This window comes from Monodelphis domestica, chromosome 5 (genome assembly GCF_027887165.1).
Source record: "Monodelphis domestica isolate mMonDom1 chromosome 5, mMonDom1.pri, whole genome shotgun sequence".
Lineage (NCBI taxonomy): Eukaryota > Metazoa > Chordata > Mammalia > Didelphimorphia > Didelphidae > Monodelphis > Monodelphis domestica.
In genome coordinates this window covers 53,653,545-53,725,633 of record NC_077231.1, presented here as the reverse complement: position 1 = coordinate 53,725,633, position 72,089 = coordinate 53,653,545, and the positions used below count along the sequence as shown (strand labels likewise).

The window sequence follows — 72,089 nt, the reverse complement described above, 5'->3', positions numbered from 1 at the left end:
CTGAGGTGACAAGAGTTTTGTCATTACCCAGGAGCGCCCTCTGGTGTTGGCTAGTATACATAAGTGCTGAGGAAAAAAGTGGGTTCACAACACTCGTTTTTTACTGTTTTGTTGTACCATTGTTTCCATCATAACCAATTTTTATGACCCCAATTGGGGTTTTCTTAGGAAATATAATAAAGTGGTTTGCCATATCCTTTTCCAGCTCATTTTACAGATGAGAAAATGGAGGTAAACAGGTTAAATGACTTACCAAGTTATCACACACAGTAATTGTCTGAGGTCAGATTTGAACTTAGGGAGATGAGTTCTCCTGACTCCAAGTCCAGTACTCTATCCACTGCACCACCTAGTTGTTTTTTTAATATTGAAAAATCAAACAACTGGTCATAATATCCCCTAGTGATCACAGATAACTAGCACACAGAAAATGGCAGAGGAAGAGAATTCTAATAATTTAGGGGATCAGAGAAGGGATTGATAGATCATCTATAATATAACCCTTCACTTTATACATAAGAAAACTTAGAGCCCCCAAAGGTAATGTAACTATCAGCACACTTAACTTATACCCCCAGTTTAGTGGCATTGAAATGAAACCATTTAAGTTCTCATAGATGGGTTTCCTTCCTCATTCTCCAACATGGCTTTTATGTTAAAGAGTTTAGTAGCTTCTTGTTCAGGCAAATTGCAGACAGATTTCATGGGGCAGTAGCACCTTGTTAATCTTGAACAAAACCAAGACTTTGAAAGGCAAAGAAGAGTAGGAAATGCAAACCACACACAGAGGACAGCTTGCATGAATGCAGGACAGCAGGATGTAAGAAGTCATGGTCTAGAGCAGCTTTGGTTGGATTCCAGTTTAGAGGGAACATAGATTTCATAGGCAGGAATAAATAAGGCTGGAAAGGCTTAGAGTCAGAATATGGAAGGTTTCATCTCTAGCCATGTAAAGTTTTTGAGGGATAGTGATGGTACGGTCAGACTCATGGATGTTCAGACTTAGGATGTCCATTTTAGAAGTTTTGTGAAGGTTGGATAAGAGAAAAGGGAGCCTGAAAGATAGTATGGTGGCTCAGATGAGAAGGGATAAGGATCTGAGAGCAGATGGTGATAGTGAAGATAAAGAAAGAGAAGGGTATAAATAAGAGGGATGTAAGGGGTAAACTGGCGAGTTTAACAACTGATTGACCATGGAAAGGGGTAAAGATGAAAGAGTCAAGAATAACTCTCAAATTATAAACCTGGATAAATGGGAAGATTTGTTTTACCCTCAAATGAAATAGGAAAATCGTGAGAACGGAAGATTGTGTGCTTTTGTAAATAATAATTTTCATTTGGGCTTTTCAGAGCATCCAGGAGGAGCTATCCAACAGGCAGTTGATTATGAATGACTAGAGTTTAAAAGAGGGATAGATTCTTTCTTTTAGGAGTCAAGGGTATGCAGATGATTCTAGAACCCAAGGGAGCAATAAGATCTCATAGAGAGATAAGAAGCAAATATTGATTTAGAGCTGGATGTGACCTTGCAGTCCAATTAGACTCCTCCTACTAATTCTACTGAGTGCCAGAGAGGTGACATGTTCAAGATTACATAGACAATCAATGGCAGATCTGGGATTTGAACACAAGTGATCCTTCTACTGCATTATAACTGTCTCACAGGGACTCTGAAAAATTGAAGATACTCCTGAAAGAATTTACAGATGTGGAAATTCCAGGAGCAATTTTTGCCCTTACATATTCTAGTGTAAATATGGGTGTAGAGGTAGTAGATAAGATACTGCTCCACCAATCAGGACCTTGGATCTCTCAAAAGGAAAAAAAAAACATCACTAATAAATAATAGAGATGGAATTTCTTGGGAAATGCCATCTCACCACAATCTTGAGAGCTCCCACATCATTGCTCCAATCTGGATTCAGATTTGGAGGTCTGGGGGTATCCTACTCCCATGTCCAGCTGGCCCATAAAGAACATCTTTTCATTATTGTCCTTGGGACAAGTAAATCTTATGTATGTGTTTCCTTTTCCTTTCCCTAATGTGGATGCTTTGGTTAGCACATAGTCCCTCATTTAGAGAGGCATTTGCTGCCAAATGATGAAACTGGAATGAGTGTAGGAAAGCAATCAAATCCTGCCCTCATTTCCAAATTCCTTTAACTCAGGGAACCCTTATTCCAATTGCTTCTGTGATTGACTCTAATTTACTATGTCATTTCCCTGCTTGAAAATCTTCTGTGAATCCCTATAGAATAAAATGTAACTTCTCTGATCTGGTATATAAGGTCCTTCATTCTCCACCATTTCATGATTCATAGCCATATAGCATCACCAGGAAAAGAGAGGTTAAAAATGTGTTTGGGGCTTAATGAAGAGTTTAGGAAAATTGATAGCATCTGTGCAAATCACCAAAGGCAATTCTCTAAACTAAAAATAAAATTTTATTGATATCTAATTTTTGCATTACAAAAATTTTCTCTAGGTTTCCTTTCTCCTCCTTGCAAAGGCTTTTTTTTTTTTAGGAAAGAAAGAGAAAAAGTTTCAAAAAATGGTACAACCAATCAATATCTCCAAAAAAATCTAAAAATACATTACATGCAGTGTTTTAAACATGTTGACCTTCCACTTCTACAAAGGAACAGGATATATATGGTTTCTCATGGTTCTTCTTTGGAGCCATACTTTTTTTTTTAGTAATTCTGTAACATTCACTCTTGATTGCTTTGTGGTGGTTTTCCTTTCTGATTACATTGTTGTAATCATTGAATATTTTGTTTTTGTGGTTCTGCAATGTTCATGTAGATCTTTCCATGCTTCTCTATGTTCCTTAGGTTCGTTATTCTTTATGTTGTTGAGTGGTTTTCAGACATGACTGACCCTTTGTGACATCTGGGGTTTTCTTGGCAAAGATACTTAAAGTAGTTTGCCATTTCCTTCTCCAGCTCAGTTTACAGGTGAAGAAACTGAGGTAAACAAGATTAAGTGACTTGCCCAGGGTCACACAGCTAGTAAATATCTGAAGCCCAATTTTAATTCAGGAAGATGAGACTTCCTGATTTCAGGTCTGGCACTCAACCATCTAGCTGTTCCCATTACAGCATTTTATCCATGTACCACAATTCATTTTTTTTTCAGTTCTTTGCTACCACAAAACATGCTACTACAGAGATTTTTGCATACATTGGCACTTTGTTCTTATCGGTGACTTCCTTGCAGTACATGCCTATTAGTGGAATCTGTAGGTCAAAGGATAGGGATGATGACTTAAAACCTTGGAGTCTAAGTGATGGATGCTTTCAATAGAGAGAGAAGATGCCAGAGCAGAGTTCAGAGGGTGTATTAGGGATGGGAAATGGACTTCTGATTTCTTTAGAGTGAATAAATTCCTTCTGCCAATGAACATCAGCATCTGTTCAACTCCTTATCATCTCAGAGTCACCTGGAGTACTTTGCCCTGCAGCACACAGCCCATACATACCAGATGTAATGCATTTTTCATAAATTAATTGTCTTAAATGGCATTGCTCCTATAAGTACTTAGAAGAACATAGAGTGGTGTTCACTAAAAGACAACTTAAAAGATCTTTTCATTCAACTGCTTTGATTTATAGGTAAGAAAACTGATGCTCAAAAAGGGGAAAAGGAAGGAAGGAAGGAAATAACCATTTATTCAGCACTTACTATGTACTAAGCCCTTTGCAAATAGTATCCCTTTTATCCACACAACAATTCTAATAAGTAGGTGATATTAGAATTCCCATTTTACATTTGAGGAACAGGAAGACGGAAGTTAAATGACTTGCAAGTATCTCAAGTCTTCCTTACTCTACTAGGTCTAGGTCTGTTTACTTTACTCCGTAGTGGTTCCTGCAGATCTTTCCATGCTTCTCTGTGTTCCTTAGGTTTATTATTTCTTTGTTGTTGTGGAGTGGTTGTCAGATATATCTGACTCTTCGTGACACCATTTGGGGTTTTCTTGGCTATACATTGAGTCTAACTAACTGTGCCTAACCCAGTGCCCAGCCTACATTAGAAGCCTAACGAGTGCTTGTGGATTAGTTGATAAAATGGCAGGCTGGTAGCAGTCCATTCAGCAGTCTTACTGTTGGGGTGGAGGGTAAAGTGGTGAGGTGTGTGGGTAGCAGTTTGCATTACAAGAAAGAGGAAATACTGCCTTCTGGGTGGGAGTGGGCACTATCCACTGAGCATCCAAGCTGCTTCTATGGATTTGCCCAATATAGTGCCACGTTAATGGAAAACTACTGACTTGAATCCGAGTCTTCTAATTCCCAATTGGTGCCTAGTTTTTCAGCCACAATTTATTGCTAATTTTTCACACTATGACTATATCTGCATTACTTTGATAACTTTGTAGTACATGCTGCATGAGAAATGTGGAGTGCTGTAATGAATTCTGAATAGAGGGAAAATATAATTCTAACAAAAACAAGATTTACCCCAAACCTTGTGTCTTGTGGTTAGCCGTAAGGGCATTAGCTACTCCCCAGATGCACCAGGAGGAAGGTATAAAGTTAAGCCAGGAAATCTGATGTCCCCAGTGTGAAAAAGAGCTAAACTAATTCCCTTTTTAATTAGAGAATTTGCAACAATGAAGTATCTAATGTCACCATATCTAATTAGCATCTCAAAATAATTTGTTGAAATATAAGCCCATTAACATGTTTGAAATATTTTCCCTGAATAATTCATTGCACTGTTATACATCTCTGTAGTCCCTAGGCATCACCAAGCTCAAGAGAAGCATATGGATTTAACAAAGGGCAGAAGATGGGCCTCTGGAAAAGTTCAAATATTCCTCTTGCGTTGCCCATATAAATAGAGGACAGTAGTTGACTTGTTCTGTTTGCATAAAATAATTCTCAGTGGCATCAGCAAATTTCACACATCACAGATCAAATCTTGAATATTCATGCATGCCTTAGTAAACCTTTCCTGTTGCTATGGTGGAACCTAACACCGTGAAATGTGTTCCATTTTTCACCTCCGGAGAAGGATGTTATGACTGAAAATTGAATCAAAGTCATTGCTTATCACCATAATGTTTAAAAGAAAAGAAAAAGAAAAATGGCCTTGTAATTACACTGGGAAATACTAGATTGATTTCTGCCCATATTGTGGGCATGGGACCTTTTAGAGTGAGCCATACACGTATGTGTGGCATGTGGGTACCAGGGTGTATAAAGCATTCCCCAGAGTCATAACTAGAGGGGCACAATAATAACTGTGCTGAACGAAGGCACATGTCCACCCAGGAGGCAGTACTTCCTCTTTCTAGTAATGCAGAGACTGCCACCCATATATCTCACCACTCTACCCTCCCTCCCCCCAATCAGTGACACTGCTGTATGGACTGCTACCAGCCTGCCATTTTGTCAACTAATCTACAAGCATTTATTAAGCTTAATGGGGTTAGGCACAAAGACAAAAATGAAATCATTCTTGCCTTCAGGGAGGCTGCAATCTATTTATACATATAACATTTATACATAACATATTTGTATAAATTCTATATAACATATTTTATATTATTTATATATATATTTATAGTGTTATATATTACATGTGTATTTTATATTATTTATATACATATTTAAGTTTTATATTATATTTTGTAGTATTATATATCATATATGTATTTTATATTATTTATATACACATTTAAGTTTTATATTATATTTTGTTTTTGTATTATTTTTGTATTTGTATTTGTATTATTTGTATTTGTTTTTGTGTATTATGTGTATTGTATTATGTGTATTTGTTTTTGTATTATTTTTATATATTATATTTATAGTATTATATATTACATATGTATTTTATATTATTTATATACATATTTAAGTTTTATATTATTTTTATATTACATTTTGTAGTATATATTACATATGTATTTTATATTATTTATATACATATTTAAGTTTTATATTATATTTTGTAGTATTATATATTACACAAGTATTTTATATTATTTATATACATATTTAAGTTTTATATTATATTTTGTAGTATTATATATCATATATGTATTTTATATTATTTATATACACATTTAAGTTTTATATTATATTTTGTAGTATTATATATTATATATGTATTTTATATTATTTATATACATATTTAAGTTTCATATTATATTTTGTAGTATTATATATGTATTTTATATTATTTATATACATATTTAAGTTTTATATTATATTTTATAGTATTATATATTACATATGTGTTTTATATTATTTATATACATATATGTTTGTGTGATAGTGCAGTCATGGGAAGGAAGGAGAAAGCACTAACAACTAGGGGAATTAGGTGCAACCTTTACTTGGAAAGAAAGAAGGTATTCTAAGAGGTGAAAGTGATAAGGGAGTATATCCCAGGCATGGACAACAGTCTGGCTAAAGGCATGGAAGCAAGAGATGGAGTGTCACCATTTTGGCTAAGCCCCAGACTAAGTAAAAATATAAAATAATATAATATAATATAACTAAGTAATAATAATATAATGGGTTGGAGCCAGGTGTAGGCGGACATTAAGGGAGAAACAGAGGGCTTGTATTTGAGCTACACTCCAAAGGGAGACACCGGAAATTATTGAGTAAAGAAGTGACAAAGTTAAACCTGTGTTTTAGGAACATCACCTTGGCAGCTATGTGGAGGAGAGATCAGAGGCAGGAGAGATTTATGGCCAAGAAACAAATCATGAGCTGGGAGCTGTCGTCCAAGTGAGCAATGATGTGGGCTCAAACTAATGTGACGGCTAGATGAGCTGAGAGACGAGGATGGATACGAGAGTTACTTTTGAGGTAAAATCGACATGATGTGACAACTGATTGAACATGTGGAGGGAAGTAGGGTAAAGAGTTGGAGATGATTCTCCAAGGTTGGGTAAATAAGATGGTGCTAGGCTTGACGGAAATAGGGAAATTTGGAAGAGTGGTGGATTTGGAAAAAAGATGATGAATTCTGTTTGGAACATATTGAGTTTGAGGTACCTAAAGGGTATCCATCCTGAACTGTCCAAAAATACAGATGGTGATGTGGGACTGGAAGCCAAGAGAGAGATTAGAGCTAGAAAAATAAATGTGGAATTATCAGCCTAGAGATCATAATTAAACCCATCAGAACTGAAGAGGTTACAAGGACAGAGTATAGAAAGAAGAGGAATAGTGCCAGGAGAGAAACAATGTCCTTTATTCTGCCATCTCTGTTACCCCAGTCCTTTCTCTAATTGTCACCTTTGTTACATTATGGCTCCCACCCCATCCAAATTAAAGTGAAAAAATTCTGTTACAATTCTAGCATTTATTATTCATGCACAGAAAGTTCCATTTCCCTTTTTAGAAAGATCTGTGAGTCAAACCACAATCCAAGAAAAAGAAGTGAAAGAAATAGCAACAAGAATGTAATATCAAGTGAGGCATCTGACTTTGGAGACCACTTCTGCTCTGGTCCTACAGAGCCAAGAAAGTTTTTGGAAAAACCATTTTCAGTCCTGCTTTAGGAATGATTATGAGTGAAGACTCCAAGAGGCAGCTCTAGATCAATATTGCTAATTTATTAGGCACCTCAGAGATAAAAACAGCCTCCTCCTCCCTGCTGGATTCCTCATTGGAATCTTTATTTACATGCTTTCATTAATCATCTTCCTTCCTCAAACTCTGATGACTATTCTTTGCTTCTCAAGATGTTCTCTGGCTAGTTCTGCAAATCAATTGTGCCAGAGATGCATATACTTTCAGACATTTATATTATGTTGAATTATTTCATACAAAGCCTTCTTTTCTAGAGCATGCTAGTTTGGAACACTAAGCATGAGAGCTTTGAAGATGAAAGGAAGAAGTGGAGGGGAGGACAGGAATATAACATACATGTATCTAAGGCAGTATTTGAACTCAGATCTTCCTGACTACAAGACTATATTACACCAATCTATCATAATAGGCTATGATGGAGGCAGCTGGAATGAAAAGTAAAAAATATATTTGAGAAAGAAAAGAACAAACCCCCATGCTTACTGACTAATCAAGGACTAGAGATGAAGGAGTGGAAAAAGGCTCATGTGACTCCAAAGTTTTGAATGTAGAAGACCAGGAAAATGATAATACTATGGGCAAGGACAGGAAAATTAGGAGGGAAAATTGTTTTTGAAGGAGGGTGATGAATTTACTTTTTTGCACATGCGGAGGTAGAAGTAACAATGGGATACCCAAGTGAAATGTCCAGTAGGTAATTGGATATCTGGAACTGAAGCTTGGTCATGAGGACAGGGTTAGAAATGGAAATTTACAGGCTAGTCACGGAGAGATAGTTGGTTAATCCTGTAAGAACCAATAAGTTCTCTAAAGATGAGAGAAAAGAAAATGGCCAAAGACAGAATCTAAGGAATGCTGGAGCACACAGAGACAAAAGTAATTGTCAGAGATATCCAAGTTCACTTCAGACAAAGGCAGCTACAAGAATTAATCCTTTCACTGTTTGCCTTAAACTCTACAAACCTCAGAACTCTTTTTAATATAACGTATAGGGCTCCAGACACGTGTATACGTACAGTATTATATTTAATATGCTGGACAATCTGAGATGTTTAGACTCCTTCTTTCCACTTCAGTTTTTCTCTGTTTTAAAGGATCTATGGTGTCATAAGTATAGGTACTCCCTTGACTGGTTCACCTTATACCTTCACCATGACTTCTTCACCTCTGTCCTCCTTGTCTACAGCCTAAATCCTACATAGCAACAGAGAATCAGAGACAAAGAAGAAAAGAAAAAGAAAAGAAAGCAAGAAGGCGAGAGGAAGGCAATTAGATAGATAGATAGATAGATAGATAGATAGATAGATCGATGGACGGATAGACAGAAGACAGACGGACAGATAGACAGACGGATGGATGGATGGATGGATGGATGGATGGATGGATGGATGGATGGATGGATGGACGGATAGATAGATAGATAGATAGATAGATAGATAGATAGATAGATAGATAGACAGATAGACAGATAGATAAATAGGAAACAGACAGACATACAGATGGATCTATAATATTGATCTATTAAGCATTTACCATGTCCCAGGTACTAAGCTAAGCCCTTGGAGCTACAAATACTAATAATATGCAAGACAGCACTTACCTTCAAGGATTTTACATTCTAACTGGAGAAAACAACATGGAAAGAACAGCTAGAAAAGGGCACGGGGAAGTAGGAGGGATACCCCTTCTGGGGCATAATGAGATGGTAGCTGGAGAGTGAGGTAGAGGTTTGAGCCCCAATAACATGGGGTGAAAGCACACCTATTAGACCCATAATCAAGAAACTTGGGGCAGAGTCTATATTTCCAGTGAACCAGAGAGGGTAGCGCAGAAGTGGTATGGATGCCTGGGTCTATACAAAGTTGGACAAAATCTCACTTATCAAAGGAGGAATTATTTTGCCTCTTCTTTGCCAGTATCTATACCTTTAACTTTTCTCTCTTGCCTTGTTCCAAAGCTAACATTAGCTATAGCTGTATTTTAGCATTTCAGACTGTGTTGGGACATTCTCTTTTTATCATACTTATCAAGTGCCACCATTTGCAATAGGAAAAATGGTGGACCTACCTCAGTCCACTAAAGTTGTTTCATTGGTCTATTCAGAAATCTCACACCTATTCATCATGAATATTTTCTTTGCAATAGCAATCAAAAGGCACTAGAACATATAAAGTGAATGCTGAATAGCATGACAAAAAAAATGAAACATTATATTTTAATTTGCTATGGACATAACTTTCATTTACAAACAAGCCATGTGCACTCAGGTCATCTCCTGGTTAGAGCAAAAGTTAAAAAAAAAAGACAAATTAGGAGTAAAGATAAGATCAAATAATTGCAATTGTTCCAACCTGAAGTATATAAGCAAGTTATTAACTTTATTTTTCTTTAAAAATTCACTGATCAAGCCAGAAAAGGGTTGTTGTTTTTTAAAAATAATTCCTATACTCTTTGATAGATATTATTGTTGAGATTTTTCACAAATCCTGATTCACCAACAGACTTCCTTTTTAACTTGAGTCCCTCACTGAATTCTCAATCACAGATTTTGACTGAAGAATCAGTTACCAAACAATTAAAACCAGAACATCAGCTAATTTTGATACCTGTGGCAAGCAATTCAAATTATGAAACATTTGTTGGCTCTTGCACTAAAATTGAGTCATGGCAAATTTGTAGGGAGGTTGAATGGAAAGGAAATAAATACACAGTTTAAAGACGGAAATGAAGTATAAAATTTCTTAATTATACTAAATGCAGCACTACCCTGCTGCTACTGAAAAGTAATTGCCTCTTGCATAATAAGTAAATACTATAAAGTATCCAATTGTCCAATTACCTCCTGCCAATTGAGCTGTCTGAAGATTGGCTGCCAGTGGAGCCACTTTCATTAGGACAGTCTCAAGAGGCCATAAAAAGATGGATGCCATCTGCACGATGAGTTTGTTTTCAGAATTTGAGTTCATATTCTAGGTGAAAGAATGAAGGTTTTAAAAATCAAGTTTTTAGCTAGATTGATTGCACTTCTACCATATGAATAACTCTTTGCTTAGCCCCCGAATTGAAAGCCAATCCTTGCTGAGATGATATGTCCCTGATGAACTAAACTGGAGCCAGTTTACCTGAAGTTCAAATGGGCATACCAGCAGCAACCTCATGGGACAAATGTCTTTTCTGACACTGAACAAATTTGAGAATCTAGCTAGATTTCCCACTCCTCTTAAATTTGTTTTTTAAAATGTAGCTTCATTGTTTCATTTTTAAATTAAAATTACTAAAAAGTTATAAAATTAAAAGTAGAAAAAGTTCATTATTTATTATTTAAAAATTCATACAAAAATGCAAAATATTCCATTAATACTTCAAGAATTTGTGGTTTCTTCAGTGTAATAACTCCTTCCCAATAAGGTAATCCACTAGGGTTTTCCCCCAGGATTCTGATAATCAGGGAAGCAGGCTTCCTCACTATTATGGTCAAGTCAGATGCCATGGGACCAGGAGAGGATCTTAGATTGAGGTAAGGAGGAAATATACCTCCCTAGATGTAGATATTTTGAAAAGAAGAAGCACAGTTTTAAGTGTACTTCTCTATATGAGAAGAGGAAGAAAAGCCATACCATAGCCTGAGAAGTCCAGTTGCCATTAGTCTCTTGGTACCTATTTCCCCATGCCCCTTCAACAACATGATTGGATTCGACCCTGGCAATTTTCCTACACAAAATGGAACCAGGTACCTTCACTATGTGAGACTTGCAATGACCATGGCAGTACATGCCAACTTCTGGGTACCTATCTCCACTGAGCTTGTTCCAGACACCAACATTCTCACCTAATTGCTTTGTCCCCTCCATTGGTCCACCAGAGTGGATGGTCTTTGAGCGTCACCACCAGAGATTCCATCAACTCTGAGACCAACATGATAATGTCTTCTTAAACTGAATTAGACACAACTTTGGAACACATAAAAGCTAGCTGTGTAGGCGCTGTCAGAGTGTACTTCACTGGTGTAGCTTTTGATTGCTCAGGGTCGCTTCCGAATCATGGCTTACTTTGACTTGGTTTAATCCATGCAATCTCATTCAACAAACATTTAATCAGTGATTATTGTTCATAGTTGAGGGAAGGACCACTACAGCAACTAGATGGCTCAGTGGATGGAGAGCCAGGTCTGGAGATGGATGGTCCTGGGTTCAAAACTGGTTTCAGACACTTCCTACATCTGTGACCCTGGGCGAAGTTACTTAACCCCAATTGCCTACTCCTTACTGTACTGCCTTGGAACTAATACTTAGTATTAATTCTAAGATAAAAAGTAAGGACTTATAAAAAAAAAAGGTATGCTTCAAAAATATACTCTTGACTATTGTTACTCTGGAATATTATCTAGGGATGAAATTAGATTTCTGTGATGTGTAAAGACATGACTTGAATGATCCAGAAGGTAAATGGAATTTGCTTCATGACCTCTGAAGTAAACTTCACATTTTGCATATCTGATGGTAAGGGAAGGAGACTCAATAGGCTTTCCAACCCTGAAAACACCGGCCTATTGTAAGGATAATTTTAGCATTGTGACTTTAAAAAAAAAATCTAAATTAATTGGTTGCCAGGGAAAATCCCAATAATAAAATACCCAAGTCAGCTGAAAATTATGGTGATTTTAATTAATATAGAAAGAAGGAATTAAGGAGAGGGAGAGGAAAGAGTTAATTTAAACTGCTCTGGCTCAGGCTGAACCAGGCAGGAGTTAAAGGCCTTGGCCAAAGGGGCCTCCCTGAGCCCAAGGGAAAAGGAAGTCAGTCTTATCACTCACCAGGAGACCGTCTCAAGGAAGCTGTCTTAGTGAGTTCCTCCAGGCTGAGTTCCAGGATCGAACTGGCTCCCAGGCTGCTCACAGGAAGTGATCAGCCAGACCCACCTCTCCAGGAAAAGAGGGTGTTTTCAATCAAGAACTCTCCTTGGAGACAGCAAGGGAGCCAAATATATAGATCTTTCACCCTTGTGTCTCCTCCTCTAAATTTTCACATCTACCATCACATCAAAGGCTTTCTCCAGGACTGCCCATACTTTTAGTTCTCACCTTCTTTGATTAGATTTTTGAGTTACTTAACACTTCTTTGTTAAGTTCACCTTTTGTTAGTTACTTGACCTTTTTTTTTTGATTAATTTAACCTTTATAGTTCCTTAACACCTTTTTGTATTAAGGTCTAAAAATAGACTTATCTTACCAGTCTAGCTTTACTATAAGTTGAGAACTAAGTACCTTCATTGTTCAATCAGGAGATTACGACTTTATCTTCCCCTAAAGTAAGGTTTAAGTAGGGTGGAGTAATTTGAAGTTTACACTATTAACATAGCATGTATGGAATTTATTTGTCATACTTCCACACTCCAATTCAAAGTGTTAATGAAGCTTTCAAAAGGAAGCTCATGTTCATGTCCTTATTCTGTCCTCTCCATATGTTAGTAGAAGCTATTGTCACTAGAAATTATTGCTCGAGTCTTGGCATGATAAAGAGGAGACTGAACTCACTTCTATTCTTGGTTTTGCCACTTCAATATCTCAGTCTTCCATTAGAACTGGAAGGAAAGTTGGAGATGATCTAGTTCCATGCCCTTGTTTTACAAATGAGAAAACTTATGTCCACAGGGATTAAATGACTTACCTAAGGTCATAAAGACAGTATGAAAATGGGAAATACTAAATCAGGACTGCTGACACCAAATACAATGATTTTCTCAGCATGGTTTACAATTTCTCTGCACCTTCACCAGCCTTAGTTTCCTAATTTGTAAAATAAAAATACTAATCTCTGTCCTGCCTGCTTCTTTAAGAATCAAATGAAATAGGGAAGTGAAACTACTTAGAACAGGAAAAAGGAACATATCAATATAAGTGTGATTATAATTTTCTTCCCCTTATTTCAAGAATCTCTGGGTTCCTTCAATAAAGATACTTCTAGCAAGGCAGTTCACAAACCCTTTATGCCATAGGAGATGGCATGGCTTTTGAGGCTGAAAAAGTTATTCTCCCTATAATAATGTAAAGGAAAAGCATTTTGAAAGACTTCCGAACTCTGATGCATACAATGTCTGGTCACTTCTGCAGAAAATTCATGATGAATCATCCTTCCAATCTTCCTTTTGGCAGGGGGTGTGGATTAGAGGTACTGAATGTGACATGCACTTTCAGGCACAGCCATTCGGTACTATGTTTATTTGTTCCAAGGGAAGATTCCTACAGGGAATATGTAGTTGAGAACTGTAATGGGGAAGTGTTTGGGTAGGTACTGATAGGGATAGGGAGAAAAAAAAGAAAAAAAATGATCAGCAAGGAAACATTAATGAATTAAAATACTCAGAAGAAAGTAAGAAGTATAGAAAGGCAAAGAGGAAAGCAGGGCTATTTTGTGACAATTATGTTAAACTTAATGGGCATTTAAAAATAAACTATACCTAATAAAAAGTTTATAGTTTCATATTTAATTCTCTTTTTCTGCTTTGTTTTCTTTTTAAGCCCTTACCTTCTGTCTTAGAATCAATACCGATTCTAAATTAGAAGAACGATAAAGGCTAGGCAATGGGAGTTAAGTGACTTGCCCAGGACCATCCAGCTAGGAAATGTCTAGGGCCAGATTTGAACCTAGGACCTCCCATCTCTAGGCCTGGCTCTCAATCCACTGAGCCACCCAGCTTCCCCCTCTTATTCTGTTTTTTGGATGATGTTTGTTAAAGCTTGTAAAATGTATAATAAAAAAGGCAATTCAGATAGTAATAAAGTCAATGTCCTTCAGGCAATCTTGTTAAAAACTTCTGTGAAATGAGTTGGACTGGTTTTTGATAAATAACATGGTCCATCACTAGCCCCATTCTGGAAGCTTCATCAGATTGATTAGACCTGCTGGGAATTTGCACTCCACAATACCATGAGAACTCAGAATAGAACATTAATGGAAACTTATTCATTTAATTATTTGTTTTAAACGAGTTATTATATCTGCAATATACTTTTAAATTTAATTTGCATTATTAACACTTTTTTTTCGGGCACTTCCATAAGTCCAGATAATTGAGAAAACAATAATAAATCAAGCCCTGATTTATGGTGTTGCTTATTTCTCACCTATTAGTATTTACCTTGAAATTTTAACAATCAGCTTTCTTTAGCCAATTAGAGCTGCCTCCAGCACACTTTAGGTGAATGGAAAGCACTAACTTTTTTCCCCCCTCCAGGGTTAAATTCTTTTGCAGCTAAGTCAGAAGATATCAGGGCTGTGAGTTATTATAAGAACCCTTGGTTAGACCTCTGCCTAAATATAGGAGTTTTTTAAAAGGCAAAAACCTAATCTTCACCTAGAGACATTTTGCCAGACTTTGGTTAACTATGTAGAGTTGCTATGACTAAAGAGTTGGCAGCTTGCCCTAACAATAAGAGATTCAAGCTATACCCTAGCAAGTTAAAGCTGAGATAGCTCTGCTGGCCCTGAAGAAACGAGCAGAACAATGTCTAACATGAAGATGCTGACCACAGAAAGATCAGCTATATAAATGCCAGCCATTTTTATTATGGCAAAGACTGCTTAACAACAATCATTATAATTAGCATTCACATAGCATCTTAAAGTTTGCAAAATTTAATTTTTGATTCACACAATAAAACTGTGAGGTAAATATTATTATCCCTATTTTATAGATGAAACTGAGGCTGGGAGAAGTTAAGTGAATTGCACTGGGACACAAAGAGAAGGTATTTGTGGCAGAATTTGAACTCAGTTCTGCCATTTATCTATCCATTATGTCATATGGTTATTTGTATGGAGGGAGTTGTTGGGGCTGGGAAGAAGAGACAACTTAGCCAAGTCTCAACCTTTCTGGATCTGAAATTCCTCATCTGTAAAATGCCACAGTTGGTCTAGGTGGTTTCTAGGTACCTACCACCTCTTGATCTATATTCCCATATTCTCATATAAATATTTCCAAAATAAATACTTGGGTTTGACAATACAAATAAATATAACTATTAATAAAATAATAAAATAAGTATAATTGGGGATCAAGATGAAATAAATAAAATTATTATTAACATAATAAAATAAATATAATCGGTATATGACATAATAAAATTATATTTAAAATAATAGCATATTTTGGGATAACATAAGAATAAATAATATTACTCAAAAAACAATAAAATAAATATAATTAGAAATAAGGAGATAATTAGCAGGGAGGGGGAACTAAGCAGCTGCTGGGATCAGAAAATCAGAAAAAGCTATTTGAAGAGAGCTAGGGTTTCTAAGCAGAGGCAAAGAGGGATCCGGTAGGTCAGTTAACACGCATTTATTAAATGCTTACAGGCAAGGAGGACAGTTGTCATACTTAAACTTCCACACATTAAGTATTTCTGAAATTCTGAAATACTTGGTTAATATATGTACATATATAAAATGTAGTAAATATAAAAATACTTAAATATAGCTTAGCAAAATTTATAATTAATATTGCAACTTTAAGAGATCAATAATTGGGGGAATAGGATGATGTTATATCACAGACGTGTGGAGAGTAAATTCTCAATTTCTATGACATGAAAGCATAAACTCACAACAGATGGCTAAAGCAGACTAGCCCACGTGCGTCACAGATGAAAACTACAGTTCCCAAAATGCTCTCGTGGCCGCCTCCTTTCTTGGAGCTATTACTTCCTTACAATAAACCCTACCCAGAAGTCTCTGCAGGACGCTCTTGCCTCCATTGGTGCAAGTAACGGAAGTTTCAGCTTTTACAGAGGCTGCGCAAATCCCTTAGTCTTGGGAGTCTGCGGAACTTATTTCTTAAGGGATAAGTACCTTAGTCGGCGTTGAGCAGAACGCTGCACCTCCTGGGGCCGGAAACTCTTGCCATGGCTTCTTCTCCGCCGGCACGGCTTGGGAAAGGAGCCATAGAAGCAGAGAATGGGTTTCGGAACCAGAAACGGGGGAACCGCGGTAAGACTTAAGCAGAGCCGGACCTTGGGACGGTGGCCCGAACTGGTTTTTGTTTTATGTGCTTTTCTGGCGCGATGACTGACGAGTGCGGGGGCCTCTAGGTCTTGGTGTTCTCTCGCGTGCCCCTGGAGCATCCCAGCTAGAGGTGGAATAACCGCTGGGGGGAGTTCTGCCCCCCGCGTTCCAGTGGTCCCCTGTGCTGAGTTGTCCTTACACGCTAAAAGACGGGCGGCGCAGACAATGAATATAGCATGTTGTACTAGGGGGTCTCCAGATGGCCTAGTGTAAAGTGTTGCACTGGAAAACAGCGGGAAGACACGAGTTCGAATTCTACCTCAGAAGTTTGATAGCTGTGTGACCCTGGGCAAGTCACTTCACCTGTTTGCCTTCATTTCCTCATCCATAAAATTTGGATAATAACAGCACCTACATCCCAAGGCTCTTTTTCCTATATATAGCACACATAGATACGTGTGTGTGCAGGGTTACATGTTGTCTTCCCTCCCCCCATTAGATTGTAAGCTCTGAGGGTTGGGACTGACTTTTGTTCATTTTATTTTCTCTCTAGTGTTTGGTACATAGTAGGTGCTTAATAAATGTTAATTGAATTGAGGACCAAATGAGATAATTATAATTTATTTTGCACCTAGTAGACTCCATAAATGTTGACCATTATTATTATTGGAGCAGAGAGGTTGTATAGTGGTTTGAGTGCCAGCTCTGGAGTCAGGATCTGAGTTCAAATCCAGCCTTAGACTCTTCCTAGCAAGACACTTAACCCTGTTTGACCCCATTTCCTAATCTGTAAAATGAGCTGGGGAAAGAAATGGCAAAGCACCACAGTATGCCAAATGGGGTCAGGAAGAATTGGACCTGGGAGAACAAAAACAAAAATAATTATTTCCTCATGAACATTAAATAAGATAATATATGTACAGGTATTTAAAACATTAAAACCTTATTATTACTAAAATCAGAAAGCACTTCATAAATGCCTACTATTTGCTAGGCAGTGTGCTTATTTCTGAGGTTACAAAGAAAGTAAAAAACACAGTCCTTGTCCTCAAGATTCTTATACTGATAAGGGCAAAACGTAGTTCAAGTTCTGCCTCTAAAGTTTCTAGCTTAGTGACCTTGGGCAAATCACTTAACTCAGTAAACTTTTTAATAAAACTGGTTGTGAACCCACTGATGAAATCACATTCCCTGGACAGTGTTAAAGGGACTTTCTAGGAGTGCTGACAACAGCACTGTGGTATTTAAGATTTTGGGGGGTGTTTTCATTTAAGGGTTATGATGGAAGACAGCTCTTTAAGCTGGAAGTTTCATGCCAACAGCATCCATATTTAAAATCCTATAGATCAGCTAAAAAGTATAGTTGATATAGGATGGACATGGATCAAGTCTCTGACACATGCTGTCTGTGTGACCTTGGGCAGGGTGTTTAACCTTTTAGTGCTCTGAAGATTTCCCTATGTCAGTGAAATCACTTGCCCAGTATTGATAGATACTGATAGAAGAGACCATATAGGTCAACTAATCCAACACTCATTTTACAGATAAGGAAACTGAGATCCAGAGAGCCTAAGCACTTGCAAAGTCACACAGGTTAATGAGTGAACACCCCATGGATAGACATTGCTCTGCATGGGGTAATCAGTCAATCAGTTGAATATTAAGGGCCTACTCTGTGCCAAGCATACTGCTGGGTGCTGAGGATAAGATGACAAAAGTGGAAACAATCCTTACCCTCACAGAGTTTACAGTCTAGCGAGGGGACATGGGCATATAATATAGGAACCAAAAAAAAAGTGATTTGGGCAGTTGGGAGAGATCAGAAAAGGCCTTGTGTAAGAAGGTGACTTGTGAGTTCTGTTTTGAAAGAACCTAGGAATTCTGTAAGACAGAAATAAGTAAGGAATGTATGGTAGGCATGAGGGACAGCTAGTACAAAGTCATGGAAGTGGGTGATAAGATGCTGTGTATAGAGAAGGGTAAGAAGGCCATTCTGGCTGCAGTGTATTTGGAAGAAAGTAACATGAAGAGACTGGGAAAGTAAGATGTAACCAGATGGTCAAGGACTTTTACATTCAAGAGACATTCACATGTGATCCTAAAGGTAACAGAGAGCAAGCAACATTGTGAGACCTGGCCTTTAGTAAAATAACTTGTATGGAAGATGGATTAGAGTGGGAGGAAACCAAGTAGGAGATCACTGCAGGTTCCAGTGAACTAGGGAGAGGGCTCCATGAGTAGCGAAAAGGGTTAGAGATATTATGGAGCTGGGTATGACTATGTTTGGCAACTAAATGGATATGTGCGGTGACAGTGAAAAATTGAGGATGATGCCCAAGTTGCAGACTCATGTAATTAGGATAGGAGCACTACATTGGCAGAAATAGATAATGTAGGCCAAAAGAAGGTTGGGATTTGGGGGAAAATAAGATAAAATTCACTTTTAGACATAGTGAGTTCGAAATGTAAATACTTAATGTTTGTTGAATTCAATTTAAAATATCTGTGAATAAATTATTTCATAGGTGTGGATGAATCAGAACTCCTCACTGTTCCTGATGGATGGAAAGAACCCCCATTTACAAAAGATGACAACCCCAGAGGACTGTTAGAAGAAAGCAGTTTTGCAACTTTGTTTCCCAAATATAGAGAAGCTTACCTGAAGGAATGTTGGCCTTTGGTGCAGAAAGCATTGCATGAACATGTATGGATATCTCCTAGATTTCTTTCCTGAGAATATTGCTCTTGCTCATGACTTTACCTTAGAATGTTTATATATTTGTAAGTTAAATTTGCTAACATAATAGGTACAATTTATCTTCTTTAATAACCCCAAGCTGCTTAGTGTCAGAAACACAAAAAGATCTTGTGGACCAGTGGTCTATAAAGTGAGAAACCAAGGCCCATTTATATAGTTTGACCAAAATCAGTGTGCTCTCAATTATTTTAATAATGGGAATATGCATTGCTTCCCTCTTTTCTTGGATAAAGAATAACATAACTCCTCTCACCTCATATAGTTCAGTGACTTCCCTTTCTCCACTGTCTAGTTTGGATGAGGAAAGTAAGCCCCTCAGGGCAGTTTGAACTTTGATGTCTGTCCCTAGCAGCAGCTACTCCTACAGAGGTCCCCACTACTTTCCTGATATTCATGACGACGGCACCCTTGAGCAAGTGGGCTCTGTGCTCTGGGGCAGTGGCTAATAAGATTCCCAGCCTCAACTGCGTGTATTTTTTTTCCACTTGGGAAAAGAATGAGCAGCACAAGTTAAACAAGTAGGAATGGATTGAGATCAGCTTTGCAGATTTTTACATCATCTTTCCCCCAAACCCATTTGTCTTCTTCCTTATTTCTGTTGTGGGCATCACCATTCTTCCATTTGCCAAAAGTCATTTCTCATCTTTATTGACATAGCTCACTGGATTACTGAAAACAGTAAAATTATCTATACTTTAAAAAACCCAAATTTTTTAGCCTGTTTAAAAATCTTCTAATAGAAACTCAGGGTATTTTCAGCTCATTTATTAAAACTGTAAAAATATAATACCTTCTTGTAGATTTGACCTACTCTAGAGGATTTCAAAAATAAGTTTTATATAATTGGTGAAAGGAATCTAAATGAATATCATGATTTAGTAAGTACAAAGACATACTTATTTGGATCTATGCCTCTTTATGTGGTATCTTTTTTCATCTGTGACAAACATTAAAACCACATATTAAAATAAATGTAATTTAAGTATTGAATTTCTATACCCCAATAAATAAGGGTATAGAAATTCAATACTTAAGTAGATTTTTTTATCTGTTGCTGTACAATATGAGAAATAATATTGTAAATCTTAATTATAGCTTTGTTATTGTCTGGTTTTTCCTTTTGTATTTAATCCCCTACTAGAGGGAAAGTTTAGGAAGGGAAAATCTAGTCTGATACTGATAGATTGTAGAGAAGACAGAGAGTATAGGTGGTACAACTAGACAGCTTGCTACTTCCATTTAAATCAAGGTTGCACAGTATGATGTCTGATAGACATTTTCCTAACATTAGATTTATTTTAAAAGAAAAACACACACACATTGTAGGGCCAAATCTAAGTTGATAAGAATTTTAATTTTTGTATGATTAATAATTAATTATTTATGGATTTAAAGAACTGAGAATTTAAGGCAGTTGGAACTAATTCCTATATGAAGACTTAACTAATAATTTCCTAATTTATTATTTTTGCAGCACATAAATGCAACTCTGGACCTAATTGAGGGTAGCATGACTGTTTGCACAACTAAGAAGACTTTTGATCCTTATATTATCATCAGGGCCAGGGACTTAATAAAGCTTTTAGCAAGAAGTGTCCCATTTGAACAGGTATGTAATCTGGAAATTTAATTTAATTAACACTAATTAAAGAAAGATTGCTCTTAGTTACATTAGCTATTAGGAAATTATACATTCCTTCTGTAATTATAACTTATTAAAAATAAATTATTGTTAATTAAAGTAAAAAGTGACTTCATAATATTGCATCCAATTTTGAAGCAACATAAGGCTGATTTCATGTTTATGGTAAGATTTCTAGAGTGTTTATGAAAAAGGATAAAAATAATTGTTTTCATTTATTTTAAAGGCAATAAGAATTCTTGAAGATAATAATGCTTGTGACATTATTAAGATTGGCTCTTTAGTAAGAAACAAAGAGAGATTTGTAAAAAGAAGACAAAGGCTTATTGGGCCTAAAGGATCTACTCTGAAGGTAGTTTTCAATAACATAAGCTTGAGTTTTTCTCTCTTGTTAATTTTTATACAATACCGAGTTAATTTTCACATATCTTTGTTCCTGTTTTATAGGCATTAGAACTGTTAACAAACTGTTACATTATGGTTCAGGGGAACACTGTTTCAGCTCTTGGGCCATTTAATGGTTTAAAAGAAGTAAGTAAAAACTAACTTGTAATTATTGTGTGTAAAAAAAATTTTGATTTTAATTGTCATTTAACATTTGGTTGGAAAATTTTTATATAATATTTTTAATTTAAATATCACCCACTGAAAATTATGTTCTTTTTGAGTCTTCAATCTAAATTGGCTCAAATCAATATCTCATATAATTTGGGATCCTTTTTATCACATTTGAATCTGAATCAGTAGTAACTAACTTTGATACACATTTAGAAATCCATTTTTCTATTTCATCATTCAGAAAAAGTGAGTAAACTTTTCTGTGCATTTGCAGAAGACAAAATTAAGACTGGTTTGCCATTGATCAAGGAGGAAATGAGAAGGAAGATTTGAGCTCAAAAGAATTTTCTAACAATTAAAATTTGTATAACAGTGTTAAGAAAATATTCTTTGATGACTCAGTTCACTTTCTGGATCTGTCTCTGTAGTTTTGGGGAAATCTTTTACTTTTTCTGATCATTAACTTCCTCATCCTATAAACTGAGGAGGGAAGCTAGCATTTGTAAATGTCTGCTATTTCTTCCAACTCTAAAATGTCATCATTTGGTTAGCTGGAGGGAGGCAGACTGAGTAAAAAAATGACTTTAGAACATTTCCCTAGTATGGACTATTTCTACCTTTTGTTATCTTTGCCAGTTTGCAGAGAGGGAAATAGAACCTTAGGGTTGTGTAGATCTTGATTTCTCTTTTCAGTGATTTCAAGCATTCTTTAGTAGGATTGTTAATCATTTGCCATTCTTCTTTTGAGAATTATTTGTTCAGATGTGTTAAGTACTTATCTATTAGAGAACTGCCTTCCTTAAGCCACTTTATAAGTTTCTAATTGAAAAGATTTTATTAAAATGTGAACTTCTTTACACTAATTTTAGGTTCGAAAAGTAGTCCTGGATACGATGAAAAATATTCATCCAATCTATAACATCAAAGTGAGTATATCGATGTTTTACTTTTTAGGATAGCAGAAAATGAAATTCATGAGTGTCTTCATGTATTACTCTCTGGTCAATGTGTTTGCCTCCAAGTCTGACTCCATTTATGAAGATGAGGTATTTTAGAGAATCCTACTATTTTCAGGTTCATGTAAAACTATGAAATAGACATACATAGGCACATAGAATACCCCATCATAATATTTTTGTAAACATAACATTTGAAATATAGACTTTCATATATTGCATCAATGGGGGCAAAAGACATGCTATGTCTATGGTAAAGCAAATATGCAAAGATTTATGATTTAGTCAGCATAGAAATTCCTAGAGTGGGAATTCCATATATCAATGTAAATCACAACTCATCATAAATTCCTATATTTCTTGGGTGTTGGTTAAGACTCATAGAGATTAAATAACTTGCCCAGGATTACAGAACTAATAAGTATTAAAGACAGGGTTTTAACTCGGGTCTTCTTGTCTGCAAGCCCAACATTATATCTACTATAGTACCCTATACACTACATCTGGACTTCTAAAATCCAAACTCCAAGTCCTGGATGAAGTTAATCTATCTTTGGAGCTCCAGAACTAGGGCTTAACCCAGTTGGCAAATAATTGAGTGAGTTCAGACTAGACTTTTTAATCGATTATTTTTTATTGGCTGGTTCTGGAAGCCAGATAACTTCACCTCCTATCCCTGTATGTGTGGCATTTAAATTGGAAGAAAAAGACAGTTGGAGGGGGTGACTGGATCAATCCATTACAAGGAAGCCCCTTACCCTAATTCTGTTCCCTAGTATATCTCTGGTACTGAAAGATTCCTGCTTACATGGAACATTGGACCAATTTAAGTCCTTTCCTTCTTCTTGATGTATTTTGGTTTTTGATGTAATGAATGCAAAACATGATAAAATCTTAATTCATTTCATTATTTCTTACCGTCTACTGTGTTCTAACCATTTGGTTGTTTCTTCTGTGGCAACTAACTCTCTCCATGACTCCCTAGACCAACACTCCCTTCCTTAACTACCACCTCTCTCCCTAAATGTGCAATCTTCCCCTCTTAGAATATAAGCTTCTCAAGGTCAAGAATTGCCTCTTTTTGAAAAATCTTTTTCCTTAGAATCAAGATCTTTTTTACTTAAAATTCTTTGATATGTCTAATTTTTTTAATAGGATGCCTTCTTTATCTACTCATTTGAGAATTGTGTTGCTTTTGCAATTTTTATGTTTTGCATGTGCTGCTGTGATTTAAGACACTGATGATTAAACGAGAGCTCTCAAAGGATGCTGAGTTAAGATCACAAAATTGGGAAAGGTTTTTGCCACAGTTCAAACACAAAAATTTGAATAAACGCAAGGAACCAAAGAAAAAAACTGTTAAGAAAGAGTATACACCATTCCCACCTCCACAGCCAGAAAGTCGGGTGAGTTCAGATCTTTTTTTTTTTTTCTTGGTGAGGAGGAGAAAAAGCAACTTGTTGAACTTCAGTTCTAAAGGCTTCTTTGAAGATATTTTGGACAAATACTTTACAAAGTGTTTTGCAATCAGCAGATACTTAATAAATCTTTATTGATTGAATTATTTTTTAATTTTTTATCTAAGAAAAGAATGAAAGTGATAGTATACTTTGCTTGTATTGGTGGCTGACACAGCATTTTCTGACTTTTAATCCTGAGTAAATAAACTTCATTAAGGTGATTGAATTCACTGGATAAGTGGTAGACATTCCTTTGCAATCTGCTCATGACTATCCCATCTTTTTTATCCTCATGCCCTTAATTCCCACAACCCTAGATTGTTGTACTCACCTTATAGATGATTTTCCTCCAGATTAAGCTTCATAAAACATTGAATTTCTCCTGTGAATTGACTGCAGAGAAGTGTTCTTTGGTTCTTGTTTTCAACAAGAACTTCAAACTCCTTACTCTGCCATTTAAGATGTCCCCTGGTCTATTGCTTGCCTTCCTTTTCAGCTCTACCACTTCTCAGCTACACCAACTCCTTTATAGCAAGATGTTTCTCCCAGCCTTCTCAGCTCCCTTTATATTTTGCCACTTCTGTTTCTGCAATGCCCTCCTAACTGAAGTAAATATAATTTTTGTTAATAGATTGATAAAGAATTGGCCAGTGGTGAGTACTTTTTGAAAGAAAGTCAGAAGAAGCAACAAAAAATGGAGCAAATTAAGGTAAGTCAATATTCTTCTTTAATTATTAAAAGGAGAATCAATCAATTTGTAGTGTCAGTTGTTTATTTTTAACAATGTTGATTGAATTGACGAGTTTATTTTTCTATGTTTAAAATGTAGGCTAAACAAGCTGAAGCAGTCAGTAAAAGACAGGCAGAAAGAAACAAAGCTTTTGTCCCACCTAAAGAAAAACCAGCTGTGAAACCTAAGAAAGGTATGTAGTCTTTGGGGTGTTTTTATACTTTTGATCCAAAGGGAAATTTTGATAACTCTCACAAGCAGCCTCCTTCTCACATTTGTCATTAAGTATAATGAACTACTTGTGACTTTATAGCTTATATGAGTGATTAGATTTCTTTGTATAGAATTTGAGGTATCATAGATCTGATTGTGGTTAGCCCTGGTTTAATCCCTGAACCTGTGCCTTTGAAAGAATCCTCACTGTAAAAGATACAGGCCGGAATACCAGGACCCTAAGAAACAGGTGAACCCCACTAGTACAAGTCTTAAGACTGTGGTCAGAGAAGTACAGCATGATTATACAGATTCTCATTCTCTCTCTCTCTCTCTCTCTCTCTCTCTCTCTCTCTCTCTCTCTCTCTCTCTCTCTCTCTCTCTCTCTCTCTCTCTCTCTCTCTCTCTCTCTCTCTCTCTCTCTCTCCCTCCCTCCCTCCCTCCCTCCCTCCCTCCCTCCCTCCCTCCCCCCCTTCCTTCCCTCGCTTCCTTCCCTCGCTTCCTTCTAGGCATGGTTTAAATCTCAAAATCTCACTCCAGGAGGCCTTTCCCAGTTTTCTCCTGTTTTAGTCCCTTTCCTCTGAGAATAACGGCCTTTTACACAGTATATATTTTCTATGTGTGTAGTTATTCAGATGGGATTTCCCCCCTTCAGAATAGGAGCTCTGAAGGCAGGGACCCTATTTCCACCCCTTTTTCTATCCCTGTGCTTAGATGGCATTATGATGGCAAGATTGGTCTCAGCACTTCAGGGACAGACACATCTCCAAGGCAATTCTCCAAACCCAGGAATTTCCTAATCTTTCCACAAGATTAGTCTGTTCCCAGGAGATAGAGAAAAAGTCCTCTCTTTTCGCTCAGAGAGAAGCCAGTTAAGGAGTGACTGTTAAACTCAGTAACTCCCAATATCCTCCTGTGCAAAGCCTTCTCCTTCCAGAATCTTCTTCCAGGGTTTGTCTCTAAATTCTCCTTCTTTCTTCTTAAAGACAATCTATACTTTTTTTCCTATGCCTTATCCCTTATCTTTACAGCAATAGCTTTGAAAATACTCTACATCCAGTGTACATCATTGGTTTTCTAATCAGGTGTTATGTCTGTAGTTTGATTTAATTTGTTCCCAATTTAAGTCTTTTTTTAACCTATATTGTTGCAAAGCTACATGCACATCACTGAAATCTCTTGTTGCTTTTTCATACTTAGAAGTGACTCGAAAAGTTCAAACCATCAGGATTAGTGCAAAAAGGGAGATTCTTCTCCCATCTAATTGGGTGATTCAATTTATTTATGAACTAGGTAGTGCTGACTTAGTATGCAAGGACTCCTAAAGTCTGGGACAAGTGTTGAGACTTTAATGGATATGGAGGGAGAGTATATTAGTCTTAGTTCCCTTAATGGAGAACTCTCAGGAATGCCCCACCCCCACCCCCACCCTTCTACAATGGCTTCATCACTTTCTCTTCCACTTCTTAACTCTAAACTAAGAGTTTTGTCCAACTTGTCCCATCCCCCTCAGTGAGAATGTTTCAGATGGGGCTTGAACAGAATTCCTGATTCTAAGACAAGCTCTATACCATTCTGGCCCTTTTTTAAAAGAAAAGTACAAATGCTCCATCTTAAGCATTTTCAAGAGAATACAAAAGGTCCTAGCTCCAATGACTGATTCTTGTGATTGATTTAAATGCTGAGAATGGAATATATGCCTTTAGATAATAAAAAAATTATGTTTCTTTTATTTTTGGAATATTAGAGCTAAAAGGGAATTATGGTCACAGGGACCTGCCTCTCATCTTTCAAATAGGCCTCCTAGCAGGACTGTGGTAGCAGAATTGTGCAGTGACCTAGCCATGAGGCGCAGCCCTTCAGCAGAATGCTGAACAGACTCCAAAACAGCAGAATTCCTGGCTATGGTTCTTCTTACCTCTGTGACCTTACACAGGCTACACTTAACTTCCCCAGTCTTAATATCCTGACCTATTAAATAGGAATGAATGATTATTACTTTCCTATGTGCTTGACAGAGCTGGATAATCATTGAGATATGCTTTGTACACTGTCAGGTATCATAGAAATGTGAGATACTGCTAATTATTAGAGCTCCAATTAATCCCAAAGAATAACTGACTCCTCTTACTCTTTCCATTCATACAGCTTCTACTGAAACAAAAATTGATATAGCTGCTCTCAAAGAAAAGGTGAAGAAAGCAAAGAAGAAGAAACTGGGAGCCCTTACGGCAGAGGAAGTAAAACTGAAAATGGAAGCCGATGAAAAGAGACAGAAGAAGAAAAAGTGAAAAGAAAAAAAAAGGACTTCGAATTAGAACAGGATTCATGTCTTTCCTTTCGTAAAGGATTTTTAGGCCTTCGCACTTTTGTTTCTTCATCTGAAAAGTGAGGTTGTGCTATGGAACACTTTCGATATTTTAAATGAATCTCACTTCATAGAACAAAGATTTCTATAAATACAAGCTGTTATTACCATTTATGTATTTGCTAACAAAATAAAGTATGACCTAAGAAAGAAGGGCATGTTTCTCATATATTATACAGATTAAGATAGTCCTATTCCAGGAAGATTCAGATGAAAATGAGTTTCCATCTAAGTTTTATATTGGGTAAAGCAAAAAAAATGCTATCAACTGCAATTTTGGCATAACTATAGCAAATCATTTTCAATTTACTATTTAATCTGTTTAATTTCTTTGTTGACAATTTCTTTGTCTTTACTCTTGTTTCAGATACATTTTATAAATCATCAGAAATAAGAGAAACCCTTTATATCTTAGCAATTTCTCTAGCTTCCTAGCTAAGATTTTAATCTGAAAGGTTTTGAAAAGTAATGCTTTACAGCCACAGAAAACTGGACAATGAAGGTGAGCTAAGTTTGGAACTGTAGAAGTTTTCTAATCATTTCATTTAAGATTTTTTTTCAGTTAAGCAGTATTTATTTTCTTTTCCCACCACACCCCACTGGAAAAAAAATTTTTTTAATCCTTCTAGCAAACATGCATAAGACATAATAATGTCCAAAAATGTATGTCTCTTTTTGCATCTTTAATCCATTACATCTCTGTCTGGAAGTGGGCAGCATTCTTATCATTAGTCCTCTGGAGTCTTGGTTGGTTATTGCATTTATGAGAACTCTTAAAAGGCTTTCAAAGCCACTTTGTTGTTTTTCTATAAATCATGTTTCCTGGTTCTGTTCATTCACTCTTCATCAATTCATACAGGTTTCTCTGAAACTATCTCATTATTTCTTATGGTGCAGTACTATTACACTACTCTCAGGGGGTGCTGCAGCCAGTACTGCACCGCTCCCAAGAAGTGATTGCTAAATTTTCACTGTGAGTATTTACAAATCTGAAATTGGCAAATGCTACAAATCAGAGTTTGGTTTATTGTTTTACTGATTATATAGACTTAAAGTGGTAAAGAAAATTTTAATAATGCAAATTAAACTTAAAAGTGTATCATACACACATTTTTTTTTCTAGAGAACTAGTTATTCACCAATATACCCCTGATTACATTAATATATCATAATTTGCTCCACCATTTCCCAACTGATGGATGCTCCTTTCATTTCTAGTGCTGGCTTGCTAAACTGGGTTAAAGGGTTTCCACAGTTTGGTCGCTTTCTGGGCTTTTTTAATGTTTCAACCAGATTGTGGTACCATCAGAGATTCACAGACAAGTCTGTTTTCCAGAAGCCTCTCCAATAGTTGCCATTTTTCTTTTTGGTCAATTTTGCCAATATGAGTGTGAGGTGGAACCTCAATTCTTACGTTCTAATTTCTCCAATTAGTGATTTGAAACATTTTTTCATACATCCATTGATTAGGTTTCAACCTTTAAAAACTGCCTACTCATAGCTGTTGACTCTATCATTTATGGAGTGAATTTTAAAACTACTCTACTCAGACCGTACTTTAGAAGATCTGATTTAGCTATTTCCCAATTAGTAACAATGGAGATGCTTGGTCTAACAGAATCAAGTCTTGGGAACTATACATTTCTCCACCCTACTTAGTTTAACAAGGTCAAGAATGTCTGTACCATACTCAAGGATTAAGTATCTGAGAAAATGGTCTTCAACAGACATGTGCAGAAACAGTGTCTGTCCTAAGTCAAGCTAAGCTAACATTGGTACAGATGAGAAGCAGGAAAATGATGTATAAAACTATCTATATAGGGCACGTCACTTCCTCTCTTTGGCCTCTTTTCCCGGAGAGGCATCTCTGGCTGGCAAGCGTGCTAAATGTTCTGACATCTTGGTGTGGTGGCAGCTATTTGGGTTTTGGTGGTGAGTTTGCCCTTGAGCTAATTCAGGTTCAGGCATCTTGGCTGAGCCCTCTTGGAGTTCAGGCTGATTCCTTCCTCTTTTATTCTCCAAAACCTTACCTTCTAGAGCCTCTAATCTTCCTGCCTGGCTTGTGCCAGGCAGGAGAAATCCTACACCCTCCTTTCCTTCTCCCTTAAAATTCTTTCCACTATATTAATTAAATCACCATAAATTTCTAGACTGACTAGGGTAAATTTTTTTTGTTATTTGGGCTATCCATGGCAACCAATAATTAATATAGTTTAGGTCACAATGCTAAAATTATCCTTTACAAGGGAATGGCTTTTACTCTTAAGATTTCGAATCATTTTCATCCAACCATTCATCCATCCATGCAAATACACACACACTTCCCATTTGTAGGAAATTACTCTAAGACCCTGTGTGTGTCTATGTCTGTGTCTGCCTTTTTCTGTCTTTCAACTTCCTATAAAGATATTTAAAGGTAATTTTCTAGTTAAATGTTTCCCTTCTAGTATTAGTTGCGTGGATTTGTTTTTGCTAGAATGTTCTTCATTACTCCTCTGATTGTTTCTGGGTATGACCTTTTGTTCTTAGTCTTGTATATTTGGAAGTCTTCAGACTACATTTTTGTTTAGCAAATGATGAAACATGCACAAAAAGTTTAGGCATGCCATCACCCAGTAACAAGTAATAGAATGAGATTCAAACTCAGGTCCTGTGACTTCCACGTTAAGCATTCTTTCTGCCGTTCAACACTTTATTTTAGTTCTTTCTGATGAAAATTTTCTTATTGGTTTCCTAATTGTTGTAAGGTACTAAATTTCCAGAAGCAGACATATTTGAATATAAGTATGAAACAGGCCAAAATGTAGAGGAAAGAGCAGCACCTCTTGAGAGACTAAGATTCTGGTCACAACTCTGCTTCCAATTCCTTGTGAGACCTTAGAAGGGTAACTGATTACTTATAATCATTCAGATTTAGATGGATGAATAGATAGATGGACACAGACTGACAGTTAAAGATGAGTGAGACTACATGGTTTTCAAACCCGGGAGTCTTTTTTTTTTCCAATTCAACAACAAACGTGTTTCATGCTTGTACTTCAGATTGACTATTATAAAGATGTGACAGGTGAATGGAAATTAAAAAATAAAAGGAGTCTCAAGTAGAAAACACATTTTATAAATGAGTTTTGCTCAGTGCAAATACATGTTCTTTTTATCAACTATTGATGTTGAATTATAGAAGGCATGGTAAATAGAATATCTGATTAATAGTCAATAAACATTTAATTAGCATCTATTGTGCTTCAGACACCATGATAAATGTAAGGGATACAAAACAGGTCAAGGACAACCTCTGCCCTCAAGGACCTTACAATCTATTGGAAAATAATCTTACTGCAAGTCTTCCATTATATGGTGCCTTGTGCATGAATGTACAAAGGTTTCTGCAGCTAGAAAGTATACGTGTTTTTTTGTTTTGTAAAGAATAGAAGCCTCTATCAAAACTCCCTGCATTGGATATTTTGGCCCATTTCCCCTGAGATATTCCTTTTGTGATACTGTAGGAATGGTGGCAGGAAAGAAAATGATTTAAAATCCAGTTTAAAATTTGTACATTAAAAAAATACAATTTCTCCCATTTTTAGATTTTTGAAATTATTCAGAGATGTATTTTCCTTTTCTGAATTATCAATATTTGATGGTTCAGACATTATCCTGTATTATTCCTTTTGGATTTAAGTTCTTCAGAAGTAACTTGCCTTGGGTAATAATGCTTTATCAAAGAGACTACTATAGCAAACAGAATAATAAAAAGTGGCCCCAAAGTAAGAGTAAGAGAAAGTTTTCGATTGCGTTCAAATATCTCCCAAACTGGATGGAAATTAGTACCTGTGGAAAAGACATCATTGGTTAGTGTTTCTCATGCTATGTTGATATCATTCATTCTTGTATTATTGAAGCAATATTTGTTGTACTTACCTTTAACTTCGTCACGGTTGGGATTTTCTATAAGGGGGGGAAGAAAGGTAAGTATGATTAGCATGACATTGGCTTTTCCACTGTTATATAAGGTAACTCGCTTCACAGATATTTGCACGTTATACTTTGCACATTCTTCTATAAGTCAATTGAAAAAAAACAAAAATTACTGGGGCAGAGGTTTGTCTCCTTTATCCTAGAATTTATAGACTACCACTTTTTAGCTAATAGTATAGCTTGACAGTTATTCCTAACATTTAGAAAAACAGAGGCAGACCTGGAAACAGGAAGTCTCGGCTTCAAATCTGGCCTCAGGCTCTACCTAGCTGTTTCATCCTTGGACAAGTCACTTAACTCCCATTGTCTACCCCTTACTACGTGTACATTGGAACTCATACTCCGTATCAATTCTAAGACAAGGTTAAGGCTTAAAATTTTTTTTAGAGAAATAAAAGTTAAGATTCCCTTTATAAACTATATAATTTATACAAACTTTTATAAACTTTATAAACTATAAAATTCCCTGGACACTAAAAGTTAAGATTCCCTTTATAAACATTAGAGCAGCAATTCTCAACCTGTGGTTTTGTAGCAATGAGAATACATAATGCATATCGGGTATTTACATTCCGAATCATAACTAGCAAAATTACAGTTTTGAAGTCGCCACCAAAATAATTTTTTGGTTTGGGGTCACTGCAACATGAGGAACTGTATTGCGGGGTCATGGCATTAGAAAGGTTGAGAACCACTGCATTAGACCTTTCTAATGGAATGCCTTGGTAGTTTCGTGAATAGAACACTGCTATAATGAGAAGAGGACAAGACTTAAGTTCCAAAGAGTATTGGGTTCAAACCCTCCCTCTGAGGGCTAATACCCAGCCATGGGCAGGTCATTGTTCTTTATCGCAGTCTGTAAAATGAGGTACACCTGTACCTCTAGGTCATATGGCAGCTTATATTCTTTATAAAGGTCAGTTGTTATAATGTGTGTAAAGCACATGTTGGCTATGTAAAAGTCAGCCATAAATTGAAATTTAATGGCAAGACCTGATGGGAGTGTGTAAGCCTAAATGGATTAGAAATTTTGGGGATTTTAAATCAGCGTGCAAATAACATAGTTTGCCATCTTTTTTAAAAATTTAATGAATGTGAAGCCTACTGTCTTGTCAAGCTGAAGATACAAATGTCAGACAGTCCTTGCCCTCAAGAAGCTTCTATTTTAGTTTAGGAGACAACACAAGAGGGAGTGGTGGCTGGGGAATTTTATCGTTTTGGGAAATGAAGAGATGTTGAATGGAGCAATAGGGCCCTCATTTGGCCTACTCTTTCCAGTGACCATGGCAACCCTGATATCATTTCACAGAGCAATAGGTGGAGCAGATAGGATGAGAGAGAAGCTGGGGAGAGACTCTTGGCAGAGCAGAAAATTAAGGTGAAAAGGAGTCTGCATGGTGCTGAGGCCATCAGAACACAGTAATAGCTTCTCCTGACCCTTCGTAATTGTAATGCAAAACTGATGTCAGGTTAGTATCCCCAAAAGTGAAAGAAAAGCCCTTCCCCAGCAGCAAAATGATTGAAATAAGTTCTGTCACCTCTCTATTTCAGATTATCTCCAAAGGGGAAGTTGAATCAAAACAATTATATGGATACTTGGAAAGAAAAATCTTGTTTCCCCATAATTATCTTTATCTTTGGTTTGATGCACAAAACAGAGTGACTTCTGTTGCAGTGAATGGCACAAGAGTATCCCATACCCAGTGCTCCTTTGTAATATCCTGTGTGGTTAGCACACTGGGGTTATGAAATGGTGAATGAAGATTCCTCAGTGGCAATGGAAATATGGCTTCCAAAATCTAAGAAAATAGCTTCATAAAGGAGTTCATGCTCTTTAATGTGTAATAGGAAAAAATGTAAAGATGAATGCAAGGAAAAACAAGCACACGTAGTGTACTATGACAATGCAGAGAGGTAAAAGGTATAATTTCTCTGCATCTGGGAAAAAATCAGAATCACAATTTTGGAGGTGGAGGGAACCGTCAAAGTTAGAAACTTACAGTACAGATGAGCACACAGCCCTAGGGAGCTGGTGATGGTTGCACCAGAAACCAATGACACAGCCTGGATTAGAACCCAGAGCCTACTCTAACTAGAGCTGATGATTGGGTTTTCAGAATGAGCATTTTATACCTTGGGAATTGGCAAACACTAAAAATTAGGACTTGATTTAGTCTAGTGTTGATCATCTGGACTTAAAATTGCTAATAATGCAGATTAATTAAGAGCTGGTTACTTTACCAGCACACTACTGGAGTTCATGACACTTTCCATTAGAGCGCACAAAAGCATAATTTCCAGCCACCACGTCCAAACCATGCTGTTCCACTCCTTTCTCATCCTCAGAACCTTGGACCCTGCCCTTAGGACACAGGACTGTCAGTAAAGCATCGCGTGCTGGCTACTGTTTAAAAATGATGCTCGACCACCACCGGTGAGTCTCCAGCTCTGGGATGTGGCTTCTTCTACTCTCTCCACAGGCTATCTTGTTTGCTCATAATGGTGTTTGGCATTTGGCACACATGAATTGCTTAATAAATGGACCCTCCCTTCATCCATTTTTTTAAAACCCTTACCTTCTATCTTGGAATCAATGCTGTGTATTGTTTCTAAGACAGAAGAGTGGTAAGGGCTAGGCCATGGGGGTTAAGTGACTTGCCCAGGGTCACCCAGCTGGGGAATGTCTGAGGCCACATTTGAGCCCAGGATCTCCCTTCTCTTGGCCTGGCTCTCCATCCACTGAGCTACCAGCTGCTCCCTCCCCCAACCCCCATCCATTTACTTCTAACATCAATCTTTCCTGCCATCTGACTGAACTGGAGCTGCTATGGAAAGAGCTCTTCATCTGACATCACAGGACTAGATTCCAAGCCTCTTCCACCAGCAAGGTGACCTAGGGTGAGTCACCTTCTCTTACCTGGGCCTTGGTTTCGTTTTTTCATCTGTCGTGAGGAATTGGGCCAGCCCATTGGGCTCCTTGCTCCTCTCAATCTATGAGCCTATATCCTGAAATGCAGGGCGCATCCTGCTCTTGTTCTTGGCTGTGTGCTTGTCTTTCCATTTCAGAGATCCGTCTGACTTCTGGGTCTCTCCAGGACTGCGTTGGCCTCAGTCTTCTTTAATCTCCTTGTACTCTAGGACTTGGCTCCCTCCCCACTGGCCCTCACCCCACCAAAGAGATGATGCTGCCCGGAGCCGACCAGTTCCTTATCATTTCTCTAATTGTTCTTAACTGCACTTTCAGAACTTTGCTGGAATGTTTGTGAATGAGCCAGATACCTCTAGGGCCACTCAGAGTGCCATATAGCCAGAAGTCCCAAACCATCAACTCCTAATTACTTCTGTATGGGCAGTTCAAACACACAACTAGACAGGAATATTCTTCAACGGGAGCACGGTGCTCTTTCGTGGGAAGTAATCTCAGCCAGTATGCACAATTGATTAGAAAATGGCAATAGGGGGGCAGCTGGGTGGCTCAGTGGATTGAGAGTCAAGCCTAGAGGTCCTGGATTCAAATGAGGCCTCAGACATTTCCTACTGAATGACCCTGAGCAAGTCACCTAACCCTCATTGCCTAGCCTTTACCACTTTTCTGCCTTAGAAACAATGTACCGTATTGATTCTAAAATGGAAAGTAAGGGTTAAAAAAAAAGAAAGAAAATGGTGATACCGGGACCGAGAATGCAGACTCCATTCTCAACTTCTTTTAGAAAGGAATTCTCTACTGTGATCATAGACTGACTATATTCTGAAACTCGGTTGACATAGAATTTCAGTCTGTGAACTCAAAGGGACCTCCCAGGAAAGAATTAGTTGAGCAAATATTGCTAAAACAAAACAAAACAAAGAAATGTTCCCTCCTCATAATGTGCAATCATATTGCTTAAGAGGAAGTAAGGACTAGAAACAAACATCTACATCATGAAGAAATGAAGAATTGTAGGAAATGCAAAGGAGAAAGAAAGGGATTGGGGGAATTAACCTTTAGCTAACATTGGGCACTAAAAGCAGAAGAGTTCCACTTAATCTTTAAAGACAGCAATCTTCAGGGATATGCTTAGATGGCCCCTGGAACCTCCTATTGCCCATCTTGGAAGATGAGGCATGCTTCTTAGTATTGGGGTGCTAAGACAGAAAGGAAGGGTTAAAAAATGACGGTGCCTTACCACACAGCTTCTTCACACATTTTTCCCCTCTGCAGTCACTACAGGCATTTCCTTTCTTATAGGGTCTTGTTGGGTAATTTCCCCTATGGAACAAATGAACATCATTCATTAATTGAACCACATGGTTTCAGTGTACTATGAGCCCCAAAGCTATTTCCAAAGGGCAGCAGGGTAAAAAGCCTGGCATGTAAAGGGCAGTCCAGGGAGGGCTCAGGGGCCCCTGGACGACTAGAGCATGTTCCTTTCACCCAGGCCCAGCGAGTCTCAACCCTGAATCTTGCTTGTGGTCCAGGCTCACATGGAAAACTTATTCCTACTAGCTAGGACCCTCTTTGCCTCCAAACTCTTAAAATCAGCTCTCCAGAACTCCTGAGTCTAATTCAGTGTTATTCACTTCCATCTATCACTGAGGGACACAATATTGCTCAAACCCATTGGGGACCATCTTTCTGAAATTATCTCCAGAACAAATTCATGAGACCCAAAAGGAAAATCAGTGCAAACTCCTAATTATGCAACTAGGCATGTGCCTAAAGGCCCTTGCATTTTGGGGAGGGGGGCTTCAGAGCAGTTAGCTTTAGTCTTTTCCTTCCTGCCTGGATGAGAAGAATTTTCCTCTTATAGCCCAGGTACTGGAGGGGAGAAAAGCAAACACCAATTCTCTTCTGAGTCCTCTCTCTGATTTAATTGGGCCTGTCGAGGGCAGTTAAGTGTGGGGCACAGCCACTTTCACCATTCTCAGGAGGGAAGCCTGGAGAGAGGATGGGAGGGGAGCTCAGAAAGACGAGGTCCCATATTTATTTTTCTTCTACCATGAAATACAACCAATCTCAGTCAGCACTCAAGAAGGCTTTCATCTCCATGGCTTTGCAAACTCTCCCATCAAAAAAAGCATGGCAGATCAGAAAAGGAAGGAAGAACTATGTGTCATTGCTAGGCCAATCTCTCTTTTGTGGGAGCAGTGGGGAGGAAGAGGTGGTTTTCCACAGCCAGGAATCAGATCCAATTTTATTTGATTCAGATCTTTGGGAGCTGGACCAATTTCACTTATCAAAATGACCCAGTCTCTTGGGGTTATGTGGAGTGAGGAACTGGATGCTGATTTTGGAGTCAGAGGACCTGGGGTCAAAGACATTCCGTCACATTTGTATCCTGTGTGGTTTGGGGTGAGTCACCATATCCTGGACCTCTTTTTCCTGTAGTGTAGACTGCATGACTGTAGCTTCCCCTTACAGTGAAGGCTTTCCAGGGCACAACTTTGTAAGTTCAAAATCGACCCCCTGGCCAAAAAGCCACATCTTTGGACTTGTGGTTGGACACACCAACTTACAAAACCCATTTTAACTGTTTTTTTTTTTTTTTAATCTTCCATATTAGAATCAATACTGGGCCAGGCAATGGGGGTTAAGTGGCTTGCCCAGGGTCACACAACTGGCATGTGTCTGAGCCCAGGACCTCCCATCTCCTGGTTTGGTTCTTAATTCACTGAGCCTCCCAGCTGCCCCCAAATACTTTTCATGGGATTAGAACTTTGGTCACTGACTCATTTTTTGGTGAGAGATAGAAAGAGGAGAGGCAGAGGGAGAGAGAGAGAGACAGAGAGAGACAGAGACAGAGAGACAGAGAGAACGAGTTTATGTTTTCTCCATTCCAAAGAATTCTCTAGTTTTTAGACAGGTTACGGTAGCTCTCTACCCATGAGCTGCCACTGCCTGGGCAGCATTATTTCAGAAAGAAGCATAGGTTTCCTTTCACCTCCCCTCAGGCATCAAAATAAACAACTTTCAAACATTAAAATAACTCACGCTGGTCCATAGTCGCATAAAAAATGTGCCCCGTTGGAAAGCGCGCCAAACCCTTTAACTTTGGGACAAAATTGAACTGCACAGCCGATCTTGTAACTATTTGCCCAGACAACCTGAAAGAAGATAAGGAAGGGTTTTGATTCGAAAAGGTAATGGTGAAGAATATTCTATCAGAAGCACATGAACTTGAACTCTACCTCTGAGTGTCTGTGCCACGGAGCCTACCATCTACTCGCTGCCTGCCTCAGTCTCCTCACCTGTAAACCGTAGCCAATAATCCCACTGAATTCCCAGGATAGTCGGGAGGACTGAATGAGAGAACGCTGGGAAGCGCTTTGCAAACTTGAATCCCATGCTAGCTAGCTATCACGATGAGTCTAACCGGACCTTTTTAAGGACAGTTTTGTATGCGAAGTATTCTCGGGATCCTAATGGACAAATCCAGCAGCAGCTCTTTTATGATGACGCCAAATTACACTTAAATTACTATTTTTTTACATTTTACATTCTTTCCCCAAAGATTTCATTGCGCTTTGCCCAGTCACAGAAGTGTTCTCATTATTGGTAGGGATGGCTTTGGGCAGGGCAGATAGTCTCCCTCCTGTTTCAAATATCCTCCCTTCTCCCTCCCCATGTGCTTTCTCCCCAATGACCCCACTCACTCCCCGCTCCCCAGTTTGACATTCTAGAAGGAGAGGCGGTCATTCTTTCTTCCAGTTACCAAAGGCAGGACCAAAGTCGGGATGGGTGGTGATGCGCCAGGAGGCATGACAGCATTGGTATCCTCCGCCTCTCCACAGAACCTGCTTCAGCCTCCTGGGCAGCCTGGAGTGAACTATTCCCACCTTCCCATTCTACCCGGACTGGTCTCACCTGGGGGAGGTAAACATTTCCCTCAAGTCACTGATGGGTTGGCCGCCTATCGGTGACCCCTCCGCCTGGCGGAGCCCATGTGCTAAGATGATTTGGCTGGGATGTGGCTGCCTCGTGTGCTCCAGCTTCTCGTAGCCGCAGGTAACAATTTGGGGGAGAGATAAACACCAAAGGGGGACGAGCAACCCTAAGAAGGGCTCGCTGGTCATTCCTCATCTCCCCATTCGCTCTCCTCTCTTTGTCCGTAAAGCTCTTCTCCAGCGGACTCCTTTTCCGCCTCCTCATGCGCTCCACATTCCAGCCACATTCCAGTCTCCCTCGCTGCTCCCCATAGAGGACATCCCATCCCCTGTCTCCATACTCTGGCATGGGTGGTTCCCTATTCCTCATTTCCACCTACTAGACTCCCTCGTTCCATGGAGGGCTCACCTACTACAAAAGAGTCCCGCCTTCGTTCCCTCAACGTCCCCTCCTCCACCCTCAGACTTGATGCTTTGGGGCGTGTCATTTGTCTTTATCTCTCCCTCCCCCGTCAGAGCCCCTCCAAGGCAGGGACAGGCTTATTTTTGCACTGATAAACCCGACTCTCACTCTTGCTGAATCTAGTTAAGAGACACTCTACAAAGGAGGAGGAGCGGAGGTCTACCTTTAAATTCCAGAGTGTGAGCTCAGCTAAATCCTATCAACTCCCAGGTCCCATTTTCATCGTCTCTAAGATCACGGACAGGGACGAGATGCCAGTCCTCTCTGGAGCCGAGGGACGGCTCAGAGCTCAGAATTCAGTAGGTTAAAAGCACTCCTTCAGCACTCTCGGGGCGTTTAGCTTAGGTTTGCGCCATTGTTTAGTCATAACTAACCTGCAGTGCTGTGTGTGCTTTTCCTGTGAAAGCGAATGCCAAAGACACCATTAACACAAATGACCCAGAAGACGTTATCAACACCAACGGCTCCATCTTGTAAACTCCCACCCTATTTTGTGAAAGAGCTCCATTTTGTTGTTTTACTAAAAATCACCTGATTTCCAAGGGAATTCACTGACTCACTCTCCCTTACGAACTTGAAAGGGCACTAAGGTTTCCTCCAATAAGAAATCAGGTTCCTTAATCCTACATCCTGTTGTAGTCTGTTTATGATTTTCTTTTAATACACCAAAATCTGTATTCAAAGTCTGGTGCTTGCCGAGGGGCACCATATTGGGCAAGCTCTGCTTATAAATTGCATTTTTGTTTGGATATTTTGTTTGCATAGTTTGGACTTTGTTTCCTCCGTTACTGTAAATTCATTGGAAACCTGCCCTTTTACCTTTAGGATTAAAAAAAAAAAAAGATTTTTCTATCCAGCATTGAAAACACTCCATCCTAGATTTATTTCCCTTTCCACACTCCATAGTGTGGTCAAACTACCCCCTTCTTTGCTGCTCCCCAGATATGACATTCCTACTATTTCCATGTTTTTACTTAGTCTGACACCCCACCCGGCCCCGCCCCCCCCCCAATGTATGAAATAAACTTCTTCCTCTCCTTCACTTCTGAGATTCCCTCATTTCCTTCATAGCTCAGGTCTGAGAAGTCCTTCTATAAGATATCCTTCCTGATCCCTGCATTCTGAACTTTAATTCTTAAATTTAAAATTTTTAAATCCTTTATATATTCTTTATTTTTATATTCTTAGAACATTTTGCCTTCATGAGAGAATGTCAGCTCTTTGAGGGCAGGAATTGTTTCTTTGCTGTCTTTGGGTCCCCGGGTGTGGCATAGTGCCTGGTACACAGAGCAGATGATGAGTATTTATTTGTTCATCTATTGTTGTGGGTCATTCAAAACCAAATAAGAAAATTACCTGAGTATAATGGCCACACACCCCCGTGCATTTCTGAGTCTGGTAGTCATAGTTTTTGACTTCGTCATACCACATCTGGATGGCAACAGTTGGAGTAAATTGCCCGAGTGAGCCAGTCCACATATTTTCTCCCACTGGATTGAAAGTAGGGTGCGCCATTTTGGCCGTGTCCAGGTAGATATTGTGCTTAAACTCACACCTTTTTGCCCAGGCTCTCGCAGTCTTGGCCAAGTCTGGATCCCAGGACTATAAAAGAAAACAATAGCTTCAGTAAATAATAAGTACAAGGGACCTGTCCCCAATAGGTTTGTTGGGGAATTGTGGGGAATGTTGGAGAAAGAATTTGATGGGGAGAACTTGGGTTAATGGAATACTATGCATAAGAGTAGTTTATAGTGTGTGTGTGTGGGGGGGCGGTGCTGTATTTATTTTTATTGTTTTCTCTAAACGGACATCTTGAGCATCTCTTCCTCCTGCCCCTCTAAGATAGGTTTTGATTTCTGGTGGGAAGAAAAGGAAGTTGGGGCAGGAGGTTGGCCACTCTCCTTTCCTCTGAGATGAAGGGCGCCATACTAGAATTATGTCTGCTTTCTTAAATATTGCTGGTCAAGGGGAAGTAATTTTTAGATTCAAGTTTTACTTGTAATCACTGTCCCTTAATAGATGGGCATCCCAAGCTGCACATCCAAGATTTTACTTCCTTCTCACCAGATACCAGCTCCACAATGAACACACATAGCAAATAGAAGTAAACTCATTTATCTGAGTTAATAACACCACAGAAACCAAATAATATGTGATATTAAAAATTGAATGAGCTTGCCCTGTAGGAGAATGATAGCTCAGCTCAAAAAAGACAGTCCCTCTCTCCCTCCAGAGGAGAGATCTCCCCAAAGTCTCTAGCTTGGCAAACTTCTTCCCAGTGTTATTCTCCTTCCAGAGTCCTGAAGAAAGGTGTATCTTCTCTAGAGATATACCACCATTGGCCACACACCATTGGAATGGTACATCTTTTCTAATGAGGCTGGAAGCCAGAAGAACATGGATCTCTTTTTCTCTCTATCTCTCACCAGCTGATCTCTGCTATTTCCCAGATGTGTGACCCTGGGTAAGTCACTTAACCCCAAACACCCAGCCCTTACTGCTCTTCTGCCTTGGGACTGATATTTTAATACCAATTTTAAAATGGAAAGTAAGGAATAAAAAAATTATATAAGACCCAAACCATTCCCCAACAAATAAATAGTCAAAGGATATGAACAAACAATACTCAAACAACAGCAAAAGTGACAAACCAATAATGCTTCAAGTCACTAATAATAAGAAAAATACAAATAAAAGCAATTCTCAAAACCTAACAAATTGTTCAAGATGACCAAAGATGGAAATAATCACTATTGGAGAAGATGTAGAAAGATGGAGCAATTAACACATTATTGGAGGACCGATTGAGAAAAGTGATGTGTAATTATCTGGGTGAAAACAAGTGACTAAGGCACCCACATACCTTGACTCTGAAATTCCACAGCTAGACATATAACCCATGAAGATAAATAACAAATCAAAAGGCCATTGATACACCAAAATGTTTAAAGCAGCACTTTTTGTTTTAGGAAAGAACTAGAAACAAACTAGATGCCCAGCCTAGAGACTAAAAGATGATTGACTAAGTAAAGACTAAAAATAAAATAAAGATGATTGGCTAAGTAAAGATTAGAAATAAAAGATGATTGGCTAAATAAAGATTAGGAGTAAAGTAAAAATTAGGAATGGCTAAATAAATAAGTGGTAGAATAGTATTGTGAAAACAAGAAACAAGGAATTTGAGGATTACATGGATGACATGAAGGGATGCAAAATGAAGTTAGCAGAACCAGAAAAGCAATATATACAATATCCTACAACTGTTGGAATGAGCAACAACAAAACAATGAAACATGAATGTTGAGGGATTATAAGGATCAAGCTGAACCCTGAGAAAAATCTATGAAGTTTACCACCCAAATCCTTTCTTTGCAGAATGAGGGGGACTTTGAATATGGAACTCTCTATCTTGTCAAGTCCTTGAAATATACTAATATTCCTCATTTTCCTGAGTTGCCATGTTTCCTAGACCTTCGGGTCCAAACCCAGTTGCTGAGCATTTCTTACAAGATGGGCCATAAACTTGGCATGACAGCCCTTTGTGTTTGTACACTCAGGGTAAACTCTACTGCTCTCAATCTGTGACTATTCACACCATGGGTCAACTTGGACCAACCATGTCAGCTCTGAGTAATGGAAAACACCTGCAGGAACCACATTCTAGCTCTGTCACAAATAGACTCTCAATCACCAAACAGAACTGATTGTCTCCCTCTTTGATGCTAGACAAATTCTGAGAATAGACTCCTTGATGTTGGGCAAATTCTGCCAGCAAACTCTACCACTGTTACATCTCTATCTTCTACATGTGCCAAGGCTGTGTCTTGCATTTTGGGTCAGACTTAAGAGTCTTTTCCTGTCACGCCCTGACTTGTTCTTACCCATTGACAGAATAAAACTTTAAAGCATCTGATGGGACATCTGGTTATATTATTTTTGTCCTATGTGAGTGGGTTGTTGACAATATAATTTTTAATGCATTAATTAGTTTCATTGATCTCTCTCTGTCTCTCTCTTTGTCTCTCTTTCCCTCTCTCCCTCTCCTTCCCCCTCTCTCCTCCCTCTCCCTCTCCCTCTCCCTCTTCTCTCTCCTCTCTCCTTCTCCCTCTCCCTCTCCCTCTCCCTCTCCTCACTCCTCTCTCCCTCTCCCTCTCCCTCTCCCTCTCCCTCTCCCTCTCCCTCTCCCTCTCCCTCTCCTCTCTCCTCTCTCCTTCTCCTTCTCCCTCTCCCTCTCCCTCTCCCTCTCCTCTCTCCTCTCTCCTTCTCCTTCTCCCTCTCCCTCTCCCTCTCCCTCTCCTCTCTCCTCTCTCCTTCTCCCTCTCCCTCTCCTCTCTCCTCTCTCTCTCTCTCTCTCTCTCTCTCTCTCTCTCTCTCTCTCTCTCTCTCTCTCTCTCTCTCTCTCTCTCTCTCTCTCTCTCTCTCTCTCTCTCTCCTTTCTGTTTTAAGAGGTGACTAGGGAAGGGCAAGCAAGAAGAAAGCCCTGAAAAATATGAATTCTTTAAAGATAAATTATATCATTAAAATTGTATTTGATATAAAAAGAAACATGGCAAATGAGTTTTCTTTGGGCATATAGAAAAGAGGTCGTCACAGGGCTTATCACTCATACCCTAATGGATAAGAGAGTACAATACACAAAAAATATCAACTCAATTAGAATGAAAAACCTACAAAGGAAAAGATATAAAATGGAAAAAAAAACCCAACTCTATGAATAACAACCCTAAGCAAAAAGAAGAAAATTCTCAGAGCAATGAAATAATGTTCTTAGAGCCTTGATGCTGGCCATTCTCATTCCCGCCATAAGTTGTGGAAGTGTCTGTAAGATAATCTGAGATGGAATCCTGCCTCAGACACTGGCTAACTGAGTGACCCTGGGCAAGTCATTTAATCTCTATAAACTTGTTGCTGTCAGTCAGAGTTAATAAAGAGTCTACTACTAATTGCTATGAAAAGTAATCGGCAAACCTGAAAACATCACATAAAGGGTAACTTCCTTCCTCTCCATGCCAGGAACCTCAGTCTTAAAAAATTTCCTTCCACATTAACCACAATAACTTTGCAAACCCTGTTTGCAAAGGATCTACCCCAGAACTAAGAACTCCTATTTCTTTTGCATGTAATGGATTATGATTGTCTCCTTACCATCTTTAGCATGTTACTGGCTTTGGGACTCACACTGGATCGCAACTTGTTATGAATGTCCACGCATTCTTTGATGAAATCTTCATTGGTGATCTTGGGCAGAGTATCCTTAGTATAAGAGCAATTGCAAAGTGGAAAAATGGAAAATATCATTATCCCAAGTCTGGTATCCATGACCATTCAGCTTCTGTATCCAATAAATCTTGAGAGAAGGAGGCATCAGACCTCTGTGGGTGCTTGGAGGGTGTGTCCTGTTTTCAATTATGAGGCAACAGAAAGCAGAAATGCAAAAAAATAGTCTGAGTCAACCAGTTACTGGTAAATAAGGTTTTTCCTCTATATGGTATAACAGAAACTGCTTTTTTTTTTTTAACTTTTAACACTCTTTACAGTAGTTCCTTATCAAGAAACCAGTCCCACAAAACAAACAGTTTTTTGAGTTATGTTTTGAAACTTAATAGCTGTGTAAACCGAGTGATTTAATTAGGATCACAAGATTAAAGACTTTGGGGCACCATTTCCATTTCCTCATCTATAAAAGAGAAGGGTTAATTAGATGCCCTCTGAGGCAAATCTGGGATCTCACGGCATTAGGTCAAACTTTATTTACAGTTTTTGAGGTCTTCTAATAAAACCCTAGAAAAGTCTAAATCTCTATCTTCACCCCATTGCCACTTCCAGGCTTGCTTTCTGCCAACCCCCTCCATAATCCTTTCTTCCGGGATCATTCAAGCTATATTTATCACCTAGGCAAGATTCTACAAGCCATTTTCTACTAACTTCAGCATGATTGCCTTCTTTCCTCAATGTACAATCACAGTCTTTCTTCTTCAACTCCTATTCATAATAGGGGATTTCAACATATATACATATATAGTTTAATATAGTCACTCTTCAAAAGCCCTAATTTTCCAATTTGTTAATATTCTCTTTCCTCAAGACCTTCTGCTCTAGGCTGCCTCAGCTACACACGCACAGAGCTATATCCTTAATTTTGCTGTTACTCACCAGTGTTCTACTTCATTAATTCTGAAATTCTTCCTTCTGATCATAATCTTCTGTTATTTCATCTTTCTGTTTTAAGACCTCAAACACTATTTTTTTAAACCTTTACCTTCCACCTTAGAATAAATACTGTGTATTGGATCCAAGATAGAAGAGTGGTAAGGGCTAGGAAACAAAGGTTTGAGCTTTGGATAAATAATATCCATATAAATATCATTTTATTAAGCAATGCATGGCAATTGCATAACAAATTTGTTTGAGGCCCTGGTAGCTTTGGCACAGGACCCTTAATAAAGGGGGAGAGGTTTTTATGCTTAAAAAGCAATCGATTAAAATCAATTAATTAAAAGGAAGTAATTAACTAGGATACAAAATTAGATAATCTGACTTCAAATGGAGGAAAAATGAGGGAATTTACAGTTGGGAGGTATAAGGATTAAAAATTAAAGGTTGGACTAAATGTATAAAATGTGGTTGCTGAAAATATATTACTCAAGTCAGGATGACTTTTTATGGTAGTTTATTTACAAAAGGAGAAAGAGTGAAAGTCAGGAAATGAGAGAAAGAGTAGATAATTACTCCAGCCAGGTCTGAACCAGGCAGGGCTTCAGAGGCACCACAAAGAGGGACCCAGAGGTAAATTAAACAAGGGTTCTAGCCACAAGGCCTCCTCCAAAATGGGGGGCCTCTCCAGAGGCTAGAACCTCCAGAAAAGCCAGGAAAAGGAGTCAGCCTTTTTCACTCACCCACATGGTGGTTCAAAGGGATAGATTTAAGAGCAGTCTCACCAAATTTCAGAGTCTCAGGTCCACAAAGAAGATCCTTTACCAGCCTCCAACTCCAACTCCAACTCCAAAGAACTGCCTCTCACAGGAAGTTGTCACTGCCTTTAAAGAAACTTCTTTGCATCACTTCCTGTGCATTCCTTCTACTTTACATGGACCCATTGTAGGTTTAGCTTTGCTTAGGACTGCCCAGGGGGAAGTCAGTAATTTCTGATTTGTCACCTACTTTTGCACATGTGAGTCACAGACCTCCCCATACATAAGGATAAGTGGGGTGGATATGCTTTCAGTGATTAAGTCTAAAAATGGGCTAGGAGAGAGTTAATCCCATCTTCACAGAGGGCAAAAGTGAACAAGTACAATTCCCTGAAATCAGAAAAAGAGTTGTCTTACTCTCCCCAAGTGACTGTATTCAATCAAATAACTGATTAATCAGTACAGAGGGACTTTTTAGATAAGACATATGGATTACTTGATATGTAAAAATGAAAAAAACTCTTTGAATCAATCTTTGGATCTCACTGGGTTTTTGCTCAGCACAACCTAAGCCCATATGAAATAAGCGGAGATCGTCTGGCTTTATAATCACACAGAACTAGAGTCAAACAATTCTGCGAACTCTTTTCACAATTCCCACAACTGAATAAAGTTTTCTCACAAGAAAAATTGGACTAGACTCATGGTTGAATAGAAAAGGAACTGAGCTAGCTCCAGAATAGAGTCGCAAGACTACTACCACTACCACTTGCTTTTCTAATCCCCTCAATATCTCAACTCCTTGGTGAACAGATTTTTCTGCATTTAATCTATGACCATACCTTCCCAAGCTCTAGTTTGGGATTACTTGCCTCTTTCACTTCTGACACTATCATCACTCCAGTATAGCCCTCATCTCCTCACACAAGGACCACTGCAATTGCCTTCTGGTGATGGTCTTCCTTTATCACGTTTCTCCTTATTCCATCCACTCATGTTCATGACATTGCTCATTGCGCTCTCTCTCTCCTTCTCTCTCTTTCCTCCTCCCCCCCCCCCTCAATTGTCTTCCTATTTATTCAATAGCTCTTTCTTATATATACCTTTTCTGGATCTTCCTTTGGCCAGGCCCTTTAAATATATGTGTTTCCAAGACATTTTTCTTTCTTCTCTATACTATCTTATTTAGTGATCTCACGAGTTCCTGTGAGTTCCATTGTCATCTTTAGGTAGAGGATTTTCAGATCTATTTATTTAGCCCTAGTCTTTCTCCTGATCTCTCTAGTCATCACAGATTTCCTTTTGGACATCTCACACTATAAACATCTCAAATACAACATATCCAAAACTATCTCCCCCAATTCTCCCTTCTTAATTTCCTTAATACTGTAAAGGAAACTATCACCTTCCTATTCACCCAGGATTAAAATCTTGGATTCATTTCCAACTCCTTGTTCTCACCCCCAAATGTCTACTCGATTGCAAAATCTCATCACCTTTGCCTTCATGATGTCTCTCTGTAGTCACATAGCCACCAGCCTGGGACTGGTCCTCATTACCTCACACAGGAAAAAACTTTCTTGGTGCCTCAAGCCTTTCTCCACTCCAGTTCATCCTCAACTGCCAAAGCAATTTTCCTGACCTGTGGTTCTGCTGCCTATGCCATATCCTTCTTCAGTCAATGCCAATGAGTCCCTATTATCTCCAGGATCAAATATAAATGTCCTATTTGGCATTTAAAGGCCTTTATAACTTGACCTTACATCCCATTGAACTCTACAGTGTCGCAACGCTGACCTTACACATGACACTTGTATAATTGAAAATCTGTGTCCCTAAAAAAATAACTACATTTCCCAGGAGCCCAGTGCCTTCCTGTTGTTATGTACTTCCTGTAGACAGGGGATATTAGGAAAGGGTGTGAAGGGTCCCGCCTTTTCTTTGGCCCTTTTGGCAAGCATGGTGGTGGTGAGTGGGGATTTTGAAAGGGCTGATGGGCATGTGGTCTTTATTTTGTATCCTTTTTTCCTTTATGTTAAATGATCATTAATAAATCTCCTAAAATATAATATTTTATTATTTGATATTAATTTTAATTTTTACATACCACATCCACTAACTCTATGCATTGCACTGGCCATCCTCCATGCTCAGAATGCTCCACCTCATTACCTTCGCCTTCTGACTTTCTTCAAGACTCAGTTCAACTCTCGCCTTCCATAAGAGCCCTTTCCCACTCCCTACTCCTGCCCTTTTCTCAGAGATTACTCCCTATTTGCAATGTATAAATCTTGTTGGGAAGGGACTAAAACTAGAAAATTGTAGATCAAAAGAATTAGACTTTGTTCTCTGCTCTTATCAGGGGTTATTCAGACAAAGTAGGTCTGATGGAAGGTTGAGTGAGTTGCCTATCCAGGAGCTCCAAAGTGTGTTTTCCTCCTGGGACAGTCCAATCTACATGGTAGCACTGTGTACCATGTGTCTTGGGGAAACTCTTTAGATATTCATGAGAAAATGGGAGCCACTAGAGAAGGAGAACTATGTTAATTTATTATTGTCTTTACTTGGATAAAAAAAAAAAAGTTGTATAAAATAGTTCCAGAACAGGTGGTAGGAGATCCTGAACAAAAAGCTAAAGAGGCTCTACTTAATCCTGGAGATTTGGGAACCATTGATGGTTTTCCATGCTATGAATAAAGTAATAATGCCTTAGGAAGATTACTCTAGCAGCAGTGTGCAGCTGTATAGATTAAAGGACAGGGGAAGTTTTGATATGGGGAGACCAGGTAAGAGGCAATTAAGGAGTTCTGACACGAGGTGTTAAAAATTATTGAGCTTTAGTAAATGAAACATTTCAGTACTGTTGCTATAGTTTTGTTTAAATTACTTCCTGCTGCTTGGTCTCTTTCAGGGTTGCAGTAGAGCAGGGGGAAGGAAGAAGGAAGAAGTTTCTTTCCTCAGAAACAGATTTTTACAACTGGGATGGTGCCAGTGACATGATGCTTCAGCTATGGCCCAACCACCAGTATTAAAGGACTAGACTGTTATCTTGGAGCTAGAAGGGCAGAACTCAGAAGCAATGGAATGAAACAGGTACTCTATTGAGGCTCTGTCTAGACTCTCTCTTCTTTAAGTAGAGGGGATACTAGTGAGAGGTGATAGGAAGGAATGAGGAAAAAGAAAGGAAGATGTGTTGTGATAGGAGCAGAATCGATTATGTAAGGCTAAGTTCATTTTTTTAGTTATTAAAACCATTATTTGGACTTAATTGTCTCCGAGAATTAAGGCTTAGGCTATTGATATAGCTTGCTGATGGCCCAAGGTACAAGAAGTGACTCAAAAATCGGACTTGAGGGTTGTCAGGGGAAAGCACTAAAGGTACCCTCATTCCTGGATACCCCACATCTCTTAACAATGCCTAAAGTTATATTAGCTACCTTAACTGGAATATGGCACTAAGATCATAGTCAGCTAACCTCCTCCATCCTTATTTAAGAATATTTTGTGACAAAATATATATAATTCTATATAATTAATTAGGTATATTATTACTTATATATTAGGCATATTATAAGGTATACAATATTATGTATCATGCATATAGTATAACATACTATGTATCCTATTATAGATAATATGAATATTTAATTTATTATTCACAAAATAAAACTTGTATGATATACTATTAAATATAATTAAATATAATATTAAAAAAATCAGAATTGATCAGCCTGACCAACATAGGAGAAAAACTATTCAGCTGAATGAATGCTGTGTATTTACTGAGTATATTTTCTATGTTATGTCTCAGTAAACCTTCTTTTTTAAAAGCTGCTAAATTATTTAAGAGTGTCTCATCTTGTTCCTGAAGTTCCTATATGCAACAAAAGTGGTATGAGTCTTCTGCAGGGATATTGAGTCACTCAAAACTAATTCCTTAAATGCACTATCTATTCATATATCAACAATATTAAATATTTGCATGCAAAAGACTTTTTCCAATACTTGAGAAGATGTGATTTCCTCAGTGGATGTATTCTGCTAAAAAATGAATCAACAATGTGGTACAGAATGAAAGTCTTAAGATCGGACCTGGATTCCAGGCTTACCTTAGAAACTTATTGGTCGTATGAATATGGGCAAACCCTTCAAATCCTCAGAGCTTCATTTTATTATCTGAAAAAATGTGGATAATAATGCCTGTACCTCAGTAGCTGTTACACAGGTTGTTATAAAGAATTTGCAAAATTTGAGGCATTATATAAAATAAAGTTATTATTAATTCAATTAAACAAGTCTTTGAGAATTGTACAAGATAACAGGGGAAGGGATAAAAGGTACAATCAATCCTTCCTCTGATGGTGTAGCTGCCAGTAGCCATAAAATATTCTTTGCGTGGGTGAGCACTTAAAGGGAAAATGGGTGAAGGTGTTTAGAGCCAAGTGAGAGGGAACTTGAGGAAGAAAGAAAGACACAAAGACAAAAGGTTCAGTAGCAAAGGATTTGGTGTGCATGCTCCTCTGATGGGGGAAAGGGAGAGAGCCACACATGGACCCAGTTTTTTATTGCAGAATCAAAGGAAGAGGAATGGGATGTAGTTAATGAATATGTGACATGGCAAAGAATTTAACATTGGTTCGTTTAACAACCACAAGATCAAAGAGGTGGAGGCTAAGATAATTTAGGACTCAGCACCTGCCCAGAGGTTCAGTTGACCTTTGGACTGTAGACTTAGAGAATGGTAAGAATACCATCAGATTGGAGTTTCACTTTGTTCCAAGGATTAAGTAACCCATCATGAGAAATATAAGAACTATATTCATAAGTCTGTTCTATGAGCATATTGTTCACAAGAGTCAGTTTTGTACTACATATTTAATACCTTCATGATAAGTTTATGCCTGAATCCCAACAGATGGAACTTGGAGTGAACACAGGGAGTAAACAAACTATAAAAAATAAAAATACATAACAAATTCATTAGAGATGGCAACAAAGTGTTATTTAAGATCCAGTTGGTCCAGGAATTGATGCAGAGTGAAAGAAGCACAACCAGAAGAACATACACAGAGACTGATACACTGTGGCACAATCGAATGTAATGGTCTTCTCTACTAGCAGCAATGCAGTGACCCAGGACAATTCTGAGGAATTTATGAGAAAGAACGCTATCCACATCCAGAGAAAGAACTGTGGGAGCAGAAATGCAGAAGAACAACATATGATTGATCACATGGGTCAATGGAGATAGGATTGGGGATGTAGACTTTAAATGATCACCCTATTGCAAATATCAATAATTTAGAAATAAGTCTAGATCAATGACACATGTATGACCCAATGGAATTATTTGTTGGCTCTGGGAGGGGGGGTAGGGGAAGGAAAGAACATGAATCATGTAACCATGGGAAAAATATTCTAAATTAATTAATTAAGTTAATTTTTAGAAAAATATCCAATTGGGGGAGGAGGGAGTTATTACACCCCCTCCCCCCATGGTAAGGATCATTAAAAGATTCTTAAAGAGATAGCTTTTTAGCCAGACATTAAAAAATCAGAAATCCTTGGTGGGCTAGGGCAAAAACTCTGAAGGCATAGGGAACAACATAAGCAAAAGCATGGCAGCTGGAGCATGAGGCAGGTTTGGGGGATAGCGAACAGTCCAGTCTGGTTGGAATGTAGACTATATGGAGGGTAGTAGTGTGAGAAAATTATGGTGAAGGAAAGTGGTTAGTGGTTAGTGGTTAGAAGGAAAGAAGGATAGTGACATAGTGAGAATTTTAAATACCAGAAAAGAAATTCAACTTTCATTTAGTGATCAATAGCATCTAACAGCAATATGAAGGAATATATTGGAGCAGGGCAAGGGTGGGAAGTAGAAGAGTCTCTAAGAAGTTTATTGCAAATATCCAGGTGAATGGCAGAAAGGATTTACAATAGAGTAGTTGCAACAGGAGTAGAAAGGGGAGGGAGGTTACAAGAGACAGTACATAGATGGCAGCAATAAAGCTCAGGGCAGGAAAAAGAAAAAGATCAAAGAGAAGATCAAGGTTCAGACATGGGTGATTTCAAGTCAGAGGGAAGAACAGGCTAAAAGGGAAATTTTTTATTATTCTATTGTTTAGCTTCGAACATTTTGGTTTTAAGGAACTAGAAGGCCATTGCAAGGTGGAGCCACCGTGTGGAAAAGTTGAAGATAAGAGTTCCATGCATGCAAATACCAACAACATGGAAATGGGTTCGAATCAAGAACATAAGTGATACCCAGTGGAATCGAGCATCAGCTATGAGAGAGGTGGAGGGGGGGGTGGAGGAAAAGAAAATGATCTTTGTCTCCAGTGAATAATGTTTGCAAATGCTCAAATAAAAAAAAATAAATTATTAAAAAAAAAAAAAGAGTTCCATGCTTAGGGTTGGAGAGACCATTGTGGAATCCTTGAAAGATTTTGCTGATGTACCATGACTTCCCATGATAAAACATTCCTCCCAATTGGGAGTGAAGAGATAGATGAGGAGTGCCCAGGTCAAAGCACTAGGATTTATTTACTCACCTTCATGAGAGGAGGAGGAGAAGAATGAAGAAGAAGAAGAAGAAGAAGATGATGATGATGATGATGAATAAGAAGGAGGAGAAGGAAAAGAAAGGGAGGAGGAGAAATATGGGGAGAAAGAAGAGAAGATCCAGTGAAGGAATTAAAGAAGTAGCTGCAAAAGTAAGAAGAGAACCAGAGAAATGCTTTATTTGTAATGCTAAGGAGTAGATAGTGAATCATATCAAATGCTCCATAGGAGCACAATGGAATGAGCAGTCTGGATTTAGTGTAAAAATAGATAGGCATCAAATTCTACCACTGATGCATTCTAATTATTTTATGTCAGGTCATTCATTTAATCTCCCTGAATTTCAGTTTCCTTATCTATAAAATGGGAATAATGTCACAGATGTTCCAATAAGAAATTTAAAGTAATAGTGCCAACCTTAGACACAGAGACCACCAAACTATGTATAAGGACACCTTATGGCCACATACTGACTTAGAAAACAGTACATTAATATGATTTGTGTCCTATTGTATTTTTATCTGATTTTACTAAATATTTCCCATTTGCATATTAATTAATATAGCAGGTAGTATGTTTTACTCCTTGACATACCTTAGCATACTATTTAAATGCTAATTATTATTATAGACAGATAGGTGGCAGTGTTCAAATGTATCTTTAAATACTAACTATAAGACTCTTAATCTCTCTCTGCCTCAGTTTCCTCAACTGTTAAAATGAGACATATGATAGCATCAATCTCAGAGATATGAGGAGCAAATGAGATATTTGTAAAGCATTTAGCACAGTGCCTTTCACACAGTAGGTACCTAATAAATGTTTATTCCCTTCCATTTATTCCACCAGATAGTCAGAGTACCAAAACACGAAAATAGATTAAAAGCCTTGTTTTACTAGATAAAAAATGAATAATTTGACAAACCTTAGTAGGATTGCTAAATTTTATGTAGTTTATTGTTTTTTTTTTCTCCTGGATGTCAAAAACTCATTGATTTTTTTTTTAATAACCCTTACCTTCCATCTTGGAATCAATACTGTGTGTTGGTTCCAAGACAGAAGAGTGGTAAGGGCTGGGCAATGGGGGTTAAGTGACTTGCCCAGGTTCACACAGCTGGGAAGTGTCTGAGGCCAGATTTGAACCTAGAACCTACTATCTCTAGGCTTGACTCTCAATCCATTGAGCAACCCAGCTGCCCCCCAAAACTCATTGATTTTTAAAGCAACTATCATTAAAAGGAAACCCAACAATCCACAAAGTAATCCTGACTTGTTTGGAAACAGCAGGATGCTAAAATGGGCATTCAATATTTCTACAGATAAGTAAATGTAAAGTAATTGATGCCAAGAGAAAAGACTAAATTGTCTGCTACAGGCAAGTTGGGAGGAATGAAAAAATCGAACCCAAAAGAGAGATGGCATAGTGGAAGGTAGGGGTGGTAACATGAAGCCAAGGCTTAGAGCTTGCAGGTAGTAAAATAGACAGTCTAGCGGGCTAGTGGCACTCAATTAGCAAGAGATGCTAAAATCGAAACCAATTCTACAAAATTACTTAAAAAACAAAAACTTTTTAAAAAGCACCTTTCCTTTTGGTCACAGAAAACAGCAAAATTATAAAGAAATTCCACCTAAAGCATATCATCAAAAATGTAATTTGGCATAATAACTTTAGATAATGCCAAATCTTCTCAATCTTCTTTAATACTCTTGAGGCAAAGAGAACATCCATCAGAAAGAACATCTCTTTAATCTTGACCATGTCTTTGAATAATAATGTGACATTCTATAGCACTTACATCGAAAACCTTCAAAAATCTAATTATAAAGTATGTATAAAGTGATATGGTGCTTTGCTGTTCCTAAAATTAGGGAAATGGAGAATCCATTTGTATGGGAACTATTCAGCTGAGCATCAAGTAGAATCATAGTATAAGCCTTTTGAGAATCACTAAAAAGTCACAAAGTAATGAAATTGTGAGGAATTTTGTAAAGCATTTTACATTAAGATAAAACTAGTTTTTTTTTTTTTGAGGAAAGGCCCTTTTATTCTTATACTTTCTAGTGTTTTTTTTCTTTTATTTTATTTGGTCAATTTCAAACATTATTCCTTGGCTTCAAAAATCATATTCTATTCCTTCCTCCCTTCCCACTGCCATTCCCATTGCCAACGTGTAATTCCACTGGGTATTACATGTGTCCTTGATCAGAACCTGATAAAACTAGTTCTTAAACTAAAACCATCATCTCTATTTTAGTTGGTCCTGTGGAATAAGACATTTTAAATTATCTAAAACTATATTCCTATGCATATGTATCTTTATTTTCATATCATTTCTACAAATATATGTATATATTGCAAGATGATAAATTAATTTTTTTGTCTAAATGATTGGAACATGAAAATGCTTCAAAGAAAAATTTAATATCCACTGTTTCATCTTTGTAATCACAGGTACATCATATGTTTCTATGTACCACTTCAGCCATTGAAGATGCCAGTAAAGAATAATTCCTGACTGTTTTGGACTTGGGTTAGAAATGGGAAAAAGTACCGGTACCCATTGGTGGTGTGGTTGTAGTATGATAGCTGGAGCAGGGAGCCAAAGCTATCAGTCACTCTTACTTGCTCCCACTATTATGTGAGACAGACTACTCTTTTCTTTGGGCACAGCTTTCCCCTAAGTCAATTATTCCCTCTGTTCCTCTTATCTGGAAGAATAGTTTTCCTTTTAAAATAGGCCTAGGGAAATAATGAGAATGAATATATCAATACCAGCTTTGTTAATCAAGGCCACCACTAATTCTGATTCACTGTCTGGGGGGACTCTGGTAATCAATGTTAGCCCTAAGAAATTGTAGAGTTTTCTTCTCTGATTTGATCCTTTCCAGTTCCCTTTAGGACTTTGCTCCAGCAAATTTCCCTCTTTCTCAAGCAACTTTGTTCTTAACTTCTCCTTTGATTTCTTCCCTATCAGCTAGCAAGTCTAAATAAAATCTGTTTTACTCCCATCTATCTACTGTCTCATCTGCCTCTTTTACTTCCTTTACATTATCTTTTGTCTCCTTTACATCAAAGTTCTGGAAAAGACTGTCTAAAATAGATTCAACAAGTATTTAGAAAGTGAATGCCCATTTCACACAAAACACTACTAGGTTCTTGGGATAGAGTCTTGAGTTTATGACAAATATGCAGATATATATGATAAAATGATAGAAGTATGAAAGGAAGTAGAAAACAACAAGATTACATGAGAAATATAGAGCAGGTGCTCTAGGGAAATATCAGTGTGAATGGAGTAAAGGGGATAGGATGGGATGAAATCCATAGAAGCAGTAGTTGTTAAACTGAGCCTGGGAGAAAGAATTTTCCGTAGGTAGAGATGATAAGAGATGTTGAAGTTGGGATGGGGAAACATTAAATAGTTTAGTTCATGAAGAGGAATGTTGTGAATTGAAGTTGGAGAAGGAGCTGGATGCCAGATTGCAACTTGACTTTTTCTGCAATCCTTGATGGTCTGGTTCTTGTCTACAACCAATGTACTGAAGTTGTTCTCCCTACAGTCACCTACAACTGGATAATCACCAAAACCAAAGGCCTTTCTCCACTCCTAATCTTCTTTGACTCTTATAGGGAGGAAGCACTTACTAAGTGTTCTGGGTGCTGGTGGTAGAAGAGGAAGGGATGGAACTATATATTAAGTGCCTATTATGTGTCAGGTGATTAGAGCATTACAAATATTATCTCATTTGATCCTCACAGCAGCTCTGGGAAGTAGGTACTGTTATTTACCCCCATTTTATGGTTGAGATAACTGAGGCAGAGGTTAAGTGACTTGCCAAGGGACAAATACTTTTAAGTCTGGTTTTGAACTTGGTTCTTCCTTACTCCAGGCCAATGGTCTATCCATCACCCCCCCCCCTCCATGTCTCCTATGACTATGGACTCCTCTGAATAATTTATATATATATATATATATATATATATATATATATATATATATATATATATTCAGTTCCTGGAAGGCTCACAGTCCATCCCCCATCAGGGATCTAAACCCAGGGACCAAGGCAGAAAGACTCCATTTCCCAGAATGCCTTTGTCATGACTTTCCTTAAACCATGGCCCTTTCCTGTGGAAGACTCCATTTCCCAGAATGCCTGGGTTCTGGCATCAGGTGTATAAAGAGAAAGTCTCTCCATCTTTGTGATCCAACCTCCTGAAGGACCAGTCTGGCTGAAGCAGAGACTTGGGAGCCAGTGGGAATGGCCCATCCCAGGGTTCAATAACATTCAAGGATGTGACTCTGGACTTTAACCACGAAGAGTTGTGCCTGTTGGACCATTCTCAGAAAAACCTGTACCTGGATGTCATACTGGAGAATGTGCAGAATCTACTGTCTGTGGGACTTCCAATTCCTAGAGAAAATTTTATCTCCTGTTTTTAGCAAGGGTATGCAACATGGCTACTAGCACAAAAAGGCCCAAGGGGCACCTATCCAGAGGCAGAGACTAATTTTAAAGTGAAGGTGTTTACAAAGGTGAGCCCTTTTGTGGAAGGATCTGGTTCCCAGAGATGCATGAATGAGGGTCCCTGTGACTTTGAGAGAAATCTGTGACTCTAATATCAAGGTAAATAAAAATCCAAAGAGTGACTGTGAATTTGATGAGACTGCAGAAAAATTCAGCCAATATTCAGTCCTAAATCAGCATACAAAATTAACCTCAGGAAATGACTGTTATCAGGATAGTGAATACAGCAAATGTTTTCCTGAAGAAATAATACTTATTCAGTCATCCGAAAAATTTCTTGAAATGCCTATGTATCAAGGTAACCTAGGGGGAAATGGCCTTTGATCATAGTTTAGACCTCATTAGACATCCAAAAAATAAATGTGTAAAGAAGGTTTCTGAATGTAATAAAGATAGGAAACTTTCCAGACAGATCTCTGAGCTTTCTGTACATCAAAAAATCCACTGTGGAGAGAAACCTTATGAATGTAAACAATGTGGAAAGGCTTTCACACAGAAGTGCTCTCTTACTGATCATCAGAAAGTCCACACTGGAGAGAAACCTTATGAATGTAAACAATGTGGAATGGCTTTTACAGGGAGGAGCAATCTTGCCATACATCAGAGAATCCACACTGGAGAGAAACTTTGAATGTAAACACAACATACTCATGTAAATGAGGATATTACATCTAGGTGGGACATATCCTCATGGATAGCCACATTATTAAATAATAGTGACTCATTACAATTCGTTCTCAGATAAGTCTTAATCACTGAATTCCCATTCTCATAATTGTAAACTGTTGTACTACTTAACTTCCTAAATGTTAGCTTGCTTCTAAACATATGTTATAGATTGTTCTTTAGGTGTATTTTTAGGCATGAACTCTTTCCAGATTTTTTTAATATACTGGATCTTATTCTCCTACCTGTTGCATTGTTCTCTGCAAGTATACAACCATAACCTGTCCTTTTGACATCTGCAAGGACAGTTTATTCTACTGCAAGGACTGTTTATTCTACTGCAAGGATCTTAATTGTTTCAGGTGGACTTCTTCTTATTTTCATTTCTAATAGGTTCTCCACCCACATGGCACCTCTAGTCCCAGCTCTAGATACTTGAGCCCTGGTAGCAGATTTTGTGAGTTACCAACTAAAGCAGAAGGGGTATGATTGTGAAACACATCCAGAGGATGTGTATGACAAGACAGTCAGACAGGAGGTAGAAGGTAGCTCTTGGGTACAAATATCAACCACCCAACTGCTAACTCTTAATATTACACCATAATCATCAGAAAAAACATTTAGACCCAGGGTGTCTATTGATTGGGGAATGACTGAACAAATTGTGGTATCTGATGGTGATGGAATACTGTCGCGCTGAAAGGAATAATGAACTGGAGGAATTTAATGTTAACTGAAAAGACCTACAGGAACTGATGCATAGTGAAAGGAGCAGAACCAGGAGAACATTGTACATACAGACAGATACACTATGGCACAATCGAATGTAATGGACTTCTCTACTAGTAGCAATGCAATGATCCAGAACAATCCTGAGGTACGTATGAGAAATGCTATCCATATTGAGAGAACGAACTGTGGGAGTAGTAACACAAAAGAAAAGCATTTGTTTATATGGGTATATGATTTGGGGTTTGGTTTTAAAAGATCATCCAATTATAAAAATGAAAAACATGGAAATAGTAATCACTTGATACCTATTTAATAAATGTATAACCCAGTGGAATTGCTTGTCAGCTCTGGGAGTGGGGAGGGATAAAGGGAGGGAAAGAACATGAATCATGTAACCATGGAAAAATATTCTAAACAAATTAAAAAAAAAACATTTAGACCCTGACTGATTATTACTGAGGCCTTGGAAAGGTCAGCTGTAATAATAGACATAAGTGATCTTTTTTTATACTTTCTAGCTTAATCAGCATTTGCATCATTAATTAAGAACTGCCCATGTGAAATATTTTGCAACCATTCTATTTTAATTTTTATTGTATTTTCTATCACTGTCATCAGATTTCTTGGCATAAAAAAAAGACTATCTTCTAAGGCTCCAGATTTCTGGTCTTGATGTTGACCAGGGTCTAGCTTTATTGTGAGACTGGCCTCCTCTCAATAAACCTATCATTAGTTTGGAGATTGAATTGGTGTGATAAATTTTCACCACAAGATAGTGCTCCACATTTTTTCCCTCTCTCTCAATTAAGCATTGCATCTTAAAAAAAATAAAATTGGGGTGTATGGGGTGCTCAGGGAGGAGTAATATCTTTGGTATTGAGGGCTTGTCACGCCCTCCTAGGGCAGTTCTACAGCCTCTGACCCTCACCTGACACCCAGCTCTCACTTGTGGCTCCCAGTAGCTGCTAGCATGCGGCAGCGGCCACACCCCGGGCAATGGCTTCGACAGGGCGGCTAAACCTTGTGAGGGTAGCCATCGGGTCGTCATGGACCCCTGGTGAACCAGGGCTTTGCTCACCCAGCATGTGAAGACTGCTTTGGCTGAACAGGTAGAAGAAACCAACAAGAAGGTTCAACGGCTGAGAGGGCAACGCAGCAAAGCACTGTGGAGTGCTTAGGGCGTGTTGGAGCACAAAGGACAACACGGCCATCCAATGCAGCTGAGGAAGTCTCCAGGTGTAACAACTTTTCGTGCCACTGGACCCAGGCTTCCAACACCGAGAGAGTGGGACTGTCTCTGTGCATCTACTTTTCCACTTAAATCTTCATGAACAAGTGTCTTTGTGCACAAAAACACACAAAGACAATCGTCATCCTCAGTTACCGAGAGACTACTACTATATAAAATCAAAGTTCATAGGATTCCAAAGGAAATAAATTATGTCTAAATATAGTTATAACTTTATTTTTTTTAAACATTATTGTATTTGGTCATTTTCATACATTGTTCATTGGAAGCAGATCATTTTCTTTTTCGGCCCTCCAAACACCATCCCCCCTTCCCTAGCCAATGCGCGATTTGTCTGGGTATCACATGTATCCTTGCTCTGAACCCATTTCCATGTTGTTGGTATTTGCATTAGGGCGCTCATTTAGCGTCTCTCCTCGATCATGTCCCCTCAACCTCTGTAGTCAAGCAGTTGCTTTTCCTCGGTGTTTTTACTCCCTCAGTTTGTCCTTTGCTTGAGGATAGGTTTTGTTTTTTTTTCTCGTAGATCGCTGCAGGTTGTTCAGGGACATTGTAAAGACATTACTGGAGAGGTCCATTACGTTCTCTTCTACCACAGTGTGTCAGTCTCTGTGTACAATGTTCTCCTGGTTCTGCTCCTCTCACTCTGCATCAATTCCTGGAGGTTGTTCCAGTTTCCATGGAATTCTTCCACGTTATTATTCCTTTTAGCACAATAGTATTCCATCACCAACATATACCACAATTTATTCAGCCATTCTCCAATTGAAGGACATCCCCTCATTTTACAATTTTTGGCTACCACAAAGAGTGCAGCTATGAATATTCTTGCACAAGTCTTTTTCCTTATTATCTCTTTGGGATACAAACCCAGCAGTGGTATGGCTGGATCAAAGGGCAGACAGTCTTTTATCGCCCTTTGGGCAGAGTTCCAAATTGCCCTCCAGAATGGTTGGATCAATTCACAACTCCACCAGCAATGCATTAATGTCCCTACTTTGCCACATCCCCTCCAGCATTCATTACTTTCCTTTGCTGTCATGTTGAACAATCTGCTAGGTGTGAGGTGATACCTCAAAGTTGTTTTGATTTGCATCTCTCTGATTATAAGAGATCTAGAACACTTTTTCATGTGCTTATTAATAGTCTTGATTTCTTTAACTGAAAATTGCCTATTCATGTCCCTTGCCCATTTTTCAATTGGAGAATGGCTTGATTTTTTGTACAACTGGTTTAGCTCTTTATAGATTTGAGTAATTAGACCTTTGTCAGAGGTTTTTGTTATGAAGATTGTTTCCCAATTTGTTGCTTTCCTTCTAATTTTAGTTACATTGGTTTTGTTTGTACAAAAACTTTTTAATTTGATGTAGTCAAAATTATTTATTTTGCATTTTGTGACTCTTTCTAAGTCTTGCATGGTTTTAAAATCTTTCCCTTCCCAAAGTTCTGGCATGTATACTATTCTGTGTTCTCCTAATTTACTTATAATTTCCTTCTTTATATTCAAGTCATTCGTCCATTCTGAGTTTATCTTGGTGTAGAGTGTGAGGTGTTGATCCAAACCTAATCTCTCCCACACTGTCTTCCAATTTTCCCAGCAGTTTTTATCAAATACTGGGTTTTTGTCCCAAAAGCTGGGGTCTTTGGGTTTTCAAAGACTGTCTTACTGAGGTCATTTACTCCAAGTCTATTCCACTGATCCTCCTTTCTGTCTCTTAGCCAGTACCAAATTGTTTTGATGACTGCTGCTTTGTAATATAGTTTGAGATCTGGTTTTTGTGCCACTGGACCCAGGCTTCCAATGCCGAGAGAGTGGGACTGTCTCTGTGCTTCGACTTTTCCACTTAAATCTTCATGCACAAGTGTCTTTGTGCACAAAAACACACAAAGACAATAGTCATCCTCGGTTACTGAGAGACTACTACTACTACTACTCCCTGGATATCCTTGATCCTTTATTCTTCCAAATGAACTTTGTTATGGTTTTCTCTAATTCAGTAAAATAGTTTTTTGGTAGTTCAATGGGTATGGCATTAAATAGATAGATAAGTTTGGGTAGGATGGTCATTTTTATTATGTTAGCTCGTCCCACCCATGAGCAATCAATGTTTTTCCAATTGTTTAGATCTAGTTTTAATTGTGTGGAGAGTGTTTTGTAGTTGTGTTCATATAGTTCCTGTGTTTGTCTCGGCAGATAGATTCCTAAGTATTTTATATTGTCTCGGGTGACTTTAAATGGAATTTCTCTTTCTAATTCTTGCTGCTGAACTGGGTTGGAGATATATAGAAATGCTGATGACTTATGTGGGTTTATTTTGTATCCTGCAACTTTGCTAAAGTTGTTGATTATTTCGATTAGCTTTTTGGTCGATTCCCTAGGATTCTTTAAGTAAATCATCATGTCATCCACAAAGAGTGTCAGCTTGGTCTCCTCATTGCCAATTTTAATACCTTCAATTTCTTTTTCTTCTCTAATTGCTACTGCTAGTGTTTCTAGTACAATGTTAAATAATAGAGGTGATAATGGGCATCCTTGTTTGACTCCTGATCTTATTGGGAAGGCTTTGAGTTTTTCCCCATTGCAGATGATTTTTGCTGATGGTTTTAGGTATATACTGTTTATTATTTTTAGGAAAGGCCCTTCTATTCCTATACTTTCTAGTGTTTTCAATAGGTATGGGTGTTGTATTTTGTCAAAAGCTTTTTCTGCATCTATTGAAATAATCATGTGATTTTTGTCAGTTTGCTTGTTTATATGGTTAATTATGTGGATGGTTTTCCTAATATTGAACCATCCTTGAATTCCTGGAATGGATCCCACGTGATTGTAGTGGATAACCCTTGTGATGACTTGCTGGAGTCTTTTTGCTAGTATCCTATTTAAGATTTTTGCATCTATGTTCATTAGGGAGATTAGCCTATAGTTTTCTTTCTCTGTTTTTAACCTGCCTGGCTTTGGGATCAGTACCATGTTTGTGTTGTAAAAAGAATTTGGTAGAACCCCTTCTTGGCTTATTCTGTCAAATAGTTTGTATAGTACTGGGGTTAACTATTCTTTGAATGTTTGATAGAATTCATTTTTGAATCAATCTGGACATGGGGATTTTTTCTTAGGGAGTTCTTTGATGGCTTGTTCAATTTCTTTTTCTGATATGGGGTTGTTTAGGTAATTTATTTCTTCTTCTGTTAGTCTAGGCAATTTATATTTTTGTAAGTATTCATCCATATCACTTAGATTGCCATATTTTTTGCCATGTAATTGGGCATAGTAGTTTTTAATGATTGCCTTGATTTCCTCTTCATTAGAGGTGAGGTCTCCCTTTTCATCTTGGATACTGTCAATTTGTTTTTTTCTTTCCTTTTTTTAATTAGACTGACTAGTACTTTGTCAATTTTATTTGTTTTTTCAAAGTACCAGCTTCTAGTCTTATTTATTAAATCAATAGTTCTTTGACTTTCAATTTTATTAATTTCTCCTTTGATTTTTAGGATCTCTAATTTAGTCTTCATCTGAGGATTTTTAATTTGTTCACTTTCTAGTTTTTTAACTTGCATGCCCAATTCATTGACCTCTGCCCTTCTTAATTTGTTTATATATGAACTCAAGGATATAAATTTCCCCCTGAGTACTGCTTTGGCTGCATCCCATAGGTTTTGAAAGGCTGTCTAACCATTGTAATTTTCTTCAATGAAGTTAATAATTGTTTCTATGATTTGTTCTTTAACTAGCTGGTTTTGGAGAATCATATTGTTTAATTTCCAATTAATTTTTTATTTATCTATCCATGTACCCTTACTAATTATTATTTTTATTGCACTGTGGTCTGAGAAGGTTGCATTTATTATTTCTGCCCTTTTGCACTTGTTTGCAATGATTTTGTGCCCTAGTACATGGTCAATTTTTGTGAATGTACCATGTACTGCTGAAAAGAAGGTGTATTCCTTTTTGTCCCTATTTATTTTTCTCCATATGTCTACTAACTCTAATTTTTCTAAGATTTCATTTGCTTCTCTCACCTCTTTCTTATTTATTTTTTGATTTGATTTATCTAGTTCGGATAGGGGAAGGTTCAGATCTCCCACTAGTATAGTTTTTTTAATCTATTTCATCCTTGAGCTCCTCTAGTTTCTCCTTTAAAAATTTGGATGCTCTGCCATTTGGTGCATACATATTGAGTACAGATATTTCCTCGTTGTCTATACTGCCTTTTATCAGGATGTAATTACCTTCCCTATCTCTTTTAACTAGATTTATTTTTACTTTGGCTTTGTCCGATATCATGATTGCTACTCCTGCCTTCTTTTTATCATTTGATGTCCAATAGATTTGGCTCCATCCTCTTCCTTTCACCCTATGTGTATCTACCTTCCTCATGTGTGTTTCTTGCAGACAGCATATGGTAGGGTTTTGGATTCTAATCCACTCTGCTATTCTCTTGCGTTTTATGGGTGAGTTCATTGCATTCACATTCAGAGTTGTGATTACTAGCTGTGTATTTCCCAGCATTTTGATTTCTACTCCTGGTCCTGCCTTTTCTTCTTTCACTATTTCCTTCTATACCAATGTTTTTTTATAGTCAGCCTTTCCCCCCCTCCCCCCCCCCCGTTCCCTCCCTTATTTTACTTCCCTTTCTACCCCCTCCCTTCTTATTCCCTCCCTTATTTTCCCCTGTAGTCTTTTTAAAATCCCCCCCCCCCCCGCACCCTCTCCCTCCCTTGTACTGCTTCCCTCCCCAGTAGTCCGTTTTTTACCCTTCTACTCCCTTATAAGGCACAAATCTATTCTCTTCCCCAATGGATTGGGTTGTTCTTCCCTCTTTGGGTCAGTTTCAAAGTACGTAAGAATTGAGTATTTCCTGTCTCCAACCTCTTTACCCTTCCAGTGTATCGATGTTCTCCCCCCTCCCGCCATGAGATTCTTTGTGACATATAAATTTACCCCCATTTGTTTCTTTTCCCATTTCTTTCAGTCATAACCTCTTTTTTTAGCTCTAGTCATGTATATATATATATATATATATATATATACATACACATGAATGTGTATTTATGTATGCATATAGCTATATACCTATTTATGTCTTGTCCTTTCATCCTATACAGTTTGTCACTGTTCCCTCTGAGTGTAGTTCTTCTAGCTGCTCAGGTGATAGCAACAGTTTTTAAGAGTTACCAATGACCTCTTTTCTTATAGGGATACATATCATTTTAACTTATTGAGTCTCTTATAAAATTTTTGTTGTTTTGTTTGTTTTTTCCCCTCTTTTTTAATTACCTTTTGATGATTCTCTTGAGTTCTGTGGTTGGACATCAAATTTTCTGTTCAGGTCTGGTCTTTTATTTATGAATGCTTGGAACCCTTCTGTTGTGTTGAATGACCATACTTTCCCCTTTTGATCCAGGTCCAGGAGGAGGGTTCCCCGGGTCTGTCCTGTGGTTCAGCTTGAATTTCGGTGTCCTAGGAGCTCTCAGTTTGCGATCGGTAAGGAAGGTTTTCTGAAGTCTGAACTTTCGCAGCTTCTAAGCCGCCATCTTGACCGGAAGTCCTCAGAAAACCCTATAGTTATAACTTTTAAAAAAGTTTTTGTACCTTAAATAAGATAGGAGCAATATCTTATCTGATTTTATTATGAAAGTCAGGTTTGTTTAGCCTTAAAAACTTGAAACCTGACTGGCTCAGCTAACTAAAACTTCAAACGGTTTACATGACTTCCTGTTGCCCAAGGACAAAGCAGTCACAAGGAGCTCTAACTACAATGTGATTCTTAGTTGATAGAAAATAATAAGCAACTCGGGCTTTTTTGTTGCACATTCTTTTTCTTTCAATAATCACCTTTTGTTCACTTTTCAATGATCTCTGAAGGTCTCATTTTATTCTAGTACTGATATAATTAAGAAAATATTTGGCCTGAAGCAAGCATAGCCTAGAGCAGCTGATATAATCTTGCAGGTTTATACCATAGAGAAATTATAGAAGTGGGGGGTAGAGGGGTTTCAGAAGTGGTGAGTCCAGAATAGTTTTCATGATTCTAATGGTGCGTTTGGTTATGGTTCTAGAGATGGTGATTGATTGCTTCCCTTCTTCTAGTAAATGTTTGTGGGCATTTAGCATAGAGAGACTAGAAAAACTGGTGTTAGTCTGCTCTGTGTCCTTAAGAATTGCTTAATGAAAATAATTATGGTGAACTATCTTTTAATCATTCCAGCTATATTGTTCTTAGATCTTCTTGCCAGATATTTTTTTAATTTAAATTAATTTATTTAGTCAATTTAGAGCATTATTCCTTGGTTACAAGAATCATATTATTTTCCTCCCTCCCCTCCCCCACCCTTCCTTTAGCTAATGCGCAGTTTCATTGGGTATTACATGTGTCCTTGATCAGAACCCATTTCCATGTTGTTTGCACTAGGATGTTCATTTAGAGTCGACATCCCCAACCACAACCCCTCGACCCATGTAATCAAGCAGTTGTTTTTCTTCTGTGTTTCTACTCCCACAGTTTTTCCTCTGAATATGGATAGTATTTTTTTCTCATAGATCCCTCCAAGTTGTTCAGGATCACTGCATTGCCATTAATGGAGAAGTCCATTACATTCTATTGTACCACAGTGTCTCAGTCTCTGTGTACAATGTTCTCCTGGTTCTGCTCCTTTTGCTCTGCATCAATTCCTGGAGGTCTTTCCAGTTCACATGGAATTCCTCCACCTGATTGTTCCTTTGAGCACAATAGTATTCCATCACCAACATATACCACAATTTGTTCAGCCATTCCCCAATTAAAGAGCATTCCCTCATTTTCCATTTTTTGCCACCACAAAGCGTGTAGCTATGAATATTCTTGTACAAGTCTTTTTCCTTATTATCTCTTTGGGGTACAAACCCACCTGCCAGATAATTTAAACCTCCTCCAAGTTCAACTAAGAGAATCTCTTCAGGACTGTTTATCTAAAAAATATAGTCAGTATGAATTGAATTTGAAGGAAATTGAAATCTATGGTTTCTCACACACAATACAGAATTTGATTTGGCTCTCCCCTTGCTGGTACTGGATGCCTTTGAATTCTAATTGTCATTATCACCACCCAATCACATAGACACAGACAGACCAGTTGGCATATCTGAAGCATCAGCATATTTTGAGAGAGAAAGAAGCAACATGTGCCAAGCAAGTGAAATCACTATCACCACCATCTTGACCACCATTTTCCTTAGACTCTGATAGATACAACCCAGGATCCTGAATCCAAGATCTTTGGGGATATTAATATAACCTCCCTCTCACAAATCACCATATTTGCTCCCATTCCTCCCAGATACCACTAAAGGGATAAATAATCATGGAGATGGGGGCCCATTTTCCTTGTCATCATTAGTAAAATCAGTTTAACAATAGGCAGATAAATGCAGGATCCCCAGGAGCGGTAGCATCTCCCAAATTCTTTCCTAATAACCCAACTCCAATGACCAACATCCAGAGAAGCAATTCCTGTCAAGAAGGAACCAACCATTTCAAACAAATGCTAGCCAACTGTCACATACAGTCAGACTAATTACAGCATCAACACACCTTGAGAGAAAAAGATAAGGGGCACCCTGACTACCATCTTTCGTCACATCCCAAAGGACTTAGTCCAGAACCTTGAACCCAAGAACCTTGATGTTTCATTATCTTGGGAAGTGACTCTTATAAGATAGAGCCTGGCAATTGCACTCCTAGATCTGTAGTCATAGGTACTAAAAATTGAGAAAAAAAATTAGAGAAATTATCAATTGTTCAAGGGTGGATAGAACCAATATAATTAAAATGACAATCCTACCTAAACTAATCTAGGCATCCAATGACATCCCAATTAAATTACCCCAAAATATTTTATTGAACTAGAAAAATAATAAATTCATTTGGAAAAAAGCAAAAAGTAAAGCGTATCAAAGGAAATAATGAAAAAAAAAGTATGGAAGGATGTTTAGCAGTACCAAATTTGAAACTATATTATAGAGTAGTAGTTATCAAAAACTATTCATTTTGTATTGGCTAAAGAATAGAAAAGTAGATTAGTAGAATAAAGTAGACATATAACAAACAGTTGTAAAAGGTTATAGTAACCTTATGTAGGACAAAGGTTAAGTTCCAAGTTTTGGGAATAAGAATTCACTATTTGGTGAAAATTGTTAGGAAAATTGGAAGGTAGTTTGGTAAAAACTAGACATAGACAAATATCTTACATTATTTACCAAGACAGGATCAAAATGAATACATGGCCTAAGTATTATGGGAGATTTTATAAACAAATTAGAACAGGAAACAAATTATCTATCAGATTTATGGATAGGATAATTTATCAATGAGCAAGAGATATAAAACATTGTGAAACATAAAATGAATAATTTAAAATATATTAAATTAAAGATCGTTTGTACAAAGAAAACTAATTTAGCCAAGATTTGAAGGAAAGGAATAAGTTGGAAAAAACATTTGTGAACATTTTTTTAAATAGAGTTTTCATATCTAAAATATATAGAGAACTTTGTCAACTATATAAAACTGTGGGTTATTCCCTAATTGATAAATGATTAAAAGATATAAACAGTTTTTGGATAAAGAAATAAAAGCTAAATATAACTATATAAAAATGCTACAAATCATTATTAATTAAAGGAATGCAATTCAAAACAACTCTGAGATATCTCATACCTAACTGTCTAAAACGATAAAAGGACAATATAACAAATGTTGGAGAGGATGTGGAAAATTGGAACACTAATACGTTTTTGGTGGGACTGTGAATTGATGTCATCATTTTGGAGTGAATCTGGAATTATACCCAAAGAATTATAAAATTGTATATACCCTTTGACCCATAATACCATTATTAGGTTTATTTCCTAAGGTTATCAGAGAAAAAGAAAAAGAAACTTTATGTTCTAAACTATTTATGCATTTCTTTTTGTGGTAGCTAAGAACTGGAAATTGAAGGAATGACCATCAATTAAGGAATGACTGAACCGATTATGGCATATGATTGTAATAGAAAACGATTGTGTCATAAGAAATGGAAAATAAGATGATCATAAAAAAAAAACAACAGAAAGACTTCTATGAAGTGATGCAAATTGAAGTGAATAGAACCAAGAGAACATTGTACACAAACACAACAAGTATATATATTGATCAATTGTGAAAGTCTTGGGTATTATCAATGAGGCAAGGATCCATGACAACTCCAATAGACTCATGACAAAAAAAGATATATGCAGATTGAAAATACCATTCTTTACTTTATTTCATCCATGAATTTTTCTCTAGTGTAAGCATTTTGTGTTTTATTTAACAACATGATAAACAGGGAAATACGTGTTATATGATATTATGTGTATAATCTATATAATAATATACACCTTCTTGGGGAAGGGGGAGGTGGGAGGGAGGAAAAAATGAGACATAGATTTTTGAATATAGCTAATATGAGAATTCGCTTCTTGATGTGATAAACATTAATTATAATTTATTACCATTTATCACAAATCACATTTTATATTATTGCTATTACATATTATATTGTGTTATACATTTTTTAAATCTATGCTTTTAAAAAAGCACCCTTGCAATATAGCAATCTAAAGGTTTTCTGAGCGAGGCTTGACCCAGGCTAGTTTTCTGGTAGTTTAGGTTTGGTATGAGGACCAAATAAGATGCTCAGAAGTCATTAGAGTTAACAAGAAGAGATTTACTTAGCCACAGTGGGAGGAGATTTTTCAATAATGCTAGACATTGAGCATTCTTTGAGTTGATTCAGTTCAACCTCAAGCCACCACTGAAACAATCATTTGAGACCTCCTCTACTCCTGCCTCACCCCAAGGTTCCTCAAGGCTTCTTTGCAAAGGCAATGAAGAAATGCCAAGAGTCTGAGCCCTTAGTCTGCTCAGTCATTAAAGTCTAGGGGAAGGTCTCAAACTCTTTTAAGGAAAAACTGTTGTTCTTTTTTCCTTTCACAGAGGAACAATGACACCAGAAGGAGGATGTCTTGATTTGCTAGAGTTAAATTTAAGTGAGGTAGAGTTGAGCAAAGTTATCAACTTCATTCTCTCTCCTGGTGAGTCATCTGGAAGCCAAATGATGGACGAGCAGCCCTGAAGAGGGCTTTGCAAACCCTCCCACAAGAGGTGGTAGTCTTCCTTGAATATTCCATACAGTTCAAGGAAAAACTAGCCTAAATTGTCCAGGGATATTTTGAAATTCCTTTTAACGTGTCATTAAAAAAGAATAAAAAACAATTTACCATCTTAGAATCAATACTGTGTATTGTTTCCACGGTAGAAGAATGGTAACGGTTAGGCATTGGGGGGCAGGGGGGGGGTTAAATGATTTGCCCAGGGTCAATAGAAAGGAAGTATCTGAGGTCAGATTTGAACCCAGGACCTCCCATCTCTAGGCCTGGCTCACTATCTAGTGAGCCACCTAGCTGCCCACCTATGATGTCATTTATAAGGATGCTTCTCATTGATAACTTTGATATGTTATCAGAATTCTATTTCTTTTTTTCTCATTACCACAAAAAACATTCCCCATAATTTTTTTATTTTTTTTTCTTATGTATTCAGCTCTGTGGCTTGCCCAGAACTATCTTCGGAAAGCCTTGGAAAAGGAAGGCTTTGCTAGCACCAAGAAATAGCCTGCCTACTGTCCACTCCTTTGGCTGGCATGATAATATTGCTTACAATTTAAATGCAACATGTACTCTATATGGCCCATAACATGGAAAATATGCCTCCTATGTTGTTTTAAACTAGTAACTTGAGAGTAAAGGTGAAGAGGTCTGCAACCTGTGAATGATGGACTTCAGGTGATCTCTGAATCATTATAAGATATTTGTTTCATTAAATGACTCACTATGGCATATAAGCCAACATAATGTCTATAGATAGAATAAAAAATAAATCTCACATTAACTGTTTTCAAATATGTACAAATATTGTTGGTAGTAATAAAATCATTTAGAGAATATTATTGAATTCATGGTAGTATAAGATTAAAAATTAATATCCAAATACTCCAAGTATTTAATTTTATAAAATTTATTAACAAATACCTGAAGCATAAGGAAAATAATAACCTCAGTAAAGAAAGAAAGCTTCCCCGGGCCCCACAGGCAGCCTTGAGAGTACAGAGCACCATCACAAGAGAGAGAGAAAGGGCGGAGTTAGACACAATTTATTTACCAAATGTGAGGACACAACATGAATTAAGGGAAAAGGATTCTGGGAAATGAATTCCAAGGGATCAAGATTTCTAATTACACAGTTGCTTTTTATTATGTATTTTTTTGGCAATCTTTTTTTTTTAAATTTCATTTAATTAGTTAGTTTAGAACATTTTTCCTTGGTTACTAGAATCATATACTTTCCCTCCCCTTCCTCCACCCCTTCAGTAGCTAATGCACAATTCCACTGGGATTTGCATGTTTCCTTGATCAGAACCTATTTATTTCCATGTTGTTGAGGTTTGCACTAGGATGATCATTCAGAGATTTTATCCCCAATCATATCCCCATCAACCCATGTGATCAAGCAGTTGTCTTTCTTCTGTGCAACTGTGTTGCCCCCACAGTTCTTTCTCTGGATGTGGATAGTGTTCTTTCTCGTAAATCCCTCAGAATTGTCCTGGATCATTGCCTTGAGACTAATGGAGAAGTCCATTACATTCGATTATGCCACAGTGTATTAGTCTCTGTGTACAATGTTCTCCTGGTTCTGCTCCTCTCGCTCTGCATCACTTCCTGGAGGTTGTTCCAGTCTCCATGGAACTTCTCCACTTTATTATTCCTTTGAGCACAATAGTATTCCATCACCAACATATACCACAATTTGCTCAGCCATTCCCCAATTGAAGGGCATCCCCTCATTTTCCAGTTTTTTTGCCACCACAAAGAGCCCAGCTATGAATATTCTTGTACAAGTCTTTTTCCTTATTATCTTTTTGGGGCACAAACTCAGCAGTGCTATGGCTGGATCAAAGGGTAATATATGTATACTAATACTACAACTTCTTTTAAGATGTGGAATAATATTTTTCACCATTAAAAAGGAGACTTATTTCAAAGAGATTGTGAGCCATTGGCCTCAAAAAAGCACTGAGGTGAAGTAGAAAGAATGTTGAATTAGGGTTTTATACTCTTCTGTTATTTATAAACTGTATGACTGTGGGGAAGTCATTCACTCTTTTTGAGCCTCAAATGATTCCACTCTACAATGAGAAGGTTAACCTAGATTATCTCTAAGATTCTTTTTTGTTCTGAATCTATGATTTCTAAAGTAAGTAGTAGCTCTGAATGTCCAAAGTTCCAATATTTTATTGGCAAATATAACAGTGTACAATGCAACATGATGTGTATAACACTTTTGTTTATATAGTACTATTCTGAATCAAAATTTAAAAAATACAAATTGTTTCATGATATACAACACTGTGGAGTATTTTCAAAGGCAAATGTTTAAAGTTTAGTCACTTTCTAAATGTCTTCATATCCTAAAATACTTGAAATCTGATCAATCACAAGTTTATCTGGATTTTAAGATAAGAAAAGAAATGGATGGTCTGCTTCCTCCATAAAACAGGAAGCAGGCAGGCGAGTATAAGGGTACCCTAGGAATCCTGAGAAATAAGAAAAAGTTAGGGAATGTGATAGTCTATCAAGCAAGAGGCAAGTTGAAATTAGCATTTAACATTTTCATTTTTGTTTATTTGCCCTTTGCTTTTTAAAAACCCTCACCTTCCATCTTAGATTCAATGTGTGTTTTGGTTCCAAGGCAGAAGATAGGTAAGGGCTAGGCAATGAGGAGTACATGACTGGCCCAGGGTCACTTAGCTAGGAAGTGTCTGAATCCAGATTTGA

General features: G+C 37.7%; 2 protein-coding genes across 3 annotated transcripts; one reads left to right on the top strand and one right to left on the bottom strand.

Moving 5' to 3' along the window:
- Positions 1-16,291: 16,291 nt before the first annotated feature.
- On the top strand, positions 16,292-27,396 carry KRR1 (KRR1 small subunit processome component homolog). The gene is made up of 10 exons (XM_001371324.5): positions 16,292-16,543; positions 19,084-19,262; positions 20,791-20,925; positions 21,185-21,310; positions 21,406-21,489; positions 22,386-22,442; positions 23,708-23,878; positions 24,564-24,641; positions 24,762-24,855; positions 27,024-27,396. The coding sequence occupies exons 1-10, from the start codon at positions 16,459-16,461 to the stop codon at positions 27,164-27,166; spliced, it is 1,152 nt and encodes a 383-aa protein (XP_001371361.1). The 5' UTR covers positions 16,292-16,458; the 3' UTR covers positions 27,167-27,396.
- A 3,427-nt stretch (positions 27,397-30,823) lies between these two features.
- Positions 30,824-45,613, bottom strand: GLIPR1 (GLI pathogenesis related 1). Of its 2 annotated transcripts, none has more exons than XM_007503071.3 (7): positions 45,487-45,613; positions 43,694-43,944; positions 39,905-40,150; positions 37,193-37,305; positions 35,388-35,470; positions 31,165-31,191; positions 30,824-31,074 (listed from the first exon to the last, which is right to left on the bottom strand). In XM_007503071.3, exons 2-7 carry the CDS (start codon positions 43,871-43,873, stop codon positions 30,896-30,898), a joined length of 828 nt encoding a protein of 275 aa, XP_007503133.2. In that variant the 5' UTR covers positions 43,874-43,944; positions 45,487-45,613; the 3' UTR covers positions 30,824-30,895. The 2 variants fall into 2 exon arrangements, with proteins under 2 accessions (XP_007503133.2, XP_016281157.2); XM_016425671.2 differs by having other exon boundaries at positions 43,694-43,801; positions 45,487-45,592.
- Positions 45,614-72,089: the final 26,476 nt, after the last annotated feature.

Excerpts from the sequence above, each read along its gene's own strand:
- GLIPR1 (XM_007503071.3), bottom strand. The coding sequence starts at position 43,873 with ATGGTCATGGATACCAGACTTGGGATAATGATATTTTCCATTTTTCCA. Across the intron at positions 37,306-39,904 it reads TGTGTGGCCATTATACTCAG|GTTGTCTGGGCAAATAGTTA; the intron begins GTAATTTTCTTA and ends ATCTTCTTTCAG. Across the intron at positions 31,192-35,387 it reads ATGTGTGAAGAAGCTGTGTG|AAAATCCCAACCGTGACGAA; the intron begins GTAAGGCACCGT and ends CCCCCCTTATAG.
- KRR1 (XM_001371324.5), top strand. The coding sequence starts at position 16,459 with ATGGCTTCTTCTCCGCCGGCACGGCTTGGGAAAGGAGCCATAGAAGCA. Across the intron at positions 21,490-22,385 it reads CATTTAATGGTTTAAAAGAA|GTTCGAAAAGTAGTCCTGGA; the intron begins GTAAGTAAAAAC and ends CACTAATTTTAG. Across the intron at positions 23,879-24,563 it reads CTCCACAGCCAGAAAGTCGG|ATTGATAAAGAATTGGCCAG; the intron begins GTGAGTTCAGAT and ends TTTTGTTAATAG.